Genomic DNA, 72,089 nt, shown 5'->3' with positions numbered 1-72,089 from the left:
AGCACAGCTCAAGGTCAGAATTGTTGGGGCACATTGGCGGAGTTCCCCTTGGCTGATGTCGCGTGTCTGTCTACCTTCTCACTTTCAATGTCCAACATCTTCTGTTGAAGTGCTGACTTGGTCACTTTGATGTATTCTAACCACTGAGGAAAGGCTGCTGTCACATAAGCAGAATGCGAGAGCGTGCGTGGACGTGCGCGTTACCTTCTCGGCTAGGGTGAGAAGGGTCCTGGCGTGAATCACGACCACCTGCTCCTCGTTGGTGAGATTCTGCAAGAGCCCAAAGGCACAGCGTCAACAAGCTTCTTTCAGCGCAAAGCCTTCCAAAAGTCACATTTGAGCCGCCGAGTCTCGTGGAGTGCGAACATAAGGAGTTCGACATACACTTACGGCGTTATAGCCCAGGATGTCCAGCTTCTTCATCAGATCACTGATGACGATGTCCGGGGGAAAGGCGCAAGGAGCAATGTAAGGTGTTCTGGGACCTCGGGTTAAGGTTAGGGTTGCGAGGGACGCCTTACGTACGCTCACGCCCTCGGCCTCGCAGTAGATCTGCAAAGGGCTGAGGCCGTCTGGGAAACGGACTTGCAGAAACTTCAAGACGGGGGAGCGCCACTCCCTCTCCTGAAAGGCAGAGGCATGCATCCGTCCGTCCGTCCGTCCGTCCGTCCGTCACATCTCTGGCCTCAACACGCTTGTGCGAGTCTTCCCACCTCCAGCTCCAGGATGCGGAACTCAAGCAGTTCGTTTTGGTCTGGGATATCCTGGATGTGCTCTTTCAGACGCGCTTCTTCCGCCTCCATCCGCCTGACCTGAAAAGACAGTCAGACCTCATCTGCGGGGCTTCCCGACAGGTGTGACGCCAAGCGACTCCGCCCAGCGCCTTTCTTTCCGTCACCTTTTCGGCCAACTGCTGATTGCTCTGACGCAGCAGCTGCTTCTCCTCCACCCACTTGACATTCTAGAAGAGACAAACGCGTGGACAGCTTTGGAATGTTGTGTCATTTTCATCCACAAATTCTTTGGTTGACTGGAAAATGACATTTGCTTTTCTCCGCATTTTCCCAGCCACGTTCGGGGGGGGGGGGGGGGGGGGGTTGGTCCAGTAATGCCAGACGGATGAGTGACTGAAGAATGTAGCTATTTTGTCTGAGAAAAAGGTGTGCTCATTGATGAGCTTACCTGTCCTTGTTGCTTCAGCGCTGACTCCAGATCTGCTACTCTGCTTTGATAGTGACCCATTTCTACCATCAGCTTTTCTCTGGTCTGAAAGGAGGAGGAGGGAGGCTCCTCCTCCTCCTTTCAGACCAGAGAACACCCGAGGCTGGGTGAGAACGGGGAGGCTGCGACCCGGCCGGGGGTTGCGGGAAGGGGCGCCACCTTGATCTCCTTCTCGGCGTCGTAGTCCCCTTTCGCTGGTCTGGGCTAGCAGAGCGTAGGCTCGTTGCAGCGCTTGATATTCTTGCGTCAGCTGGCGGTAGCGAAGCTCCGCCTCTTCATGCACACACCAATGCAACACAGCACTAGTACCAGAATCAGTCAGACCGGCGACAAAGCACCCGCGACGCAAAGACGAGTCCGATTCCAGGCTGAAGAGGAATGTTTGGTGTCAATACGCTGGCAGAAATGGCGGGCTACCTCTTCGGGTTCCGTGTCGGGGGTTCTGTCGGTGTGAAAAGACAAGGACGATCCGTCCGAGTCCACCAACACGTCTTCGTCGTAGCCGTAAAATGTTTCGATGACCTGCGGGCGCGGAAGCAAACATCTCTCTGAACAAACTGAAGCGACACCTCACGATGAATCGACGAGAGGAACGATAGCGAGAAAAAGGCCATTTCATCTTGCGCAACACCAAGCAGCCGCAAACAAACAGACTCACCTTGCAGGACCTCACGCTTTGTTCCTCCTCAGAGATTCTCGACGTCGGTATCGTAGCAGCAAATCTCTCTCCTGTCGACACAAATAATCCGCCTTTGAGATTCTTTGGATGCAAAGGGAACGAACGGCTCCGGCGCAGAAACAAACGCGACTCACAATGACATTTCTGACATGAGCTCCTGTCTCCAGAGCCTGAAAAACACGTCACCGGCGATGATTGGAGGGACGCTCGTCTTTTCCAAAAGTGACAACTACAGGGTGTGTCAGGGTTTTCCAGATTATCTTTATCGTATCATTGTGTTGCTTTGACTTTGACTGCGACCTGTAATAAATAATATTATTTATCCCTTATTTATCCCTATCGCTTATCCCTTCCTACACAAAGTCGTAAAACACCCCTTGCTATGTTTTGACTAGAGGTCAAGGGCTTCCTCTATTCAATCCACTCTTACACCCACCCTGTTTCTCTTAATTAAAATGCTCGTGCAGGAGCCGAGAGTCAGACTTCATTCGTACAACGGATGGACTCTCCACCTGCAGGTGTCCAAAAGAACTTACTTGTCTCCCGTGTGGTTCTTGCAAAATAAGTTGGAGCGAGCGCAACTCTAACAGGGTGCATTTTGCCACTAGCTGCCTACGGACAATGACGTCGCGCTCGCGGCTCATGGTTGACGGGCTGAGCAGCCGGGCAAGTCCGTCGTTTTCAGCGCACAGCGAGTGGCAAAGGCGCTGACAAAACGGGAGCTTTGAGCTGCTGAAAACGGCAAAACAAGTCTAAAGCGTGTTCAAACGCGTGCGCACAATGCTCCTGCTTGAAAGGTCGGAATTTAAGGGGCCAATTTTTTGGATGGCGGCCGCCGGCCAAGCTTTGGACGGAAAAGGTTTCCTGGCGACAGCGAGCGAGCGCGGCGCTGCCGTACGTGCACCGAGTCGCCTGCCTGAAGACCTTGGACAAGTCGTCGATGATGTGCCGCTGCTCCACAACTTGAAGGAACTCCATTTCACCGTCCTGCTGGCCGCAACCGCGGTCCAGGTCATTGAGCGAACTAGGCCTTCTCTGTGGAACACAAATGCAGTGGACTCTGTTGGCACGCCGCCGTTGTCCGCGTCGACTTACCAAGCTTGCCATCTCCTCGTTCTCCTGGGTGACAAAGCGCACTTTGTTTTCAAGGCGACACAGCACCAGCGAGAGTTCTTCATTCTTCCTGCTCAGGCGTTTGTTTTTGTACAGGAGTGGCAGAAACTGGCTTTCTGTTTCTCTCAGTCGCTTTAGCTGCAAGCATGAAGTGCGGGATGTGAAAGACGCACAACACGCGGGCCAGAACGTATCCATTCCTTTTGCATCGGTTTGAACGGAATCGTGGCTTTGGCTCCCAATAAAAGACATCTACCAGGCAACCGACTCGCTGCGCCGCTCAACTAATAAGCAAGCGCAATGGGTGCCTCGCTGGATGGCGCGCATCAAACGTAGCGCAAACCTTCAAGCGTGCCGTCAATAAATTACCAGTTCATTGCGCTCTTCAGAAAGCAGGGCGTTTCGATCCTCCAGTTTCCTGATGACTGCGCTGAGCTCAGCGATTTTCAGATGAAACCGTCGCGTGTCCCGATCCTCCTGAGACTGAAAACGCCCCGCAACACACACACACAAGCACTCGTTCAAAGTTCAAAACTGTTTTTGTGCTACCTTCCTCCAGCAACGAACTAAGTCATGCGTACTGCAAGTGTGTGATGAGGTGGCTTACGCAATGAAGAGGATTGCTAGTAGCGGCGTTGACCCCACTTCCAGGGTAGTTTAGGCCCGCCCTTTGGGAATCCCTCAGGGCAGCGATCTGCTGCTCGGCAGCCTGAGTCTGCAGCTGAAGGCGGTGGACGTGGCCGGCCCCAGGGCTTCATCCAAAACACTAACCGCTCTGTCTTTCAGCTTGATCTCATCCGTCTGGATGTACAAACGGGGAGCGCTCAGGCAGGCGGGCAAACTCATTTGCCAGAATTGTGACAAAAACAAAGAGAGCAACCGGCCAATTTTTTTCTTGAATCGACTAGAACACCTTTGCTGTGACAAAAGCGAAGCGAGCAACCGGACATTTTCTTCTTGTGAAATAGAATAGAATAGAATGCCTTAGGTGTCATTGCACTGCAGGTATACAACGAAATTGGGAACATAGCCACGCACCGCGCATCTGATCAGTCCTACCAGTCGGCGGATCTCCCTCTCGCAGTCTCTCTTGGTTCGGCTCAGCTCCTCCCGATGCTGGTGATGAGCCGATCGGAGCTCGGCCGCTCGGGACTGCCAGGCCTGCTGGGCCGCTGCCAGGGCTTCTTCCGCGCTCCTGGTGGAGGCGACACCGCTCGGTCTCCCGACACCGCCGCGTCTCCTCCACCTCCGCCAGCAAAGCGCCCCCCCTCCTCACCTGAGCAGACATTGCGCCACACCGGGCCGTTGAGACCGCAACGGAGCGCCGCGACGCTTACTGGGGACAAGCTACACAATACGGTAGCGGCCGCATCGAAGCCCGACGTGGCGTGCGGATAGTCAGACACGGATAGAGCGGATCACCTTGTCCATGGAGCCGTCCCTCAGGCTGAGGACCAAGGCATTCAGTCGCTGGATCTCTCCATCTTTGATTTTGATCACTCTCATCAGCTCCATTTCATGCTGCCGCAGTAATGTCTCCCTGGTAATGGCTAACTCTTTCTGCTTCTCCTCATGGAGTTTGCTTTTGAGTTCCGTCATGGCGGCGGTGGCACGGTGGTGCTCCGCCCGCAGGTCCTGACTTCTCTCTCTCTCCAGACAGCTGACCTGACATGACTTAGACTTAGACAAACTTTATTGTCATCTTGTCTGCACATGGTGCATACAAAACGAAATTCCGTTGCATACGTCTTACAACAAAGTAGTGATATTGCAGTTGAATAGAAGTAACATATCCTATGAAAATATATATATATACATATATACTATATATATATATATATATATATATATATATATATATATTAAAAATAAGTATAAAGTGCAGCAGTGATAATTATGCAATAGTGCAAGTAGGCAAAACAGTATTCAAGAGTGTGCAGAGGAATGCTAAACCATGTATTAAACTTCTATTTAAAGGGTTTATACAAGTTCAGTAAAGTTGGTAGTGCGAGATAGTGCAAGATAGAGGTCCGTAGTGTCATAAAGTACAGTTCTGTGAATGTGTGATGCAGAGTTCAGTTTAGAGCTCAACAGTTCTAGTGTTCAACAGTCTGATGACAGCAGGGAAAAAGCTGTTGCAGAACCTGGTGGACCTGCAGCGGATGCTGCAAACCTCTTCCCAGAGGGCAGCAGGGAGAACAGTCCATGGTGGGGGTGTGATGGGTCATTGATGATGTTACGGGCACGGGACATGCAGCGCTGAGATGAAATGTCCTGAATGGAGGGAAGAGGAGCCCCTATGATCCTCTCTGCTGTCCTCACCACTCTCCTCACGTTCTTCCAATCGGAGGCGGTGCAGCCTCCACACCACACAGAGAGACAGCTTGTCAGAATGCTCTCTATGGTGCTCCTGTAGAACGTCCTCATGATGGGTGGGGGCAGGTGGGCTCTCCTCATCCTCCGCAGGAAGTACAAGCGCTTCTGTGCCCTCTTGACCAGTGCCGTAGTGTTCATAGTCCAGGTGAGGTCTTCTGTGATGTGGACCCCCAGGAATTTGGTGGTGCTGACCACCTCCACAGCTGAGCTGTTGATGATCAGTGGAGCGTGGTGAGGCTGTTTTTTCCTGAAGTCGACGATGATCTCCTTCATCTTCTCCTCATTCAGGATCAGGCTGTTTTCTCTGCACCAGCCCACCAGCTGCTCCACCTCCTCTCTGTAGTCCAGGTCGTTGTTGTCTCTGATGAGCCCCACCACCGTTGTGTCGTCTGCTGACTTCACGATGTGATTGGTGGTGAACCTGAGGACGCAGTCGTGTGTCATCAGGGTGCACAGCAGGGGGCTCAGGACGCAGCCCTGAAGGGAGCCTGTGCTGAGGGTGATGACATCAGAGGTGTTCTGTCCGACCCGGACTGACTGAGGTCTGTTGGTGAGGAAGTCTAGCAGCCAGTTGCGAAGGGGGGTGTTGAAGCCCAGGTGTTCCAATTTTCCTACCAGATGCTGTGGGATGATGGTGTTAAACGCTGAGCTGAAGTCCAGGAACAGCCTCCGCACATGGGTGTTCTTCTCCTCCAGGTGAGCCAGGCTCAGGTGAAGAACGGAGGAGATGGCGTCCTGAGTGGAGCGGTTTTGCCGGTCGGCAAACTGGAACGGGTCAAATAATAGGGGGAGTCTGGAAACGATGTGACCTTTAAGCAGCCTTTCGAAGCACTTCATCATAACCGGAGTCAGTGCAACAGGCCGGTAATCATTAAATGAGGTGATTTGAGGTTTCTTCGGCACCGGAATGATGGAGGCAGTCTTAAAGCACGCCGGCACTGTGGCTTGGCCCAGCGAGGTGTTAAAAATGTCTGTGATGACCCCAGCCAGATGACTTGCACATTCCCTGAACACACGCCCAGGAATGTTGTCGGGGCCAGGGGCCTTACAGGGGTTGACTCTCCTCAGGGTCTTCAACACATCGGCGGAGTCAAGGCAGAGTACCTCCTCTTCCTGATGGGGGACAGTTTTAACTGCTGGAGTGCCGTTTAGTGCCTCGAACCTCCCAAAGAAGTTATTTAGACCATTTAGAAAGTCAGCATCAACTACACCCACCGGGGGGGGGGGGAGGGTGAGTTGTAGTCTGTAATCGCCCGTATGCCTTGCCACATACTCCTGATGTTTTTGACGTCGTGGAAACGATCCTGAAATTTTCGACTGCGGTCTCGCTTCGCTATCCTGATGGCACGGTTCAAGTTGGCTCTCGCTGTCCTCAGTGTCTCCTTGTCGCCAGACTTGAAGGCAGAGTTCCGCGCTCGTAGCGTTTGACGTACCTCCTCAGTCATCCAGGGTCGTTGGTTGCCCCGGGTGATGATATTCTTAGTGGTGCTGACGTCCTCGGTGCATTTGTTGATGTAGGCTGACACAGTCATGGCACACGCATGTCTAATCTACATCGGGAAAACTGGGAGGGAGGGAGGCAGGCAGGGAGGCAGGCAGGGAGGCAGGCAGGGAGGCAGGCAGTGTCTGTCTGTTGAGGTTTTCACCTTGTTCTTCTCCTGCTGAAGTTCTAACTGGACGTCCATCAGTTTGGTTCTCAGCTCGTCATTGGCGGCCTGAAGGGCGTCCGTTCGCTCCGCCTTGGCCCGCCCTGCCGGAGCTCGTTTGGACATCTCTTACTCGAGTCTCGCCCGGTCGTCAGTCAGAGATCACAACATTTGTACCTGGAGAGCACAAACGCAGCGCTGTTTTCCACTGGCTTCGAACTCAACTTCAATCGGTACCGTAACTTACAACATCATAAACATAGAACTAGCTTGACTTATTCATTGAATAAATGCATTTGGTTCTTCAAAACTGCATCACGCAACATAGCGTGACCGAGACGGCCGTTATCCACCTGCGTGAAGTTATTTGGTGAAATGAATGAGATGTTTAAGACACCATCGTTCTGTCTCTATGTAGATGAAGGTAAATAATCGATTGCTGAAGGTCCAAAGGTGTTGTGATAAACAAATAAACATATTAGTGATTAGTGACATATTTGTGATAAACATATTAGGCAGGATAATCACATATGTTAACGTGACTGCCCACACTGTATTTATTTATGGTTATTTGTTAAATCGAGTACTGTTAGACATGAAATAGGAAGTGTTTAACATAAATGGAAGACGAAAGGGGTACTCACCATTGTAGCTCCTGCTGGTCAATGATACGAGCCTCTTCTTGCAGTGGAAAACATACAGCCAACAAACACCGTGGAACCTAAAGGAATGAAATTAAACATTAACATTTAGCCTCAACCAACATTCACAGATACAACGCAACGCAAACTACACAAACGTAAATCTTTTTAAACACAATGAGTTGTACTTACCGTGTACGCTCTAGACGGTCCACTTGCAAGCGGAAAATAAAGATATTTCTGTTGATAATCGTCGTGTTTGTATCCGGTGTCTCGCTCAAGGCCATTGCGCCCACAGATTTGAATTTTGGCGAGAGTTCAGCCTATTGACGTCATTTCCGCGGTGTAATACCCGCATATCTGAAACGGCAAAGTTAAGAGTAGAGTTAAATAAAGTTTTTAGTCAACGCAATAATTTACAACCGTTGACCAGTCGAAATAATCGTCGAAATTTGGCGTCTGTGGCTGGAAGCAGACGCCGAGTTCGACATTCCTCCCAAACGCCACACTCCCTCGCTTTTCAGGGCTAAAAAAAAACAGTTGTAATTACCTTGTACGCTCTAGACGGTCAAGTTGCAAGCTGAAAACAAAAATATTTGCCTTGTTAGTCATCGTGTTACTAACAGCTGTGTCTTGTTTGCCAGAACTGCCGCTTTCCTACTTCCTGTTGCAAGCCACGCCCACGGATTATAATTTTGCCGTGAGTTCCGCCTATTGACGTCATGTCCGCGTCACATGACTGCGACGTAATATTATCTAAAACTGTTTGTGCGGTATTGTGTTGTTCTGTGCGGTATTGTGTTATTCTGTGCGGCGTCGTGTTGTTCTGTGCGGCGTCGTGTTGTTCAGTGCGACGTCGTGTTGTTCAGTGCGGCATGGTGTTGTTCAGTGCGGCATGGTGTTGTTCAGTGCGGCATGGTGTTGTTCAGTGCGGCATAATGTTGTTCAGTGCGGCATAATGTTGTTCAGTGCGGCATGGTGTTGTTCAGTGCGGCATGGTGTTGTTCAGTGCGGCATAATGTTGTTCAGTGCGCCATAATGTTGTTCAGTGCGGCATGGTGTTGTTCAGTGCGGGATGGTGTTGTTCAGTGCAGGATGGTGTTGTTCAGTGCGGCATGGTGTTGTTCAATGCGGCATGGTGTTGTTCAGTGCGGGATGGTGTTGTTCAGTGCGGCATGGTGTTGTTCAGTGCGGCATAATGTTGTTCAGTGCGGCATGGTGTTGTTCAGTGCGGCATGGTGTTGTTCAGTGCGGGATGGTGTTGTTCATTGCGGCATGGTGTTGTTCAGTGCGGCATGGTGTTGTTCAGTGCGGCATGGTGTTGTTCAGTGCGGCATGGTGTTGTTCAGTGCGGCATAATGTTGTTCAGTGCGGCATGGTGTTGTTCAGTGTGGAAAGGTGTTGTTCAGTGCAGGATGGTGTTGTTCAGTGCGGCATGGTGTTGTTCAATGCAGGATCGTGTTGTTCAGTGCAGCATAATGTTGTTCAGTGCAGCATGGTGTTGTTCAGTGCGGCATGGTGTTGTTCAATGCGGCATGGTGTTGTTCACTGCGGGATGGTGTTGTTCAATGCGGGATCGTGTTGTTCAGTGCGGCATAATGTTGTTCAGTGCAGCATGGTGTTGTTCAGTGCGGCATGGTGTTGTTCAGTGCGACATAATGTTGTTTAGTGCGGCATAATGTTGTTCAATGCGGCATAATGTTGTTCAGTGCGGCATGGTGTTGTTCAGTGCGGCATGGTGTTGTTCAGTGCGGCATGGTGTTGTTCAGTGCAGGATGGTGTTGTTCAGTGCGGCATGGTGTTGTTCAATGCGGCATGGTGTTGTTCAGTGCGGGATGGTGTTGTTCAGTGCAGGATGGTGTTGTTCAGTGCGGCATGGTGTTGTTCAGTGCGGAATGGTGTTGTTCAGTGCGGCATGGTGTTGTTCAGTGCGGCATGGTGTTGTTCAGTGCAGGATGGTGTTGTTCAATGCGGGATCGTGTTGTTCAGTGCGGCATGGTGTTGTTCAGTGCGGCATGGTGTTGTTCAGTGCGGCATAATGTTGTTCAGTGCGGCATGGTGTTGTTCAGTGCGGCATGGTGTTGTTCAGTGCGGCATGGTGTTGTTCAGTGCGGCATGGTGTTGTTCAGTGCGGCATAATGTTGTCCAGTGCGCCATAATGTTGTTCAGTGCGGCATGGTGTTGTTTAGTGCGGGATGGTGTTGTTCAGTGCAGGATGGTGTTGTTCAGTGCGGCATGGTGTTGTTCAATGCGGCATGGTGTTGTTCAGTGCGGGATGGTGTTGTTCAGTGCGGCATGGTGTTGTTCAGTGCGGCATAATGTTGTTCAGTGCGGCATGGTGTTGTTCAGTGCGGCATGGTGTTGTTCAGTGCGGCATGGTGTTGTTCAGTGCGGCATGGTGTTGTTCAGTGCGGAATGGTGTTGTTCAGTGCGGCATGGTGTTGTTCAGTGCGGGATGGTGTTGTTCAATGCGGGATCGTGTTGTTCAGTGCGGGGTGGTGTTGTTCAGTGCAGGATGGTGTTGTTCAGTGCAGGATGGTGTTGTTCAGTGCGGCATGGTGTTGTTCAATGCAGGATCGTGTTGTTCAGTGCAGCATAATGTTGTTCAGTGCAGCATGGTGTTGTTCAGTGCGGCATGGTGTTGTTCAATGCGGCATGGTGTTGTTCAGTGCGGGATGGTGTTGTTCAGTGCGGCATGGTGTTTTTCAGTGCGGCATAATGTTGTTCAGTGCGGCATGGTGTTGTTCAGTGCGGCATGGTGTTGTTCAGTGCAGGATGGTGTTGTTCACTGCGGGATGGTGTTGTTCAATGCGGGATCGTGTTGTTCAGTGCGGCATAATGTTGTTCAGTGCAGCATGGTGTTGTTCAGTGCGGCATGGTGTTGTTCAGTGCGACATAATGTTGTTTAGTGCGGCATAATGTTGTTCAGTGCGGCATAATGTTGTTCAGTGCGGCATGGTGTTGTTCAGTGCGGCATGGTGTTGTTCAGTGCGGCATGGTGTTGTTCAGTGCAGGATGGTGTTGTTCAGTGCGGCATGGTGTTGTTTAATGCGGCATGGTGTTGTTCAGTGCGGGATGGTGTTGTTCAGTGCAGGATGGTGTCGTTCAGTGCGGCATGGTGTTGTTCAGTGCGGAATGGTGTTGTTCAGTGCGGCATGGTGTTGTTCAGTGCGGCATGGTGTTGTTCAGTGCAGGATGGTGTTGTTCAATGCGGGATCGTGTTGTTCAGTGCGGCATGGTGTTGTTCAGTGCGGCATGGTGTTGTTCAGTGCGGCATAATGTTGTTCAGTGCGGCATGGTGTTGTTCAGTGCGGCATGGTGTTGTTCAGTGCGGCATGGTGTTGTTCAGTGCGGCATGGTGTTGTTCAGTGCGGCATAATGTTGTCCAGTGCGCCATAATGTTGTTCAGTGCGGCATGGTGTTGTTTAGTGCGGGATGGTGTTGTTCAGTGCAGGATGTTGTTCAGTGCGGCATGGTGTTGTTCAATGCGGCATGGTGTTGTTCAGTGCGGGATGGTGTTGTTCAGTGCGGCATGGTGTTGTTCAGTGCGGCATAATGTTGTTCAGTGCGGCATGGTGTTGTTCAGTGCGGCATGGTGTTGTTCAGTGCGGCATGGTGTTGTTCAGTGCGGCATGGTGTTGTTCAGTGCGGAATGGTGTTGTTCAGTGCGGCATGGTGTTGTTCAGTGCGGGATGGTGTTCAATGCGGGATCGTGTTGTTCAGTGCGGGGTGGTGTTCAGTGCAGGATGGTGTTGTTCAGTGCAGGATGGTGTTGTTCAGTGCGGCATGGTGTTGTTCAATGCAGGATCGTGTTGTTCAGTGCAGCATAATGTTGTTCAGTGCAGCATGGTGTTGTTCAGTGCGGCATGGTGTTGTTCAGTGCGGCATGGTGTTGTTCAGTGCGGCGTAATGTTGTTCAGTGCGGCATGGTGTTGTTCAGTGCGGAATGGTGTTGTTCAGTGCGGCATGGTGTTGTTCAGTGCAGGATGGTGTTGTTCAGTGCGGCATGGTGTTGCTCAGTGCGGCATGGTGTTGTTCAGTGCGGGATGGTGTTGTTCATTGCGGCATGGTGTTGTTCAGTGCGGCATGGTGTTGTTCAGTGCGGCATGGTGTTGTTCAGTGCGGCATAATGTTGTTCAGTGCGCCATAATGTTGTTCAGTGCGGCATGGTGTTGTTCAGTGCGGGATGGTGTTGTTCAGTGCAGGATGGTGTTGTTCAGTGCGGCATAATGTTGTTCAGTGCGGCATAATGTTGTTCAGTGCGGCATAATGTTGTTCAGTGCGGGATGGTGTTGTTCATTGCGGCATGGTGTTGTTCAGTGCGGCATGGTGTTGTTCAGTGCGGCATGGTGTTGTTCAGTGCGGGATGGTGTTGTTCAGTGCAGGATGGTGTTGTTCAGTGCGGCATGGTGTTGTTCAGTGCGGCATGGTGTTGTTCATTTCGGCATAATGTTGTTCAGTGCGGCATAATGTTGTTTAGTGCGGCATGGTGTTGTTCAGTGCGGGATGGTGTTGTTCAGTGCGTTATAATGTTGTTCAGTGCGGCATGGTGTTGTTCAGTGCGGCATGGTGTTGTTCAGTGCGGCATGGTGTTGTTCAGTGCGGCATAATGTTGTTCAGTGCGGCATAATGTTGTTCAGTGCGGCATGGTGTTGTTCAGTGCGGGATGGTGTTGTTCAGTGCGGGATGGTGTTGTTCAGTGCGGCATGGTGTTCAATGCGGAATGGTGTTGTTCAGTGCAGGATGGTGTTGTTCAGTGCGGCATGGTGTTGTTCAGTGCGGCATAATGTTGTTCAGTGCGGCATGGTGTTGTTCAGTGCGGCATGGTGTTGTTCAGTGCGGCATGGTGTTGTTCAGTGCGGCATAATGTTGTTCAGTGCGGCATGGTGTTGTTCAGTGCGGCATGGTGTTGTTCAGTGCGGCATAATGTTCAGTGCGGCATAATGTTGTTCAGTGCGGCATGGTGTTGTTCAGTGCGGGATGGTGTTGTTCAGTGCAGGATGGTGTTGTTCAGTGCGGCATGGTGTTCAGTGCGGCATGGTGTCGTTCAGTGAGGCATGGTGTTGTTCAGTGCGGCATGGTGTTGTTTAGTGCGGCATGGTGTTGTTCAGTGCGGGATGGTGTTGTTCAGTGTGGCATGGTGTTCAGTGCGGCATGGTGTTGTTCAGTGCGGTATCGTGTTGTTCAGTGCGGTATCGTGTTTCTCAGTGCGGTATCGTGTTGTTCAGTGCAGTATCGTTGTGTTGTTCGTATTGTGTTTAACACTTAGCCTCTAACACTTAGCCTCTAACACTTAGCCTCTAGCATCTAGAAGGTAAATAAATAGGAAGGAAGGACTCACCGGTGACGTCTTCGCCCACGTCCAAGCGTTGTACTTTGTATTTTCATCCTTCTGACAGTGGAAAACATAGCCAACAAACACCGTGGAACCTAAACGAATGAAAGAAAACTATCATTTGGCCACAACCAACATTCACAGATACAACACAATGTGACGTGCGGGGTTCAGGTTAAAGGTTGAGTGAAGGGCCCTCGTTTTAAACTACTTTTTTGAAAAGGATTGGGAACAAGTAAGACGTATTTAATTTATTTAATGGGAAGTAGTAAGAGCTATTGAATTTAATCTATGTATTATATTCTATTGTATTGTATTCTGTTGTATTCTTTTGGATTGTATTCACACTAACCCCACTAAAACTTCAGCCCACAAAAACTCGCCTCTGGCGCCTAGCCTCTGGCACTTAGCCTCTAACACTTAGCCTTTAACACTTAGCCTTTAACACTTAGCCTTTAACACTTAGCCTAGAAGGTGAATAAATAGGGTTAAAGGTTGAGTGAAGGGACCTCGTTTTAAACTACTTTTTTGTAAAGGAGTGGGAACAAGTAAGACGTATTTAATTTATTTAATGGGAAGTAGTAAGACTTATTAAATTTATTTAATCTACTTTTCTTCCCAGGCAAAATTTGATGTGCTGCAATTCCAAATTTCCAAAGTGAATGAAGGAATGAAGTCCTTTAAATTATGATTTTGTATAAATACTAGGCATTAACACAAAATCGACGGCACAAAATGGGCAGACTTTACTTGTTTGAAAAGGACTGGTTACAAGACAGACTTTTTTAATTTATTTAATGGGAAGAAGACTTATTTAGTTTAATTGATCTATTTTTGTTCCCTGGCAAAATTCGATTTGCTGCAATTCCAAATTTCCAAAGTGAATGAAGGAAAGAAGTCGTTTAAATTATGATTTTGTTTAAATACTAGGCATAGACACAAAATCTACGGCACAAAATGGGCAGACTTTACTTGTTTGAAGAGGACTGGTTACAAGACAGACTTTTCTGATTTATTTAATGGGAAGAAGACTTATTTAGTTTATTTAATCTATTTTTGTTCCCTGGCAAAATTGGATTTGCTGAAATTGTATTTTGCCAAATCTTGCCTTGAGACCTGATAGGAAGTATTAAACGCTTAGTTAAATCAATACAAGTTGGTAATAAGAGCGAGTAATGTTGGTTGAACCGATGAATGAAGGTTGAAAGCAATTTAAATTATGACTTTGTATAAATACTAGATATTAACAGAACATCTACTGCGCAAAATGGGCAGAGTTTACTTGTTTGAGAAGGAGTGGCTTATTCAAAACTAAGATTTATTTAATCTGTTTGTTCCCAGGCAAAATTGGATGTGATGCAATTCCAAATTTCACCACATGATGGTGCCCAATTTTGACTTCATAGGACATATTAAACACTTAGCTTGTTATTATGTTCAAGGTAATCAGATTTGTTTATTATTCTAATGGCCTCTTCAAAACTATTCTGGATTACTACTTTGGATCTATTCTACATTACTTGGCAACAACATACTCTGTAACAGATTAGGCAGTATAATCATATCTGTTAACTTGAGAGTGCCCACACTCAATCTACTTATCGTGATGTGTTAAATCAATTACTGTTAGACATTATTTGTCTGATAATCTACCAAATCTTTGAATTGAAGAATTTGTGATTTAATTAATAGCTTGTTGTTATGTTAAGGGTAATCAGACTTGTATATAATTCTAATGGCCTTCTTTTGAAAACTATTCTGAATTACAACTTTGGATCTTATATTACTTTGCAACAATCTACTCCGTGACAGATTAGGCAGTATAATCACATATGTTAACTTCAGTGCCCACACTGTATTTATTTATGGTTATTTGTTAAATCAAGTACAGTTAGACATGAAATAGGAAGTGTTTAACATAAATGTTATGGCTACTCACCATTGTAGCTCGCTCCTGGTCAATGATACGAGCCTCTTCTTGCAGTGGAAAACTTGCAGCCAACAAACACCGTGGAACCTAAAGGAATGAAATTAAACATTAACATTTCGCCTCGACCAATTTTCACACGTACAACGCAACGCGGCTACACTTCTGCTATTACAAACGTAAATCTCCTTAAACACAATGAGTGTTACTTACCGTGTACGCTCTAGACGGTCCAGTTGCAAGCAGAAAATAAAGATATTTCTGTTGATAATCGTCGCTGCTCAGTGGCTCACGGCCATCGCGCCAACAGATTTGAATTTTGGCGGAGGTTCGGGCAATTACGTCATATCCACGGCACATGACTGCGACGTAATACCCGCTTATCTGAAACGGCAGTTAAAAGTAGAGTTACATCAAGTTTTCTTGGAACCTAAACGAATGAAAGAAAACTATCATTTGGCCACAACCAACATTCACAGATACAACACAACGTGCGGGGTTGGGGTTAAAGATTGAGTGAAGGGCCCTCGTTTTAAACTACTGTTTTGAAAAGGAGTGGGAACAAGTAAGACGTATTTAATTTATTTAATGGGAAGTAGTAAGACTTATTAAATTTATTTAATCTACTTTTCTTCCCAGGCAAAATTTGATGTGCTGCAATTCCAAATTTCCAAAGTGAATGAAGGAATGAAGTCCTTTAAATTATGATTTTGTATAAATACTAGGCATTAACACAAAATCGACGGCACAAAATGGGCAGACTTTACTTGTTTGAAAAGGACTGGTTACAAGACAGACTTTTTTAATTTATTTAATGGGAAGAAGACTTATTTAGTTTAATTGATCTATTTTTGTTCCCTGCCAAAATTCGATTTGCTGCAATTCCAAATTTCCAAAGTGAATGAAGGAAAGAAGTCGTTTAAATTATGATTTTGTTTAAATACTAGGCATAGACACAAAATCTACGGCACAAAATGGGCAGACTTTACTTGTTTGAAGAGGACTGGTTACAAGACAGACTTTTCTGATTTATTTAATGGGAAGAGGACTTATTTAGTTTATTTAATCTATTTTTGTTCCCTGGCAAAATTGGATTTGCTGAAATTGTATTTTGCCAAATCTCGATTTGAGACCTGATAGGAAGTATTAAACGCTTAGTTAAATCAATACAAGTTGGTAAGAAGAGCGAGTAATGTTGGTTGAACCGATGAATGAAGGTTGAAAGCAATTTAAATTATGACTTTGTATAAATACTAGATATTAACAGAACATCTACTGCGCAAAATGGGCAGAGTTTACTTGTTTGAGAAGGAGTGGCTTATTCAAAACTAAGATTTATGTAATCTGTTTGTTCCCAGGCAAAATTGGATGTGATGCAATTCCAAATTTCACCACATGATGGTGCCCAATTTTGACTTCATAGGACATATTAAACACTTAGCTTGTTATTATGTTCAAGGTAATCAGATTTGTTTATCATTCTAATGGCCTCTTCAAAACTATTCTGGATTACTACTTTGGATCTATTCTACATTACTTGGCAACAACATACTCTGTAACAGATTAGGCAGTATAATCACATATGTTAACTTGAGAGTGCCCACACTCAATCTACTTATCGTGATGTGTTAAATCAATTACTGTTAGACATTATTTGTCTGATAATCTACCAAATCTTTGAATTGAAGAATTTGTGATTTAATTAATAGCTTGTTCGGGGTAATCAGACTTGTATATAATTCTAATGGCCTTCTTTTGAAAACTATTCTGAATTACAACTTTGGATCTTATATTACTTTGCAACAATCTACTCGGTGACAGATTAGGCAGTATAATCACATATGTTAACTTCAGTGCCCACACTGTATTTATTTATGGTTATTTGTTAAATCAAGTACTGTTAGACATGAAATAGGAAGTGTTTAACATAAATGTTATGGCTACTCACCATTGTAGCTCGCTCCTGGTCAATGATATGAGCCTCTTCTTGCAGTGGAAAACTTGCAGCCAACAAACACCGTGGAACCTAAAGGAATGAAATTAAACATTAACATTTCGCCCGGACCAACATTCACACGTACAACGCAACGCGGCTACACTTCTGCTATTACAAACGTAAATCTCCTTAAACACAACGAGTGTTACTTACCGTGTACGCTCTAGGCAAAATTGGATGTGATGCAATTCCAAATCTATCTGAAACGGCAGTTAAAAGTAGAGTTACATCAAGTTTTCTTTTTTAATCAACACAATCATTTACAACCGTTGACCAGAAAGAATCGTCGAAATTCGACGTCCCCCACAAACGCCACGCTCACTCGCTTTTCAGGGCAACAAAAGTACTTCTTTTTAAAAACGATGAGTTGTACTTACCGTGTACGCTCTGGACGGTCCAGTTGCAAGCAGAAAATAAAAATATTTCTCTTGTTAGTCGTATGTTACCATCCGCTGTGTCTTTGTCAACATCGCCGCCATTTTCCTACTTCCTGCTGCGAGCCACGCCCACGGATTTAAATTTGGGCGGAAGCTCTTTCCATTGGCGTCGTTTTCGCGTATAGCAAATCCGATTGGTTGGGAAGGGGGCACGGTTATGCAGCCGAGGAGTCCTGTGATCGGTGGGATGTAAAGTAGGCGTCGACGTCACGTCCGCGTCACGTGACCACGACGTGGCAGACGTCAAATAGCAACCGCTGTTTTGTTTAGTAGACTTACAGTTGTTATGCATTGACATAATGGCGCACACACCAAATAGATTTAAATAAATTAAATAATTCTTCTGCCCACTCTCTTTTAAACAAGTTAACTCTCCCCGCGGATTTGAATTCCGGCGAAAGTTACGCCCATCGACGTCACGTATGTCACGTGACCACGACGTGGCAGATGTCATATAGCAACCGCTGTTTTGTTTAGTAGATTTACAGTTGTTATGCATTGGCATAATGGTGTGCACTCAAAATAGATTTAAATAAATTAAATATTTCTTCTGCCTACTCCCTTTTAAACAAGTTAACTCTGCCCACGTCCATTGACGTCTTGTCTGCGTCACGTGACCACGACGTAGCGACGTCATATAGTAACCGCTGTTTTGACCAGTAGACTTAGTTATTATGCGTTGACATAATGGCGCACTGGTTAGCATGGCCACCTCTTAAGCATGATGATGCGGGTTCGACGCCTGATCAATGTTAGCATGGAGTGAGCTGAAGTGCATGGCGCTGAAGATTTGAATCTTTGAAATGCGCTGAGGTCTGACATATCAGGCAGAATGGTTTGCCATCACGTTCAACAAAAAATAGAAACTTTCCCACTCTGATTAAAACGTCCTGTGTTCATCTACGTATTTTTGTTTTGCTGTGCATCTTTTCCCTGCCATTTCGAGAGCCCAATTTACACTCATAGTTTAAAGAAATGTGTTTGCCCATCCTACTTTGTGGAATTTCACCACATGCGCTTTTGACCAAAATACCAAATTGAACTCAAGTGAAGCCAACACGCACAACCCCCCCCCCCCACACACACACACACACACACACAAATGTTGATATGAACATAAAAGAGCCGCATGCGGTTCGGGAGTTGCGGCTTGGCCAAACCTGTACTATACAACTTTATTTGTATAAAATTTTCACAACAGCTGTCACACAAACAAAGCGGGAAAAACCGAAGACGTGCGTGTTCCGCCCACGCTGGATTTATTTGCACCTTTGAAAAGACACCGTATTGCCGCAGATGTGGCAAAGAGTACTTTTGGGCATCTGAGACGGAAGGATGTCCAAAGCATCACGTCACCTGCTCTGGTAGGCATGGTGGTGGGACGTTGAGGTCAACCGCTTTGGGGTTGGCTGACTCTTTGATCGCAGGATGCCACACACTTGAAGACAGAAGCAGAAAAGCAGAGCTAAATGCAAAATGTACTCACCGGTGACTCCAATTTTTTTCCCCCCTGAAGAAACAGCTGGACGGGTGGCCCCGGCTGGCCAGTGGGACTCTTGTTATTCTGACCCTTTTTAGTGCGCGTTTGGGGCAACAACCGTTTTTTGTGGCGCTCTCTTCTGGTTCAAAAGTGCCCTGCATGTGAATTTGCTTTTCCTGCCTTCTGATTGGATGAGCGCCGGTGTGACGCGGTGCCTCTGTCACCGTGGCGGGGGGTATACGTTGGCATCGGAGCGTCTGCCAACGTCTGAGACCGGCTGGCAGTGTATCGGAGGTGTCGAGTGCGGTGCCGCTGGAGCTCACTCACCAGCTGGTGTTAGGGCCACAGAATGAAGGCCAAGGAGAAGAATAGAAAGAGAAACAGAAACTTCTCCTCCAATTGTTTGATTTGTCTCTTCTGAGCTTCGATGAATTCTTTCAGCTCTTTGTTCCTCTAGGACGGACAAATGGAAAGTGGCATTCAAAAGCCAGTAAGCGTGCAAGTAAGTGCCGGGCTGGCTTTGGGCCCTTACCTGTTGCGCGCTGTGCAGCAGATCCATTCTCTCTTGGAGGATGCAAGCGTCGCGCTCCCTCAACTCGCACATCAGGGCTCGCTTCCATTGGTCCACGGCGCTCCTAAGCTCTTCTCTCTGATCCGCCGTCAGCACGTCATTCACGCCAGCGTGGCTGGCTTTTTCGCCGTCCGTGGCGGGGCAGTCCCGCTGCGGTAGCGCCTCGTACAACATGGCCTCCAGCTCCAGGATCCTCTGGGCCGCAATCCTCGTCCATCAGTGGTCCGGCGGGAGATTTGAGGGCGGCTTACCTTATGAGCCTGGTCCATGGAACACTTCCTGAAGTCCAACTCTTCATCCAGGTAGCCCTTCTGCTTGCAGAACATATCCTAGCACAGCTCAAGGTCAGAATTGTTGGGGCACATTGGCGGAGTTCCCCTTGGCTGATGTCGCGTGTCTGTCTACCTTCTCACTTTCAATGTCCAACATCTTCTGTTGAAGTGCTGACTTGGTCACTTTGATGTATTCTAACCACTGAGGAAAGGCTGCTGTCACATAAGCAGAATGCGAGAGCGTGCGTGGACGTGCGCGTTACCTTCTCGGCTAGGGTGAGAAGGGTCCTGGCGTGAATCACGACCACCTGCTCCTCGTTGGTGAGATTCTGCAAGAGCCCAAAGGCACAGCGTCAACAAGCTTCTTTCAGCGCAAAGCCTTCCAAAAGTCACATTTGAGCCGCCGAGTCTCGTGGAGTGCGAACATAAGGAGTTCGACATACACTTACGGCGTTATAGCCCAGGATGTCCAGCTTCTTCATCAGATCACTGATGACGATGTCCGGGGGAAAGGCGCAAGGAGCAATGTAAGGTGTTCTGGGACCTCGGGTTAAGGTTAGGGTTGCGAGGGACGCCTTACGTACGCTCACGCCCTCGGCCTCGCAGTAGATCTGCAAAGGGCTGAGGCCGTCTGGGAAACGGACTTGCAGAAACTTCAAGACGGGGGAGCGCCACTCCCTCTCCTGAAAGGCAGAGGCATGCATCCGTCCGTCCGTCCGTCCGTCCGTCCGTCACATCTCTGGCCTCAACACGCTTGTGCGAGTCTTCCCACCTCCAGCTCCAGGATGCGGAACTCAAGCAGTTCGTTTTGGTCTGGGATATCCTGGATGTGCTCTTTCAGACGCGCTTCTTCCGCCTCCATCCGCCTGACCTGAAAAGACAGTCAGACCTCATCTGCGGGGCTTCCCGACAGGTGTGACGCCAAGCGACTCCGCCCAGCGCCTTTCTTTCCGTCACCTTTTCGGCCAACTGCTGATTGCTCTGACGCAGCAGCTGCTTCTCCTCCACCCACTTGACATTCTAGAAGAGACAAACGCGTGGACAGATTTGGAATGTTGTGTCATTTTCATCCACAAATTCTTTGGTTGACTGGAAAATGACATTTGCTTTTCTCCGCATTTTCCCAGCCACGTTCGGGGGGGGGGGGGGGGGGGGGGGGGGTTGGTCCAGTAATGCCAGACGGATGAGTGACTGAAGAATGTAGCTATTTTGTCTGAGAAAAAGGTGTGCTCATTGATGAGCTTACCTGTCCTTGTTGCTTCAGCGCTGACTCCAGATCTGCTACTCTGCTTTGATAGTGACCCATTTCTACCATCAGCTTTTCTCTGGTCTGAAAGGAGGAGGAGGGAGGCTCCTCCTCCTCCTTTCAGACCAGAGAACACCCGAGGCTGGGTGAGAACGGGGAGGCTGCGACCCGGCCGGGGGTTGCGGGAAGGGGCGCCACCTTGATCTCCTTCTCGGCGTCGTAGTCCCCTTTCGCTGGTCTGGGCTAGCAGAGCGTAGGCTCGTTGCAGCGCTTGATATTCTTGCGTCAGCTGGCGGTAGCGAAGCTCCGCCTCTTCATGCACACACCAATGCAACACAGCACTAGTACCAGAATCAGTCAGACCGGCGACAAAGCACCCGCGACGCAAAGACGAGTCCGATTCCAGGCTGAAGAGGAATGTTTGGTGTCAATACGCTGGCAGAAATGGCGGGCTACCTCTTCGGGTTCCGTGTCGGGGGTTCTGTCGGTGTGAAAAGACAAGGACGATCCGTCCGAGTCCACCAACACGTCTTCGTCGTAGCCGTAAAATGTTTCGATGACCTGCGGGCGCGGAAGCAAACATCTCTCTGAACAAACTGAAGCGACACCTCACGATGAATCGACGAGAGGAACGATAGCGAGAAAAAGGCCATTTCATCTTGCGCAACACCAAGCAGCCGCAAACAAACAGACTCACCTTGCAGGACCTCACGCTTTGTTCCTCCTCAGAGATTCTCGACGTCGGTATCGTAGCAGCAAATCTCTCTCCTGTCGACACAAATAATCCGCCTTTGAGATTCTTTGGATGCAAAGGGAACGAACGGCTCCGGCGCAGAAACAAACGCGACTCACAATGACATTTCTGACATGAGCTCCTGTCTCCAGAGCCTGAAAAACACGTCACCGGCGATGATTGGAGGGACGCTCGTCTTTTCCAAAAGTGACAACTACAGGGTGTGTCAGGGTTTTCCAGATTATCTTTATCGTATCATTGTGTTGCTTTGACTTTGACTGCGACCTGTAATAAATAATATTATTTATCCCTTATTTATCCCTATCGCTTATCCCTTCCTACACAAAGTCGTAAAACACCCCTTGCTATGTTTTGACTAGAGGTCAAGGGCTTCCTCTATTCAATCCACTCTTACACCCACCCTGTTTCTCTTAATTAAAATGCTCGTGCAGGAGCCGAGAGTCAGACTTCATTCGTACAACGGATGGACTCTCCACCTGCAGGTGTCCAAAAGAACTTACTTGTCTCCCGTGTGGTTCTTGCAAAATAAGTTGGAGCGAGCGCAACTCTAACAGGGTGCATTTTGCCACTAGCTGCCTACGGACAATGACGTCGCGCTCGCGGCTCATGGTTGACGGGCTGAGCAGCCGGGCAAGTCCGTCGTTTTCAGCGCACAGCGAGTGGCAAAGGCGCTGACAAAACGGGAGCTTTGAGCTGCTGAAAACGGCAAAACAAGTCTAAAGCGTGTTCAAACGCGTGCGCACAATGCTCCTGCTTGAAAGGTCGGAATTTAAGGGGCCAATTTTTTGGATGGCGGCCGCCGGCCAAGCTTTGGACGGAAAAGGTTTCCTGGCGACAGCGAGCGAGCGCGGCGCTGCCGTACGTGCACCGAGTCGCCTGCCTGAAGACCTTGGACAAGTCGTCGATGATGTGCCGCTGCTCCACAACTTGAAGGAACTCCATTTCACCGTCCTGCTGGCCGCAACCGCGGTCCAGGTCATTGAGCGAACTAGGCCTTCTCTGTGGAACACAAATGCAGTGGACTCTGTTGGCACGCCGCCGTTGTCCGCGTCGACTTACCAAGCTTGCCATCTCCTCGTTCTCCTGGGTGACAAAGCGCACTTTGTTTTCAAGGCGACACAGCACCAGCGAGAGTTCTTCATTCTTCCTGCTCAGGCGTTTGTTTTTGTACAGGAGTGGCAGAAACTGGCTTTCTGTTTCTCTCAGTCGCTTTAGCTGCAAGCATGAAGTGCGGGATGTGAAAGACGCACAACACGCGGGCCAGAACGTATCCATTCCTTTTGCATCGGTTTGAACGGAATCGTGGCTTTGGCTCCCAATAAAAGACATCTACCAGGCAACCGACTCGCCGCGCCGCTCAACTAATAAGCAAGCGCAATGGGTGCCTCGCTGGATGGCGCGCATCAAACGTAGCGCAAACCTTCAAGCGTGCCGTCAATAAATTACCAGTTCATTGCGCTCTTCAGAAAGCAGGGCGTTTCGATCCTCCAGTTTCCTGATGACTGCGCTGAGCTCAGCGATTTTCAGATGAAACCGTCGCGTGTCCCGATCCTCCTGAGACTGAAAACGCCCCGCAACACACACACACAAGCACTCGTTCAAAGTTCAAAACTGTTTTTGTGCTACCTTCCTCCAGCAACGAACTAAGTCATGCGTACTGCAAGTGTGTGATGAGGTGGCTTACGCAATGAAGAGGATTGCTAGTAGCGGCGTTGACCCCACTTCCAGGGTAGTTTAGGCCCGCCCTTTGGGAATCCCTCAGGGCAGCGATCTGCTGCTCGGCAGCCTGAGTCTGCAGCTGAAGGCGGTGGACGTGGCCGGCCCCAGGGCTTCATCCAAAACACTAACCGCTCTGTCTTTCAGCTTGATCTCATCCGTGTGGATGTACAAACGGGGAGCGCTCAGGCAGGCGGGCAAACTCATTTGCCAGAATTGTGACAAAAACAAAGAGAGCAACCGGCCAATTTTTTTCTTGAATCGACTAGAACACCTTTGCTGTGACAAAAGCGAAGCGAGCAACCGGACATTTTCTTCTTGTGAAATAGAATAGAATAGAATGCCTTAGGTGTCATTGCACTGCAGGTATACAACGAAATTGGGAACATAGCCACGCACCGCGCATCTGATCAGTCCTACCAGTCGGCGGATCTCCCTCTCGCAGTCTCTCTTGGTTCGGCTCAGCTCCTCCCGATGCTGGTGATGAGCCGATCGGAGCTCGGCCGCTCGGGACTGCCAGGCCTGCTGGGCCGCTGCCAGGGCTTCTTCCGCGCTCCTGGTGGAGGCGACACCGCTCGGTCTCCCGACACCGCCGCGTCTCCTCCACCTCCGCCAGCAAAGCGCCCCCCCTCCTCACCTGAGCAGACATTGCGCCACACCGGGCCGTTGAGACCGCAACGGAGCGCCGCGACGCTTACTGGGGACAAGCTACACAATACGGTAGCGGCCGCATCGAAGCCCGACGTGGCGTGCGGATAGTCAGACACGGATAGAGCGGATCACCTTGTCCATGGAGCCGTCCCTCAGGCTGAGGACCAAGGCATTCAGTCGCTGGATCTCTCCATCTTTGATTTTGATCACTCTCATCAGCTCCATTTCATGCTGCCGCAGTAATGTCTCCCTGGTAATGGCTAACTCTTTCTGCTTCTCCTCATGGAGTTTGCTTTTGAGTTCCGTCATGGCGGCGGTGGCACGGTGGTGCTCCGCCCGCAGGTCCTGACTTCTCTCTCTCTCCAGACAGCTGACCTGACATGACTTAGACTTAGACAAACTTTATTGTCATCTTGTCTGCACATGGTGCATACAAAACGAAATTCCGTTGCATACGTCTTACAACAAAGTAGTGATATTGCAGTTGAATAGAAGTAACATATCCTATGAAAATATATATATATACATATATACTATATATATATATATATATATATATATATTAAAAATAAGTATAAAGTGCAGCAGTGATAATTATGCAATAGTGCAAGTAGGCAAAACAGTATTCAAGAGTGTGCAGAGGAATGCTAAACCATGTATTAAACTTCTATTTAAAGGGTTTATACAAGTTCAGTAAAGTTGGTAGTGCGAGATAGTGCAAGATAGAGGTCCGTAGTGTCATAAAGTACAGTTCTGTGAATGTGTGATGCAGAGTTCAGTTTAGAGCTCAACAGTTCTAGTGTTCAACAGTCTGATGACAGCAGGGAAAAAGCTGTTGCAGAACCTGGTGGACCTGCAGCGGATGCTGCAAACCTCTTCCCAGAGGGCAGCAGGGAGAACAGTCCATGGTGGGGGTGTGATGGGTCATTGATGATGTTACGGGCACGGGACATGCAGCGCTGAGATGAAATGTCCTGAATGGAGGGAAGAGGAGCCCCTATGATCCTCTCTGCTGTCCTCACCACTCTCCTCACGTTCTTCCAATCGGAGGCGGTGCAGCCTCCACACCACACAGAGAGACAGCTTGTCAGAATGCTCTCTATGGTGCTCCTGTAGAACGTCCTCATGATGGGTGGGGGCAGGTGGGCTCTCCTCATCCTCCGCAGGAAGTACAAGCGCTTCTGTGCCCTCTTGACCAGTGCCGTAGTGTTCATAGTCCAGGTGAGGTCTTCTGTGATGTGGACCCCCAGGAATTTGGTGGTGCTGACCACCTCCACAGCTGAGCTGTTGATGATCAGTGGAGCGTGGTGAGGCTGTTTTTTCCTGAAGTCGACGATGATCTCCTTCATCTTCTCCTCATTCAGGATCAGGCTGTTTTCTCTGCACCAGCCCACCAGCTGCTCCACCTCCTCTCTGTAGTCCAGGTCGTTGTTGTCTCTGATGAGCCCCACCACCGTTGTGTCGTCTGCTGACTTCACGATGTGATTGGTGGTGAACCTGAGGACGCAGTCGTGTGTCATCAGGGTGCACAGCAGGGGGCTCAGGACGCAGCCCTGAAGGGAGCCTGTGCTGAGGGTGATGACATCAGAGGTGTTCTGTCCGACCCGGACTGACTGAGGTCTGTTGGTGAGGAAGTCTAGCAGCCAGTTGCGAAGGGGGGTGTTGAAGCCCAGGTGTTCCAATTTTCCTACCAGATGCTGTGGGATGATGGTGTTAAACGCTGAGCTGAAGTCCAGGAACAGCCTCCGCACATGGGTGTTCTTCTCCTCCAGGTGAGCCAGGCTCAGGTGAAGAACGGAGGAGATGGCGTCCTGAGTGGAGCGGTTTTGCCGGTCGGCAAACTGGAACGGGTCAAATAATAGGGGGAGTCTGGAAACGATGTGACCTTTAAGCAGCCTTTCGAAGCACTTCATCATAACCGGAGTCAGTGCAACAGGCCGGTAATCATTAAATGAGGTGATTTGAGGTTTCTTCGGCACCGGAATGATGGAGGCAGTCTTAAAGCACGCCGGCACTGTGGCTTGGCCCAGCGAGGTGTTAAAAATGTCTGTGATGACCCCAGCCAGATGACTTGCACATTCCCTGAACACACGCCCAGGAATGTTGTCGGGGCCAGGGGCCTTACAGGGGTTGACTCTCCTCAGGGTCTTCAACACATCGGCGGAGTCAAGGCAGAGTACCTCCTCTTCCTGATGGGGGACAGTTTTAACTGCTGGAGTGCCGTTTAGTGCCTCGAACCTCCCAAAGAAGTTATTTAGACCATTTAGAAAGTCAGCATCAACTACACCCACCGGGGGGGGGGGGAGGGTGAGTTGTAGTCTGTAATCGCCCGTATGCCTTGCCACATACTCCTGATGTTTTTGACGTCGTGGAAACGATCCTGAAATTTTCGACTGCGGTCTCGCTTCGCTATCCTGATGGCACGGTTCAAGTTGGCTCTCGCTGTCCTCAGTGTCTCCTTGTCGCCAGACTTGAAGGCAGAGTTCCGCGCTCGTAGCGTTTGACGTACCTCCTCAGTCATCCAGGGTCGTTGGTTGCCCCGGGTGATGATATTCTTAGTGGTGCTGACGTCCTCGGTGCATTTGTTGATGTAGGCTGACACAGTCATGGCACACGCATGTCTAATCTACATCGGGAAAACTGGGAGGGAGGGAGGCAGGCAGGGAGGCAGGCAGGGAGGCAGGCAGGGAGGCAGGCAGTGTCTGTCTGTTGAGGTTTTCACCTTGTTCTTCTCCTGCTGAAGTTCTAACTGGACGTCCATCAGTTTGGTTCTCAGCTCGTCATTGGCGGCCTGAAGGGCGTCCGTTCGCTCCGCCTTGGCCCGCCCTGCCGGAGCTCGTTTGGACATCTCTTACTCGAGTCTCGCCCGGTCGTCAGTCAGAGATCACAACATTTGTACCTGGAGAGCACAAACGCAGCGCTGTTTTCCACTGGCTTCGAACTCAACTTCAATCGGTACCGTAACTTACAACATCATAAACATAGAACTAGCTTGACTTATTCATTGAATAAATGCATTTGGTTCTTCAAAACTGCATCACGCAACATAGCGTGACCGAGACGGCCGTTATCCACCTGCGTGAAGTTATTTGGTGAAATGAATGAGATGTTTAAGACACCATCGTTCTGTCTCTATGTAGATGAAGGTAAATAATCGATTGCTGAAGGTCCAAAGGTGTTGTGATAAACAAATAAACATATTAGTGATTAGTGACATATTTGTGATAAACATATTAGGCAGGATAATCACATATGTTAACGTGACTGCCCACACTGTATTTATTTATGGTTATTTGTTAAATCGAGTACTGTTAGACATGAAATAGGAAGTGTTTAACATAAATGGAAGACGAAAGGGGTACTCACCATTGTAGCTCCTGCTGGTCAATGATACGAGCCTCTTCTTGCAGTGGAAAACATACAGCCAACAAACACCGTGGAACCTAAAGGAATGAAATTAAACATTAACATTTAGCCTCAACCAACATTCACAGATACAACGCAACGCAAACTACACAAACGTAAATCTTTTTAAACACAATGAGTTGTACTTACCGTGTACGCTCTAGACGGTCCACTTGCAAGCGGAAAATAAAGATATTTCTGTTGATAATCGTCGTGTTTGTATCCGGTGTCTCGCTCAAGGCCATTGCGCCCACAGATTTGAATTTTGGCGAGAGTTCAGCCTATTGACGTCATTTCCGCGGTGTAATACCCGCATATCTGAAACGGCAAAGTTAAGAGTAGAGTTAAATAAAGTTTTTAGTCAACGCAATAATTTACAACCGTTGACCAGTCGAAATAATCGTCGAAATTTGGCGTCTGTGGCTGGAAGCAGACGCCGAGTTCGACATTCCTCCCAAACGCCACACTCCCTCGCTTTTCAGGGCTAAAAAAAAACAGTTGTAATTACCTTGTACGCTCTAGACGGTCAAGTTGCAAGCTGAAAACAAAAATATTTGCCTTGTTAGTCATCGTGTTACTAACAGCTGTGTCTTGTTTGCCAGAACTGCCGCTTTCCTACTTCCTGTTGCAAGCCACGCCCACGGATTATAATTTTGCCGTGAGTTCCGCCTATTGACGTCATGTCCGCGTCACATGACTGCGACGTAATATTATCTAAAACTGTTTGTGCGGTATTGTGTTGTTCTGTGCGGTATTGTGTTATTCTGTGCGGCGTCGTGTTGTTCTGTGCGGCGTCGTGTTGTTCAGTGCGACGTCGTGTTGTTCAGTGCGGCATGGTGTTGTTCAGTGCGGCATGGTGTTGTTCAGTGCGGCATGGTGTTGTTCAGTGCGGCATAATGTTGTTCAGTGCGGCATAATGTTGTTCAGTGCGGCATGGTGTTGTTCAGTGCGGCATGGTGTTGTTCAGTGCGGCATAATGTTGTTCAGTGCGCCATAATGTTGTTCAGTGCGGCATGGTGTTGTTCAGTGCGGGATGGTGTTGTTCAGTGCAGGATGGTGTTGTTCAGTGCGGCATGGTGTTGTTCAATGCGGCATGGTGTTGTTCAGTGCGGGATGGTGTTGTTCAGTGCGGCATGGTGTTGTTCAGTGCGGCATAATGTTGTTCAGTGCGGCATGGTGTTGTTCAGTGCGGCATGGTGTTGTTCAGTGCGGCATGGTGTTGTTCAGTGCGGCATGGTGTTGTTCAGTGCGGAATGGTGTTGTTCAGTGCGGCATGGTGTTGTTCAGTCCGGGATGGTGTTGTTCAATGCGGGATCGTGTTGTTCAGTGCGGGGTGGTGTTGTTCAGTGCGGGATGGTGTTGTTCAGTGCGGCATGGTGTTGTTCAATGCGGCATGGTGTTGTTCAGTGCGGGATGGTGTTGTTCATTGCGGCATGGTGTTGTTCAGTGCGGCATGGTGTTGTTCAGTGCGGCATGGTGTTGTTCAGTGCGGCATGGTGTTGTTCAGTGCGGCATAATGTTGTTCAGTGCGGCATGGTGTTGTTCAGTGTGGAAAGGTGTTGTTCAGTGCAGGATGGTGTTGTTCAGTGCGGCATGGTGTTGTTCAATGCAGGATCGTGTTCAGTGCAGCATAATGTTGTTCAGTGCAGCATGGTGTTGTTCAGTGCGGCATGGTGTTGTTCAATGCGGCATGGTGTTGTTCACTGCGGGATGGTGTTGTTCAATGCGGGATCGTGTTGTTCAGTGCGGCATAATGTTGTTCAGTGCAGCATGGTGTTGTTCAGTGCGGCATGGTGTTGTTCAGTGCGACATAATGTTGTTTAGTGCGGCATAATGTTGTTCAATGCGGCATAATGTTGTTCAGTGCGGCATGGTGTTGTTCAGTGCGGCATGGTGTTGTTCAGTGCGGCATGGTGTTGTTCAGTGCAGGATGGTGTTGTTCAGTGCGGCATGGTGTTGTTCAATGCGGCATGGTGTTGTTCAGTGCGGGATGGTGTTGTTCAGTGCAGGATGGTGTTGTTCAGTGCGGCATGGTGTTGTTCAGTGCGGAATGGTGTTGTTCAGTGCGGCATGGTGTTGTTCAGTGCGGCATGGTGTTGTTCAGTGCAGGATGGTGTTGTTCAATGCGGGATCGTGTTGTTCAGTGCGGCATGGTGTTGTTCAGTGCGGCATGGTGTTGTTCAGTGCGGCATAATGTTGTTCAGTGCGGCATGGTGTTGTTCAGTGCGGCATGGTGTTGTTCAGTGCGGCATGGTGTTGTTCAGTGCGGCATGGTGTTGTTCAGTGCGGCATAATGTTGTCCAGTGCGCCATAATGTTGTTCAGTGCGGCATGGTGTTGTTTAGTGCGGGATGGTGTTGTTCAGTGCAGGATGGTGTTGTTCAGTGCGGCATGGTGTTGTTCAATGCGGCATGGTGTTGTTCAGTGCGGGATGGTGTTGTTCAGTGCGGCATGGTGTTGTTCAGTGCGGCATAATGTTGTTCAGTGCGGCATGGTGTTGTTCAGTGCGGCATGGTGTTGTTCAGTGCGGCATGGTGTTGTTCAGTGCGGCATGGTGTTGTTCAGTGCGGAATGGTGTTGTTCAGTGCGGCATGGTGTTGTTCAGTGCGGGATGGTGTTGTTCAATGCGGGATCGTGTTGTTCAGTGCGGGGTGGTGTTGTTCAGTGCAGGATGGTGTTGTTCAGTGCAGGATGGTGTTGTTCAGTGCGGCATGGTGTTGTTCAATGCAGGATCGTGTTGTTCAGTGCAGCATAATGTTGTTCAGTGCAGCATGGTGTTGTTCAGTGCGGCATGGTGTTGTTCAATGCGGCATGGTGTTGTTCAGTGCGGGATGGTGTTGTTCAGTGCGGCATGGTGTTTTTCAGTGCGGCATAATGTTGTTCAGTGCGGCATGGTGTTGTTCAGTGCGGCATGGTGTTGTTCAGTGCAGGATGGTGTTGTTCAGTGCGGCATGGTGTTGTTCAATGCAGGATCGTGTTGTTCAGTGCAGCATAATGTTGTTCAGTGCAGCATGGTGTTGTTCAGTGCGGCATGGTGTTGTTCAATGCGGCATGGTGTTGTTCACTGCGGGATGGTGTTGTTCAATGCGGGATCGTGTTGTTCAGTGCGGCATAATGTTGTTCAGTGCAGCATGGTGTTGTTCAGTGCGGCATGGTGTTGTTCAGTGCGACATAATGTTGTTTAGTGCGGCATAATGTTGTTCAGTGCGGCATAATGTTGTTCAGTGCGGCATGGTGTTGTTCAGTGCGGCATGGTGTTGTTCAGTGCGGCATGGTGTTGTTCAGTGCAGGATGGTGTTGTTCAGTGCGGCATGGTGTTGTTTAATGCGGCATGGTGTTGTTCAGTGCGGGATGGTGTTGTTCAGTGCAGGATGGTGTCGTTCAGTGCGGCATGGTGTTGTTCAGTGCGGAATGGTGTTGTTCAGTGCGGCATGGTGTTGTTCAGTGCGGCATGGTGTTGTTCAGTGCAGGATGGTGTTGTTCAATGCGGGATCGTGTTGTTCAGTGCGGCATGGTGTTGTTCAGTGCGGCATGGTGTTGTTCAGTGCGGCATAATGTTGTTCAGTGCGGCATGGTGTTGTTCAGTGCGGCATGGTGTTGTTCAGTGCGGCATGGTGTTGTTCAGTGCGGCATGGTGTTGTTCAGTGCGGCATAATGTTGTCCAGTGCGCCATAATGTTGTTCAGTGCGGCATGGTGTTGTTTAGTGCGGGATGGTGTTGTTCAGTGCAGGATGGTGTTGTTCAGTGCGGCATGGTGTTGTTCAATGCGGCATGGTGTTGTTCAGTGCGGGATGGTGTTGTTCAGTGCGGCATGGTGTTGTTCAGTGCGGCATAATGTTGTTCAGTGCGGCATGGTGTTGTTCAGTGCGGCATGGTGTTGTTCAGTGCGGCATGGTGTTGTTCAGTGCGGCATGGTGTTGTGCAGTGCGGAATGGTGTTGTTCAGTGCGGCATGGTGTTGTTCAGTGCGGGATGGTGTTCAATGCGGGATCGTGTTGTTCAGTGCGGGGTGGTGTTGTTCAGTGCAGGATGGTGTTGTTCAGTGCAGGATGGTGTTGTTCAGTGCGGCATGGTGTTGTTCAATGCAGGATCGTGTTGTTCAGTGCAGCATAATGTTGTTCAGTGCAGCATGGTGTTGTTCAGTGCGGCATGGTGTTGTTCAGTGCGGCATGGTGTTGTTCAGTGCGGCGTAATGTTGTTCAGTGCGGCATGGTGTTGTTCAGTGCGGAATGGTTTTGTTCAGTGCGGCATGGTGTTGTTCAGTGCAGGATGGTGTTGTTCAGTGCGGCATGGTGTTGCTCAGTGCGGCATGGTGTTGTTCAGTGCGGGATGGTGTTGTTCATTGCGGCATGGTGTTGTTCAGTGCGGCATGGTGTTGTTCAGTGCGGCATGGTGTTGTTCAGTGCGGCATAATGTTGTTCAGTGCGCCATAATGTTGTTCAGTGCGGCATGGTGTTGTTCAGTGCGGGATGGTGTTGTTCAGTGCAGGATGGTGTTGTTCAGTGCGGCATGGTGTTGTTCAGTGCGGCATAATGTTGTTCAGTGCGGCATAATGTTGTTCAGTGCGGCATAATGTTGTTCAGTGCGGGATGGTGTTGTTCATTGCGGCATGGTGTTGTTCAGTGCGGCATGGTGTTGTTCAGTGCGGCATGGTGTTGTTCAGTGCGGGATGGTGTTGTTCAGTGCAGGATGGTGTTGTTCAGTGCGGCATGGTGTTGTTCAGTGCGGCATGGTGTTGTTCATTTCGGCATAATGTTGTTCAGTGCGGCATAATGTTGTTTAGTGCGGCATGGTGTTGTTCAGTGCGGGATGGTGTTGTTCAGTGCGGCATGGTGTTGTTCAGTGCGGCATGGTGTTGTTCAGTGCGGGATGGTGTTGTTCAGTGCAGGATGGTGTTGTTCAGTGCGGCATGGTGTTGTTCAGTGCGGCATGGTGTTGTTCATTTCGGCATAATGTTGTTCAGTGCGGCATAATGTTGTTTAGTGCGGCATGGTGTTGTTCAGTGCGGGATGGTGTTGTTCAGTGCGTTATAATGTTGTTCAGTGCGGCATGGTGTTGTTCAGTGCGGCATGGTGTTGTTCAGTGCGGCATGGTGTTGTTCAGTGCGGCATAATGTTGTTCAGTGCGGCATAATGTTGTTCAGTGCGGCATGGTGTTGTTCAGTGCGGGATGGTGTTGTTCAGTGCGGGATGGTGTTGTTCAGTGCGGCATGGTGTTCAATGCGGAATGGTGTTGTTCAGTGCAGGATGGTGTTGTTCAGTGCGGCATGGTGTTGTTCAGTGCGGCATAATGTTGTTCAGTGCGGCATGGTGTTGTTCAGTGCGGCATGGTGTTGTTCAGTGCGGCATGGTGTTGTTCAGTGCGGCATAATGTTGTTCAGTGCGGCATGGTGTTGTTCAGTGCGGCATGGTGTTGTTCAGTGCGGCATAATGTTCAGTGCGGCATAATGTTGTTCAGTGCGGCATGGTGTTGTTCAGTGCGGGATGGTGTTGTTCAGTGCAGGATGGTGTTGTTCAGTGCGGCATGGTGTTCAGTGCGGGATGGTGTCTTTCAGTGCGGCATGGTGTCGTTCAGTGCGGCATGGTGTCTTTCAGTGCGGCATGGTGTCGTTCAGTGAGGCATGGTGTTGTTCAGTGCGGCATGGTGTTGTTTAGTGCGGCATGGTGTTGTTCAGTGCGGGATGGTGTTGTTCAGTGTGGCATGGTGTTCAGTGCGGCATGGTGTTGTTCAGTGCGGTATCGTGTTGTTCAGTGCGGTATCGTGTTTCTCAGTGCGGTATCGTGTTGTTCAGTGCAGTATCGTTGTGTTGTTCGTATTGTGTTTAACACTTAGCCTCTAACACTTAGCCTCTAACACTTAGCCTCTAGCATCTAGAAGGTAAATAAATAGGAAGGAAGGACTCACCGGTGACGTCTTCGCCCACGTCCAAGCGTTGTACTTTGTATTTTCATCCTTCTGACAGTGGAAAACATAGCCAACAAACACCGTGGAACCTAAACGAATGAAAGAAAACTATCATTTGGCCACAACCAACATTCACAGATACAACACAATGTGACGTGCGGGGTTGAGGTTAAAGGTTGAGTGAAGGGCCCTCGTTTTAAACTACTTTTTTGAAAAGGATTGGGAACAAGTAAGACGTATTTAATTTATTTAATGGGAAGTAGTAAGAGCTATTGAATTTAATCTATGTATTATATTCTATTGTATTGTATTCTGTTGTATTCTTTTGGATTGTATTCACACTAACCCCACTAAAACTTCAGCCCACAAAAACTCGCCTCTGGCGCCTAGCCTCTGGCACTTAGCCTCTAACACTTAGCCTTTAACACTTAGCCTTTAACACTTAGCCTTTAACACTTAGCCTAGAAGGTGAATAAATAGGGTTAAAGGTTGAGTGAAGGGACCTCGTTTTAAACTACTTTTTTGTAAAGGAGTGGGAACAAGTAAGACGTATTTAATTTATTTAATGGGAAGTAGTAAGACTTATTAAATTTATTTAATCTACTTTTCTTCCCAGGCAAAATTTGATGTGCTGCAATTCCAAATTTCCAAAGTGAATGAAGGAATGAAGTCCTTTAAATTATGATTTTGTATAAATACTAGGCATTAACACAAAATCGACGGCACAAAATGGGCAGACTTTACTTGTTTGAAAAGGACTGGTTACAAGACAGACTTTTTTAATTTATTTAATGGGAAGAAGACTTATTTAGTTTAATTGATCTATTTTTGTTCCCTGGCAAAATTCGATTTGCTGCAATTCCAAATTTCCAAAGTGAATGAAGGAAAGAAGTCGTTTAAATTATGATTTTGTTTAAATACTAGGCATAGACACAAAATCTACGGCACAAAATGGGCAGACTTTACTTGTTTGAAGAGGACTGGTTACAAGACAGACTTTTCTGATTTATTTAATGGGAAGAAGACTTATTTAGTTTATTTAATCTATTTTTGTTCCCTGGCAAAATTGGATTTGCTGAAATTGTATTTTGCCAAATCTTGCCTTGAGACCTGATAGGAAGTATTAAACGCTTAGTTAAATCAATACAAGTTGGTAATAAGAGCGAGTAATGTTGGTTGAACCGATGAATGAAGGTTGAAAGCAATTTAAATTATGACTTTGTATAAATACTAGATATTAACAGAACATCTACTGCGCGAAATGGGCAGAGTTTACTTGTTTGAGAAGGAGTGGCTTATTCAAAACTAAGATTTATTTAATCTGTTTGTTCCCAGGCAAAATTGGATGTGATGCAATTCCAAATTTCACCACATGATGGTGCCCAATTTTGACTTCATAGGACATATTAAACACTTAGCTTGTTATTATGTTCAAGGTAATCAGATTTGTTTATTATTCTAATGGCCTCTTCAAAACTATTCTGGATTACTACTTTGGATCTATTCTACATTACTTGGCAACAACATACTCTGTAACAGATTAGGCAGTATAATCATATCTGTTAACTTGAGAGTGCCCACACTCAATCTACTTATCGTGATGTGTTAAATCAATTACTGTTAGACATTATTTGTCTGATAATCTACCAAATCTTTGAATTGAAGAATTTGTGATTTAATTAATAGCTTGTTGTTATGTTAAGGGTAATCAGACTTGTATATAATTCTAATGGCCTTCTTTTGAAAACTATTCTGAATTACAACTTTGGATCTTATATTACTTTGCAACAATCTACTCCGTGACAGATTAGGCAGTATAATCACATATGTTAACTTCAGTGCCCACACTGTATTTATTTATGGTTATTTGTTAAATCAAGTACAGTTAGACATGAAATAGGAAGTGTTTAACATAAATGTTATGGCTACTCACCATTGTAGCTCGCTCCTGGTCAATGATACGAGCCTCTTCTTGCAGTGGAAAACTTGCAGCCAACAAACACCGTGGAACCTAAAGGAATGAAATTAAACATTAACATTTCGCCTCGACCAATTTTCACACGTACAACGCAACGCGGCTACACTTCTGCTATTACAAACGTAAATCTCCTTAAACACAATGAGTGTTACTTACCGTGTACGCTCTAGACGGTCCAGTTGCAAGCAGAAAATAAAGATATTTCTGTTGATAATCGTCGCTGCTCAGTGGCTCACGGCCATCGCGCCAACAGATTTGAATTTTGGCGGAGGTTCGGGCAATTACGTCATATCCACGGCACATGACTGCGACGTAATACCCGCTTATCTGAAACGGCAGTTAAAAGTAGAGTTACATCAAGTTTTCTTGGAACCTAAACGAATGAAAGAAAACTATCATTTGGCCACAACCAACATTCACAGATACAACACAACGTGCGGGGTTGGGGTTAAAGATTGAGTGAAGGGCCCTCGTTTTAAACTACTGTTTTGAAAAGGAGTGGGAACAAGTAAGACGTATTTAATTTATTTAATGGGAAGTAGTAAGACTTATTAAATTTATTTAATCTACTTTTCTTCCCAGGCAAAATTTGATGTGCTGCAATTCCAAATTTCCAAAGTGAATGAAGGAATGAAGTCCTTTAAATTATGATTTTGTATAAATACTAGGCATTAACACAAAATCGACGGCACAAAATGGGCAGACTTTACTTGTTTGAAAAGGACTGGTTACAAGACAGACTTTTTTAATTTATTTAATGGGAAGAAGACTTATTTAGTTTAATTGATCTATTTTTGTTCCCTGCCAAAATTCGATTTGCTGCAATTCCAAATTTCCAAAGTGAATGAAGGAAAGAAGTCGTTTAAATTATGATTTTGTTTAAATACTAGGCATAGACACAAAATCTACGGCACAAAATGGGCAGACTTTACTTGTTTGAAGAGGACTGGTTACAAGACAGACTTTTCTGATTTATTTAATGGGAAGAGGACTTATTTAGTTTATTTAATCTATTTTTGTTCCCTGGCAAAATTGGATTTGCTGAAATTGTATTTTGCCAAATCTCGATTTGAGACCTGATAGGAAGTATTAAACGCTTAGTTAAATCAATACAAGTTGGTAAGAAGAGCGAGTAATGTTGGTTGAACCGATGAATGAAGGTTGAAAGCAATTTAAATTATGACTTTGTATAAATACTAGATATTAACAGAACATCTACTGCGCAAAATGGGCAGAGTTTACTTGTTTGAGAAGGAGTGGCTTATTCAAAACTAAGATTTATGTAATCTGTTTGTTCCCAGGCAAAATTGGATGTGATGCAATTCCAAATTTCACCACATGATGGTGCCCAATTTTGACTTCATAGGACATATTAAACACTTAGCTTGTTATTATGTTCAAGGTAATCAGATTTGTTTATCATTCTAATGGCCTCTTCAAAACTATTCTGGATTACTACTTTGGATCTATTCTACATTACTTGGCAACAACATACTCTGTAACAGATTAGGCAGTATAATCACATATGTTAACTTGAGAGTGCCCACACTCAATCTACTTATCGTGATGTGTTAAATCAATTACTGTTAGACATTATTTGTCTGATAATCTACCAAATCTTTGAATTGAAGAATTTGTGATTTAATTAATAGCTTGTTCGGGGTAATCAGACTTGTATATAATTCTAATGGCCTTCTTTTGAAAACTATTCTGAATTACAACTTTGGATCTTATATTACTTTGCAACAATCTACTCGGTGACAGATTAGGCAGTATAATCACATATGTTAACTTCAGTGCCCACACTGTATTTATTTATGGTTATTTGTTAAATCAAGTACTGTTAGACATGAAATAGGAAGTGTTTAACATAAATGTTATGGCTACTCACCATTGTAGCTCGCTCCTGGTCAATGATATGAGCCTCTTCTTGCAGTGGAAAACTTGCAGCCAACAAACACCGTGGAACCTAAAGGAATGAAATTAAACATTAACATTTCGCCCGGACCAACATTCACACGTACAACGCAACGCGGCTACACTTCTGCTATTACAAACGTAAATCTCCTTAAACACAACGAGTGTTACTTACCGTGTACGCTCTAGGCAAAATTGGATGTGATGCAATTCCAAATCTATCTGAAACGGCAGTTAAAAGTAGAGTTACATCAAGTTTTCTTTTTTAATCAACACAATCATTTACAACCGTTGACCAGAAAGAATCGTCGAAATTCGACGTCCCCCACAAACGCCACGCTCACTCGCTTTTCAGGGCAACAAAAGTACTTCTTTTTAAAAACGATGAGTTGTACTTACCGTGTACGCTCTGGACGGTCCAGTTGCAAGCAGAAAATAAAAATATTTCTCTTGTTAGTCGTATGTTACCATCCGCTGTGTCTTTGTCAACATCGCCGCCATTTTCCTACTTCCTGCTGCGAGCCACGCCCACGGATTTAAATTTGGGCGGAAGCTCTTTCCATTGGCGTCGTTTTCGCGTATAGCAAATCCGATTGGTTGGGAAGGGGGCACGGTTATGCAGCCGAGGAGTCCTGTGATCGGTGGGATGTAAAGTAGGCGTCGACGTCACGTCCGCGTCACGTGACCACGACGTGGCAGACGTCAAATAGCAACCGCTGTTTTGTTTAGTAGACTTACAGTTGTTATGCATTGACATAATGGCGCACACACCAAATAGATTTAAATAAATTAAATAATTCTTCTGCCCACTCTCTTTTAAACAAGTTAACTCTCCCCGCGGATTTGAATTCCGGCGAAAGTTACGCCCATCGACGTCACGTATGTCACGTGACCACGACGTGGCAGATGTCATATAGCAACCGCTGTTTTGTTTAGTAGATTTACAGTTGTTATGCATTGGCATAATGGTGTGCACTCAAAATAGATTTAAATAAATTAAATATTTCTTCTGCCTACTCCCTTTTAAACAAGTTAACTCTGCCCACGTCCATTGACGTCTTGTCTGCGTCACGTGACCACGACGTAGCGACGTCATATAGTAACCGCTGTTTTGACCAGTAGACTTAGTTATTATGCGTTGACATAATGGCGCACTGGTTAGCATGGCCACCTCTTAAGCATGATGATGCGGGTTCGACGCCTGATCAATGTTAGCATGGAGTGAGCTGAAGTGCATGGCGCTGAAGATTTGAATCTTTGAAATGCGCTGAGGTCTGACATATCAGGCAGAATGGTTTGCCATCACGTTCAACAAAAAATAGAAACTTTCCCACTCTGATTAAAACGTCCTGTGTTCATCTACGTATTTTTGTTTTGCTGTGCATCTTTTCCCTGCCATTTCGAGAGCCCAATTTACACTCATAGTTTAAAGAAATGTGTTTGCCCATCCTACTTTGTGGAATTTCACCACATGCGCTTTTGACCAAAATACCAAATTGAACTCAAGTGAAGCCAACACGCACAACCCCCCCCCCCCCCCCCCCACACACACACACACACAAATGTTGATATGAACATAAAAGAGCCGCATGCGGTTCGGGAGTTGCGGCTTGGCCAAACCTGTACTATACAACTTTATTTGTATAAAATTTTCACAACAGCTGTCACACAAACAAAGCGGGAAAAACCGAAGACGTGCGTGTTCCGCCCACGCTGGATTTATTTGCACCTTTGAAAAGACACCGTATTGCCGCAGATGTGGCAAAGAGTACTTTTGGGCATCTGAGACGGAAGGATGTCCAAAGCATCACGTCACCTGCTCTGGTAGGCATGGTGGTGGGACGTTGAGGTCAACCGCTTTGGGGTTGGCTGACTCTTTGATCGCAGGATGCCACACACTTGAAGACAGAAGCAGAAAAGCAGAGCTAAATGCAAAATGTACTCACCGGTGACTCCAATTTTTTTCCCCCCTGAAGAAACAGCTGGACGGGTGGCCCCGGCTGGCCAGTGGGACTCTTGTTATTCTGACCCTTTTTAGTGCGCGTTTGGGGCAACAACCGTTTTTTGTGGCGCTCTCTTCTGGTTCAAAAGTGCCCTGCATGTGAATTTGCTTTTCCTGCCTTCTGATTGGATGAGCGCCGGTGTGACGCGGTGCCTCTGTCACCGTGGCGGGGGGTATACGTTGGCATCGGAGCGTCTGCCAACGTCTGAGACCGGCTGGCAGTGTATCGGAGGTGTCGAGTGCGGTGCCGCTGGAGCTCACTCACCAGCTGGTGTTAGGGCCACAGAATGAAGGCCAAGGAGAAGAATAGAAAGAGAAACAGAAACTTCTCCTCCAATTGTTTGATTTGTCTCTTCTGAGCTTCGATGAATTCTTTCAGCTCTTTGTTCCTCTAGGACGGACAAATGGAAAGTGGCATTCAAAAGCCAGTAAGCGTGCAAGTAAGTGCCGGGCTGGCTTTGGGCCCTTACCTGTTGCGCGCTGTGCAGCAGATCCATTCTCTCTTGGAGGATGCAAGCGTCGCGCTCCCTCAACTCGCACATCAGGGCTCGCTTCCATTGGTCCACGGCGCTCCTAAGCTCTTCTCTCTGATCCGCCGTCAGCACGTCATTCACGCCAGCGTGGCTGGCTTTTTCGCCGTCCGTGGCGGGGCAGTCCCGCTGCGGTAGCGCCTCGTACAACATGGCCTCCAGCTCCAGGATCCTCTGGGCCGCAATCCTCGTCCATCAGTGGTCCGGCGGGAGATTTGAGGGCGGCTTACCTTATGAGCCTGGTCCATGGAACACTTCCTGAAGTCCAACTCTTCATCCAGGTAGCCCTTCTGCTTGCAGAACATATCCTAGCACAGCTCAAGGTCAGAATTGTTGGGGCACATTGGCGGAGTTCCCCTTGGCTGATGTCGCGTGTCTGTCTACCTTCTCACTTTCAATGTCCAACATCTTCTGTTGAAGTGCTGACTTGGTCACTTTGATGTATTCTAACCACTGAGGAAAGGCTGCTGTCACATAAGCAGAATGCGAGAGCGTGCGTGGACGTGCGCGTTACCTTCTCGGCTAGGGTGAGAAGGGTCCTGGCGTGAATCACGACCACCTGCTCCTCGTTGGTGAGATTCTGCAAGAGCCCAAAGGCACAGCGTCAACAAGCTTCTTTCAGCGCAAAGCCTTCCAAAAGTCACATTTGAGCCGCCGAGTCTCGTGGAGTGCGAACATAAGGAGTTCGACATACACTTACGGCGTTATAGCCCAGGATGTCCAGCTTCTTCATCAGATCACTGATGACGATGTCCGGGGGAAAGGCGCAAGGAGCAATGTAAGGTGTTCTGGGACCTCGGGTTAAGGTTAGGGTTGCGAGGGACGCCTTACGTACGCTCACGCCCTCGGCCTCGCAGTAGATCTGCAAAGGGCTGAGGCCGTCTGGGAAACGGACTTGCAGAAACTTCAAGACGGGGGAGCGCCACTCCCTCTCCTGAAAGGCAGAGGCATGCATCCGTCCGTCCGTCCGTCCGTCCGTCCGTCACATCTCTGGCCTCAACACGCTTGTGCGAGTCTTCCCACCTCCAGCTCCAGGATGCGGAACTCAAGCAGTTCGTTTTGGTCTCGGATATCCTGGATGTGCTCTTTCAGACGCGCTTCTTCCGCCTCCATCCGCCTGACCTGAAAAGACAGTCAGACCTCATCTGCGGGGCTTCCCGACAGGTGTGACGCCAAGCGACTCCGCCCAGCGCCTTTCTTTCCGTCACCTTTTCGGCCAACTGCTGATTGCTCTGACGCAGCAGCTGCTTCTCCTCCACCCACTTGACATTCTAGAAGAGACAAACGCGTGGACAGCTTTGGAATGTTGTGTCATTTTCATCCACAAATTCTTTGGTTGACTGGAAAATGACATTTGCTTTTCTCCGCATTTTCCCAGCCACGTTCGGGGGGGGGGGGGGGGGGGGGGGGGTTGGTCCAGTAATGCCAGACGGATGAGTGACTGAAGAATGTAGCTATTTTGTCTGAGAAAAAGGTGTGCTCATTGATGAGCTTACCTGTCCTTGTTGCTTCAGCGCTGACTCCAGATCTGCTACTCTGCTTTGATAGTGACCCATTTCTACCATCAGCTTTTCTCTGGTCTGAAAGGAGGAGGAGGGAGGCTCCTCCTCCTCCTTTCAGACCAGAGAACACCCGAGGCTGGGTGAGAACGGGGAGGCTGCGACCCGGCCGGGGGTTGCGGGAAGGGGCGCCACCTTGATCTCCTTCTCGGCGTCGTAGTCCCCTTTCGCTGGTCTGGGCTAGCAGAGCGTAGGCTCGTTGCAGCGCTTGATATTCTTGCGTCAGCTGGCGGTAGCGAAGCTCCGCCTCTTCATGCACACACCAATGCAACACAGCACTAGTACCAGAATCAGTCAGACCGGCGACAAAGCACCCGCGACGCAAAGACGAGTCCGATTCCAGGCTGAAGAGGAATGTTTGGTGTCAATACGCTGGCAGAAATGGCGGGCTACCTCTTCGGGTTCCGTGTCGGGGGTTCTGTCGGTGTGAAAAGACAAGGACGATCCGTCCGAGTCCACCAACACGTCTTCGTCGTAGCCGTAAAATGTTTCGATGACCTGCGGGCGCGGAAGCAAACATCTCTCTGAACAAACTGAAGCGACACCTCACGATGAATCGACGAGAGGAACGATAGCGAGAAAAAGGCCATTTCATCTTGCGCAACACCAAGCAGCTGCAAACAAACAGACTCACCTTGCAGGACCTCACGCTTTGTTCCTCCTCAGAGATTCTCGACGTCGGTATCGTAGCAGCAAATCTCTCTCCTGTCGACACAAATAATCCGCCTTTGAGATTCTTTGGATGCAAAGGGAACGAACGGCTCCGGCGCAGAAACAAACGCGACTCACAATGACATTTCTGACATGAGCTCCTGTCTCCAGAGCCTGAAAAACACGTCACCGGCGATGATTGGAGGGACGCTCGTCTTTTCCAAAAGTGACAACTACAGGGTGTGTCAGGGTTTTCCAGATTATCTTTATCGTATCATTGTGTTGCTTTGACTTTGACTGCGACCTGTAATAAATAATATTATTTATCCCTTATTTATCCCTATCGCTTATCCCTTCCTACACAAAGTCGTAAAACACCCCTTGCTATGTTTTGACTAGAGGTCAAGGGCTTCCTCTATTCAATCCACTCTTACACCCACCCTGTTTCTCTTAATTAAAATGCTCGTGCAGGAGCCGAGAGTCAGACTTCATTCGTACAACGGATGGACTCTCCACCTGCAGGTGTCCAAAAGAACTTACTTGTCTCCCGTGTGGTTCTTGCAAAATAAGTTGGAGCGAGCGCAACTCTAACAGGGTGCATTTTGCCACTAGCTGCCTACGGACAATGACGTCGCGCTCGCGGCTCATGGTTGACGGGCTGAGCAGCCGGGCAAGTCCGTCGTTTTCAGCGCACAGCGAGTGGCAAAGGCGCTGACAAAACGGGAGCTTTGAGCTGCTGAAAACGGCAAAACAAGTCTAAAGCGTGTTCAAACGCGTGCGCACAATGCTCCTGCTTGAAAGGTCGGAATTTAAGGGGCCAATTTTTTGGATGGCGGCCGCCGGCCAAGCTTTGGACGGAAAAGGTTTCCTGGCGACAGCGAGCGAGCGCGGCGCTGCCGTACGTGCACCGAGTCGCCTGCCTGAAGACCTTGGACAAGTCGTCGATGATGTGCCGCTGCTCCACAACTTGAAGGAACTCCATTTCACCGTCCTGCTGGCCGCAACCGCGGTCCAGGTCATTGAGCGAACTAGGCCTTCTCTGTGGAACACAAATGCAGTGGACTCTGTTGGCACGCCGCCGTTGTCCGCGTCGACTTACCAAGCTTGCCATCTCCTCGTTCTCCTGGGTGACAAAGCGCACTTTGTTTTCAAGGCGACACAGCACCAGCGAGAGTTCTTCATTCTTCCTGCTCAGGCGTTTGTTTTTGTACAGGAGTGGCAGAAACTGGCTTTCTGTTTCTCTCAGTCGCTTTAGCTGCAAGCATGAAGTGCGGGATGTGAAAGACGCACAACACGCGGGCCAGAACGTATCCATTCCTTTTGCATCGGTTTGAACGGAATCGTGGCTTTGGCTCCCAATAAAAGACATCTACCAGGCAACCGACTCGCCGCGCCGCTCAACTAATAAGCAAGCGCAATGGGTGCCTCGCTGGATGGCGCGCATCAAACGTAGCGCAAACCTTCAAGCGTGCCGTCAATAAATTACCAGTTCATTGCGCTCTTCAGAAAGCAGGGCGTTTCGATCCTCCAGTTTCCTGATGACTGCGCTGAGCTCAGCGATTTTCAGATGAAACCGTCGCGTGTCCCGATCCTCCTGAGACTGAAAACGCCCCGCAACACACACACACAAGCACTCGTTCAAAGTTCAAAACTGTTTTTGTGCTACCTTCCTCCAGCAACGAACTAAGTCATGCGTACTGCAAGTGTGTGATGAGGTGGCTTACGCAATGAAGAGGATTGCTAGTAGCGGCGTTGACCCCACTTCCAGGGTAGTTTAGGCCCGCCCTTTGGGAATCCCTCAGGGCAGCGATCTGCTGCTCGGCAGCCTGAGTCTGCAGCTGAAGGCGGTGGACGTGGCCGGCCCCAGGGCTTCATCCAAAACACTAACCGCTCTGTCTTTCAGCTTGATCTCATCCGTCTGGATGTACAAACGGGGAGCGCTCAGGCAGGCGGGCAAACTCATTTGCCAGAATTGTGACAAAAACAAAGAGAGCAACCGGCCAATTTTTTTCTTGAATCGACTAGAACACCTTTGCTGTGACAAAAGCGAAGCGAGCAACCGGACATTTTCTTCTTGTGAAATAGAATAGAATAGAATGCCTTAGGTGTCATTGCACTGCAGGTATACAACGAAATTGGGAACATAGCCACGCACCGCGCATCTGATCAGTCCTACCAGTCGGCGGATCTCCCTCTCGCAGTCTCTCTTGGTTCGGCTCAGCTCCTCCCGATGCTGGTGATGAGCCGATCGGAGCTCGGCCGCTCGGGACTGCCAGGCCTGCTGGGCCGCTGCCAGGGCTTCTTCCGCGCTCCTGGTGGAGGCGACACCGCTCGGTCTCCCGACACCGCCGCGTCTCCTCCACCTCCGCCAGCAAAGCGCCCCCCCTCCTCACCTGAGCAGACATTGCGCCACACCGGGCCGTTGAGACCGCAACGGAGCGCCGCGACGCTTACTGGGGACAAGCTACACAATACGGTAGCGGCCGCATCGAAGCCCGACGTGGCGTGCGGATAGTCAGACACGGATAGAGCGGATCACCTTGTCCATGGAGCCGTCCCTCAGGCTGAGGACCAAGGCATTCAGTCGCTGGATCTCTCCATCTTTGATTTTGATCACTCTCATCAGCTCCATTTCATGCTGCCGCAGTAATGTCTCCCTGGTAATGGCTAACTCTTTCTGCTTCTCCTCATGGAGTTTGCTTTTGAGTTCCGTCATGGCGGCGGTGGCACGGTGATGCTCCGCCCGCAGGTCCTGACTTCTCTCTCTCTCCAGACAGCTGACCTGACATGACTTAGACTTAGACAAACTTTATTGTCATCTTGTCTGCACATGGTGCATACAAAACGAAATTCCGTTGCATACGTCTTACAACAAAGTAGTGATATTGCAGTTGAATAGAAGTAACATATCCTATGAAAATATATATATATACATATATACTATATATATATATATATATATATATATATATTAAAAATAAGTATAAAGTGCAGCAGTGATAATTATGCAATAGTGCAAGTAGGCAAAACAGTATTCAAGAGTGTGCAGAGGAATGCTAAACCATGTATTAAACTTCTATTTAAAGGGTTTATACAAGTTCAGTAAAGTTGGTAGTGCGAGATAGTGCAAGATAGAGGTCCGTAGTGTCATAAAGTACAGTTCTGTGAATGTGTGATGCAGAGTTCAGTTTAGAGCTCAACAGTTCTAGTGTTCAACAGTCTGATGACAGCAGGGAAAAAGCTGTTGCAGAACCTGGTGGACCTGCAGCGGATGCTGCAAACCTCTTCCCAGAGGGCAGCAGGGAGAACAGTCCATGGTGGGGGTGTGATGGGTCATTGATGATGTTACGGGCACGGGACATGCAGCGCTGAGATGAAATGTCCTGAATGGAGGGAAGAGGAGCCCCTATGATCCTCTCTGCTGTCCTCACCACTCTCCTCACGTTCTTCCAATCGGAGGCGGTGCAGCCTCCACACCACACAGAGAGACAGCTTGTCAGAATGCTCTCTATGGTGCTCCTGTAGAACGTCCTCATGATGGGTGGGGGCAGGTGGGCTCTCCTCATCCTCCGCAGGAAGTACAAGCGCTTCTGTGCCCTCTTGACCAGTGCCGTAGTGTTCATAGTCCAGGTGAGGTCTTCTGTGATGTGGACCCCCAGGAATTTGGTGGTGCTGACCACCTCCACAGCTGAGCTGTTGATGATCAGTGGAGCGTGGTGAGGCTGTTTTTTCCTGAAGTCGACGATGATCTCCTTCATCTTCTCCTCATTCAGGATCAGGCTGTTTTCTCTGCACCAGCCCACCAGCTGCTCCACCTCCTCTCTGTAGTCCAGGTCGTTGTTGTCTCTGATGAGCCCCACCACCGTTGTGTCGTCTGCTGACTTCACGATGTGATTGGTGGTGAACCTGAGGACGCAGTCGTGTGTCATCAGGGTGCACAGCAGGGGGCTCAGGACGCAGCCCTGAAGGGAGCCTGTGCTGAGGGTGATGACATCAGAGGTGTTCTGTCCGACCCGGACTGACTGAGGTCTGTTGGTGAGGAAGTCTAGCAGCCAGTTGCGAAGGGGGGTGTTGAAGCCCAGGTGTTCCAATTTTCCTACCAGATGCTGTGGGATGATGGTGTTAAACGCTGAGCTGAAGTCCAGGAACAGCCTCCGCACATGGGTGTTCTTCTCCTCCAGGTGAGCCAGGCTCAGGTGAAGAACGGAGGAGATGGCGTCCTGAGTGGAGCGGTTTTGCCGGTCGGCAAACTGGAACGGGTCAAATAATAGGGGGAGTCTGGAAACGATGTGACCTTTAAGCAGCCTTTCGAAGCACTTCATCATAACCGGAGTCAGTGCAACAGGCCGGTAATCATTAAATGAGGTGATTTGAGGTTTCTTCGGCACCGGAATGATGGAGGCAGTCTTAAAGCACGCCGGCACTGTGGCTTGGCCCAGCGAGGTGTTAAAAATGTCTGTGATGACCCCAGCCAGATGACTTGCACATTCCCTGAACACACGCCCAGGAATGTTGTCGGGGCCAGGGGCCTTACAGGGGTTGACTCTCCTCAGGGTCTTCAACACATCGGCGGAGTCAAGGCAGAGTACCTCCTCTTCCTGATGGGGGACAGTTTTAACTGCTGGAGTGCCGTTTAGTGCCTCGAACCTCCCAAAGAAGTTATTTAGACCATTTAGAAAGTCAGCATCAACTACACCCACCGGGGGGGGGGGGAGGGTGAGTTGTAGTCTGTAATCGCCCGTATGCCTTGCCACATACTCCTGATGTTTTTGACGTCGTGGAAACGATCCTGAAATTTTCGACTGCGGTCTCGCTTCGCTATCCTGATGGCACGGTTCAAGTTGGCTCTCGCTGTCCTCAGTGTCTCCTTGTCGCCAGACTTGAAGGCAGAGTTCCGCGCTCGTAGCGTTTGACGTACCTCCTCAGTCATCCAGGGTCGTTGGTTGCCCCGGGTGATGATATTCTTAGTGGTGCTGACGTCCTCGGTGCATTTGTTGATGTAGGCTGACACAGTCATGGCACACGCATGTCTAATCTACATCGGGAAAACTGGGAGGGAGGGAGGCAGGCAGGGAGGCAGGCAGGGAGGCAGGCAGGGAGGCAGGCAGTGTCTGTCTGTTGAGGTTTTCACCTTGTTCTTCTCCTGCTGAAGTTCTAACTGGACGTCCATCAGTTTGGTTCTCAGCTCGTCATTGGCGGCCTGAAGGGCGTCCGTTTGCTCCGCCTTGGCCCGCCCTGCCGGAGCTCGTTTGGACATCTCTTACTCGAGTCTCGCCCGGTCGTCAGTCAGAGATCACAACATTTGTACCTGGAGAGCACAAACGCAGCGCTGTTTTCCACTGGCTTCGAACTCAACTTCAATCGGTACCGTAACTTACAACATCATAACATAGAACTAGCTTGACTTATTCATTGAATAAATGCATTTGGTTCTTCAAAACTGCATCACGCAACATAGCGTGACCGAGACGGCCGTTATCCACCTGCGTGAAGTTATTTGGTGAAATGAATGAGATGTTTAAGACACCATCGTTCTGTCTCTATGTAGATGAAGGTAAATAATCGATTGCTGAAGGTCCAAAGGTGTTGTGATAAACAAATAAACATATTAGTGATTAGTGACATATTTGTGATAAACATATTAGGCAGGATAATCACATATGTTAACGTGACTGCCCACACTGTATTTATTTATGGTTATTTGTTAAATCGAGTACTGTTAGACATGAAATAGGAAGTGTTTAACATAAATGGAAGACGAAAGGGGTACTCACCATTGTAGCTCCTGCTGGTCAATGATACGAGCCTCTTCTTGCAGTGGAAAACATACAGCCAACAAACACCGTGGAACCTAAAGGAATGAAATTAAACATTAACATTTAGCCTCAACCAACATTCACAGATACAACGCAACGCAAACTACACAAACGTAAATCTTTTTAAACACAATGAGTTGTACTTACCGTGTACGCTCTAGACGGTCCACTTGCAAGCGGAAAATAAAGATATTTCTGTTGATAATCGTCGTGTTTGTATCCGGTGTCTCGCTCAAGGCCATTGCGCCCACAGATTTGAATTTTGGCGAGAGTTCAGCCTATTGACGTCATTTCCGCGGTGTAATACCCGCATATCTGAAACGGCAAAGTTAAGAGTAGAGTTAAATAAAGTTTTTAGTCAACGCAATAATTTACAACCGTTGACCAGTCGAAATAATCGTCGAAATTTGGCGTCTGTGGCTGGAAGCAGACGCCGAGTTCGACATTCCTCCCAAACGCCACACTCCCTCGCTTTTCAGGGCTAAAAAAAAACAGTTGTAATTACCTTGTACGCTCTAGACGGTCAAGTTGCAAGCTGAAAACAAAAATATTTGCCTTGTTAGTCATCGTGTTACTAACAGCTGTGTCTTGTTTGCCAGAACTGCCGCTTTCCTACTTCCTGTTGCAAGCCACGCCCACGGATTATAATTTTGCCGTGAGTTCCGCCTATTGACGTCATGTCCGCGTCACATGACTGCGACGTAATATTATCTAAAACTGTTTGTGCGGTATTGTGTTGTTCTGTGCGGTATTGTGTTATTCTGTGCGGCGTCGTGTTGTTCTGTGCGGCGTCGTGTTGTTCAGTGCGACGTCGTGTTGTTCAGTGCGGCATGGTGTTGTTCAGTGCGGCATGGTGTTGTTCAGTGCGGCATGGTGTTGTTCAGTGCGGCATAATGTTGTTCAGTGCGGCATAATGTTGTTCAGTGCGGCATGGTGTTGTTCAGTGCGGCATGGTGTTGTTCAGTGCGGCATAATGTTGTTCAGTGCGCCATAATGTTGTTCAGTGCGGCATGGTGTTGTTCAGTGCGGGATGGTGTTGTTCAGTGCAGGATGGTGTTGTTCAGTGCGGCATGGTGTTGTTCAATGCGGCATGGTGTTGTTCAGTGCGGGATGGTGTTGTTCAGTGCGGCATGGTGTTGTTCAGTGCGGCATAATGTTGTTCAGTGCGGCATGGTGTTGTTCAGTGCGGCATGGTGTTGTTCAGTGCGGCATGGTGTTGTTCAGTGCGGCATGGTGTTGTTCAGTGCGGAATGGTGTTGTTCAGTGCGGCATGGTGTTGTTCAGTCCGGGATGGTGTTGTTCAATGCGGGATCGTGTTGTTCAGTGCGGGGTGGTGTTGTTCAGTGCGGGATGGTGTTGTTCAGTGCGGCATGGTGTTGTTCAATGCGGCATGGTGTTGTTCAGTGCGGGATGGTGTTGTTCATTGCGGCATGGTGTTGTTCAGTGCGGCATGGTGTTGTTCAGTGCGGCATGGTGTTGTTCAGTGCGGCATGGTGTTGTTCAGTGCGGCATAATGTTGTTCAGTGCGGCATGGTGTTGTTCAGTGTGGAAAGGTGTTGTTCAGTGCAGGATGGTGTTGTTCAGTGCGGCATGGTGTTGTTCAATGCAGGATCGTGTTCAGTGCAGCATAATGTTGTTCAGTGCAGCATGGTGTTGTTCAGTGCGGCATGGTGTTGTTCAATGCGGCATGGTGTTGTTCACTGCGGGATGGTGTTGTTCAATGCGGGATCGTGTTGTTCAGTGCGGCATAATGTTGTTCAGTGCAGCATGGTGTTGTTCAGTGCGGCATGGTGTTGTTCAGTGCGACATAATGTTGTTTAGTGCGGCATAATGTTGTTCAATGCGGCATAATGTTGTTCAGTGCGGCATGGTGTTGTTCAGTGCGGCATGGTGTTGTTCAGTGCGGCATGGTGTTGTTCAGTGCAGGATGGTGTTGTTCAGTGCGGCATGGTGTTGTTCAATGCGGCATGGTGTTGTTCAGTGCGGGATGGTGTTGTTCAGTGCAGGATGGTGTTGTTCAGTGCGGCATGGTGTTGTTCAGTGCGGAATGGTGTTGTTCAGTGCGGCATGGTGTTGTTCAGTGCGGCATGGTGTTGTTCAGTGCAGGATGGTGTTGTTCAATGCGGGATCGTGTTGTTCAGTGCGGCATGGTGTTGTTCAGTGCGGCATGGTGTTGTTCAGTGCGGCATAATGTTGTTCAGTGCGGCATGGTGTTGTTCAGTGCGGCATGGTGTTGTTCAGTGCGGCATGGTGTTGTTCAGTGCGGCATGGTGTTGTTCAGTGCGGCATAATGTTGTCCAGTGCGCCATAATGTTGTTCAGTGCGGCATGGTGTTGTTTAGTGCGGGATGGTGTTGTTCAGTGCAGGATGGTGTTGTTCAGTGCGGCATGGTGTTGTTCAATGCGGCATGGTGTTGTTCAGTGCGGGATGGTGTTGTTCAGTGCGGCATGGTGTTGTTCAGTGCGGCATAATGTTGTTCAGTGCGGCATGGTGTTGTTCAGTGCGGCATGGTGTTGTTCAGTGCGGCATGGTGTTGTTCAGTGCGGCATGGTGTTGTTCAGTGCGGAATGGTGTTGTTCAGTGCGGCATGGTGTTGTTCAGTGCGGGATGGTGTTGTTCAATGCGGGATCGTGTTGTTCAGTGCGGGGTGGTGTTGTTCAGTGCAGGATGGTGTTGTTCAGTGCAGGATGGTGTTGTTCAGTGCGGCATGGTGTTGTTCAATGCAGGATCGTGTTGTTCAGTGCAGCATAATGTTGTTCAGTGCAGCATGGTGTTGTTCAGTGCGGCATGGTGTTGTTCAATGCGGCATGGTGTTGTTCAGTGCGGGATGGTGTTGTTCAGTGCGGCATGGTGTTTTTCAGTGCGGCATAATGTTGTTCAGTGCGGCATGGTGTTGTTCAGTGCGGCATGGTGTTGTTCAGTGCAGGATGGTGTTGTTCAGTGCGGCATGGTGTTGTTCAATGCAGGATCGTGTTGTTCAGTGCAGCATAATGTTGTTCAGTGCAGCATGGTGTTGTTCAGTGCGGCATGGTGTTGTTCAATGCGGCATGGTGTTGTTCACTGCGGGATGGTGTTGTTCAATGCGGGATCGTGTTGTTCAGTGCGGCATAATGTTGTTCAGTGCAGCATGGTGTTGTTCAGTGCGGCATGGTGTTGTTCAGTGCGACATAATGTTGTTTAGTGCGGCATAATGTTGTTCAGTGCGGCATAATGTTGTTCAGTGCGGCATGGTGTTGTTCAGTGCGGCATGGTGTTGTTCAGTGCGGCATGGTGTTGTTCAGTGCAGGATGGTGTTGTTCAGTGCGGCATGGTGTTGTTTAATGCGGCATGGTGTTGTTCAGTGCGGGATGGTGTTGTTCAGTGCAGGATGGTGTCGTTCAGTGCGGCATGGTGTTGTTCAGTGCGGAATGGTGTTGTTCAGTGCGGCATGGTGTTGTTCAGTGCGGCATGGTGTTGTTCAGTGCAGGATGGTGTTGTTCAATGCGGGATCGTGTTGTTCAGTGCGGCATGGTGTTGTTCAGTGCGGCATGGTGTTGTTCAGTGCGGCATAATGTTGTTCAGTGCGGCATGGTGTTGTTCAGTGCGGCATGGTGTTGTTCAGTGCGGCATGGTGTTGTTCAGTGCGGCATGGTGTTGTTCAGTGCGGCATAATGTTGTCCAGTGCGCCATAATGTTGTTCAGTGCGGCATGGTGTTGTTTAGTGCGGGATGGTGTTGTTCAGTGCAGGATGGTGTTGTTCAGTGCGGCATGGTGTTGTTCAATGCGGCATGGTGTTGTTCAGTGCGGGATGGTGTTGTTCAGTGCGGCATGGTGTTGTTCAGTGCGGCATAATGTTGTTCAGTGCGGCATGGTGTTGTTCAGTGCGGCATGGTGTTGTTCAGTGCGGCATGGTGTTGTTCAGTGCGGCATGGTGTTGTGCAGTGCGGAATGGTGTTGTTCAGTGCGGCATGGTGTTGTTCAGTGCGGGATGGTGTTCAATGCGGGATCGTGTTGTTCAGTGCGGGGTGGTGTTGTTCAGTGCAGGATGGTGTTGTTCAGTGCAGGATGGTGTTGTTCAGTGCGGCATGGTGTTGTTCAATGCAGGATCGTGTTGTTCAGTGCAGCATAATGTTGTTCAGTGCAGCATGGTGTTGTTCAGTGCGGCATGGTGTTGTTCAGTGCGGCATGGTGTTGTTCAGTGCGGCGTAATGTTGTTCAGTGCGGCATGGTGTTGTTCAGTGCGGAATGGTGTTGTTCAGTGCGGCATGGTGTTGTTCAGTGCAGGATGGTGTTGTTCAGTGCGGCATGGTGTTGCTCAGTGCGGCATGGTGTTGTTCAGTGCGGGATGGTGTTGTTCATTGCGGCATGGTGTTGTTCAGTGCGGCATGGTGTTGTTCAGTGCGGCATGGTGTTGTTCAGTGCGGCATAATGTTGTTCAGTGCGCCATAATGTTGTTCAGTGCGGCATGGTGTTGTTCAGTGCGGGATGGTGTTGTTCAGTGCAGGATGGTGTTGTTCAGTGCGGCATGGTGTTGTTCAGTGCGGCATAATGTTGTTCAGTGCGGCATAATGTTGTTCAGTGCGGCATAATGTTGTTCAGTGCGGGATGGTGTTGTTCATTGCGGCATGGTGTTGTTCAGTGCGGCATGGTGTTGTTCAGTGCGGCATGGTGTTGTTCAGTGCGGGATGGTGTTGTTCAGTGCAGGATGGTGTTGTTCAGTGCGGCATGGTGTTGTTCAGTGCGGCATGGTGTTGTTCATTTCGGCATAATGTTGTTCAGTGCGGCATAATGTTGTTTAGTGCGGCATGGTGTTGTTCAGTGCGGGATGGTGTTGTTCAGTGCGTTATAATGTTGTTCAGTGCGGCATGGTGTTGTTCAGTGCGGCATGGTGTTGTTCAGTGCGGCATGGTGTTGTTCAGTGCGGCATAATGTTGTTCAGTGCGGCATAATGTTGTTCAGTGCGGCATGGTGTTGTTCAGTGCGGGATGGTGTTGTTCAGTGCGGGATGGTGTTGTTCAGTGCGGCATGGTGTTCAATGCGGAATGGTGTTGTTCAGTGCAGGATGGTGTTGTTCAGTGCGGCATGGTGTTGTTCAGTGCGGCATAATGTTGTTCAGTGCGGCATGGTGTTGTTCAGTGCGGCATGGTGTTGTTCAGTGCGGCATGGTGTTGTTCAGTGCGGCATAATGTTGTTCAGTGCGGCATGGTGTTGTTCAGTGCGGCATGGTGTTGTTCAGTGCGGCATAATGTTCAGTGCGGCATAATGTTGTTCAGTGCGGCATGGTGTTGTTCAGTGCGGGATGGTGTTGTTCAGTGCAGGATGGTGTTGTTCAGTGCGGCATGGTGTTCAGTGCGGGATGGTGTCTTTCAGTGCGGCATGGTGTCGTTCAGTGCGGCATGGTGTCTTTCAGTGCGGCATGGTGTCGTTCAGTGAGGCATGGTGTTGTTCAGTGCGGCATGGTGTTGTTTAGTGCGGCATGGTGTTGTTCAGTGCGGGATGGTGTTGTTCAGTGTGGCATGGTGTTCAGTGCGGCATGGTGTTGTTCAGTGCGGTATCGTGTTGTTCAGTGCGGTATCGTGTTTCTCAGTGCGGTATCGTGTTGTTCAGTGCAGTATCGTTGTGTTGTTCGTATTGTGTTTAACACTTAGCCTCTAACACTTAGCCTCTAACACTTAGCCTCTAGCATCTAGAAGGTAAATAAATAGGAAGGAAGGACTCACCGGTGACGTCTTCGCCCACGTCCAAGCGTTGTACTTTGTATTTTCATCCTTCTGACAGTGGAAAACATAGCCAACAAACACCGTGGAACCTAAACGAATGAAAGAAAACTATCATTTGGCCACAACCAACATTCACAGATACAACACAATGTGACGTGCGGGGTTGAGGTTAAAGGTTGAGTGAAGGGCCCTCGTTTTAAACTACTTTTTTGAAAAGGATTGGGAACAAGTAAGACGTATTTAATTTATTTAATGGGAAGTAGTAAGAGCTATTGAATTTAATCTATGTATTATATTCTATTGTATTGTATTCTGTTGTATTCTTTTGGATTGTATTCACACTAACCCCACTAAAACTTCAGCCCACAAAAACTCGCCTCTGGCGCCTAGCCTCTGGCACTTAGCCTCTAACACTTAGCCTTTAACACTTAGCCTTTAACACTTAGCCTTTAACACTTAGCCTAGAAGGTGAATAAATAGGGTTAAAGGTTGAGTGAAGGGACCTCGTTTTAAACTACTTTTTTGTAAAGGAGTGGGAACAAGTAAGACGTATTTAATTTATTTAATGGGAAGTAGTAAGACTTATTAAATTTATTTAATCTACTTTTCTTCCCAGGCAAAATTTGATGTGCTGCAATTCCAAATTTCCAAAGTGAATGAAGGAATGAAGTCCTTTAAATTATGATTTTGTATAAATACTAGGCATTAACACAAAATCGACGGCACAAAATGGGCAGACTTTACTTGTTTGAAAAGGACTGGTTACAAGACAGACTTTTTTAATTTATTTAATGGGAAGAAGACTTATTTAGTTTAATTGATCTATTTTTGTTCCCTGGCAAAATTCGATTTGCTGCAATTCCAAATTTCCAAAGTGAATGAAGGAAAGAAGTCGTTTAAATTATGATTTTGTTTAAATACTAGGCATAGACACAAAATCTACGGCACAAAATGGGCAGACTTTACTTGTTTGAAGAGGACTGGTTACAAGACAGACTTTTCTGATTTATTTAATGGGAAGAAGACTTATTTAGTTTATTTAATCTATTTTTGTTCCCTGGCAAAATTGGATTTGCTGAAATTGTATTTTGCCAAATCTTGCCTTGAGACCTGATAGGAAGTATTAAACGCTTAGTTAAATCAATACAAGTTGGTAATAAGAGCGAGTAATGTTGGTTGAACCGATGAATGAAGGTTGAAAGCAATTTAAATTATGACTTTGTATAAATACTAGATATTAACAGAACATCTACTGCGCGAAATGGGCAGAGTTTACTTGTTTGAGAAGGAGTGGCTTATTCAAAACTAAGATTTATTTAATCTGTTTGTTCCCAGGCAAAATTGGATGTGATGCAATTCCAAATTTCACCACATGATGGTGCCCAATTTTGACTTCATAGGACATATTAAACACTTAGCTTGTTATTATGTTCAAGGTAATCAGATTTGTTTATTATTCTAATGGCCTCTTCAAAACTATTCTGGATTACTACTTTGGATCTATTCTACATTACTTGGCAACAACATACTCTGTAACAGATTAGGCAGTATAATCATATCTGTTAACTTGAGAGTGCCCACACTCAATCTACTTATCGTGATGTGTTAAATCAATTACTGTTAGACATTATTTGTCTGATAATCTACCAAATCTTTGAATTGAAGAATTTGTGATTTAATTAATAGCTTGTTGTTATGTTAAGGGTAATCAGACTTGTATATAATTCTAATGGCCTTCTTTTGAAAACTATTCTGAATTACAACTTTGGATCTTATATTACTTTGCAACAATCTACTCCGTGACAGATTAGGCAGTATAATCACATATGTTAACTTCAGTGCCCACACTGTATTTATTTATGGTTATTTGTTAAATCAAGTACAGTTAGACATGAAATAGGAAGTGTTTAACATAAATGTTATGGCTACTCACCATTGTAGCTCGCTCCTGGTCAATGATACGAGCCTCTTCTTGCAGTGGAAAACTTGCAGCCAACAAACACCGTGGAACCTAAAGGAATGAAATTAAACATTAACATTTCGCCTCGACCAATTTTCACACGTACAACGCAACGCGGCTACACTTCTGCTATTACAAACGTAAATCTCCTTAAACACAATGAGTGTTACTTACCGTGTACGCTCTAGACGGTCCAGTTGCAAGCAGAAAATAAAGATATTTCTGTTGATAATCGTCGCTGCTCAGTGGCTCACGGCCATCGCGCCAACAGATTTGAATTTTGGCGGAGGTTCGGGCAATTACGTCATATCCACGGCACATGACTGCGACGTAATACCCGCTTATCTGAAACGGCAGTTAAAAGTAGAGTTACATCAAGTTTTCTTGGAACCTAAACGAATGAAAGAAAACTATCATTTGGCCACAACCAACATTCACAGATACAACACAACGTGCGGGGTTGGGGTTAAAGATTGAGTGAAGGGCCCTCGTTTTAAACTACTGTTTTGAAAAGGAGTGGGAACAAGTAAGACGTATTTAATTTATTTAATGGGAAGTAGTAAGACTTATTAAATTTATTTAATCTACTTTTCTTCCCAGGCAAAATTTGATGTGCTGCAATTCCAAATTTCCAAAGTGAATGAAGGAATGAAGTCCTTTAAATTATGATTTTGTATAAATACTAGGCATTAACACAAAATCGACGGCACAAAATGGGCAGACTTTACTTGTTTGAAAAGGACTGGTTACAAGACAGACTTTTTTAATTTATTTAATGGGAAGAAGACTTATTTAGTTTAATTGATCTATTTTTGTTCCCTGCCAAAATTCGATTTGCTGCAATTCCAAATTTCCAAAGTGAATGAAGGAAAGAAGTCGTTTAAATTATGATTTTGTTTAAATACTAGGCATAGACACAAAATCTACGGCACAAAATGGGCAGACTTTACTTGTTTGAAGAGGACTGGTTACAAGACAGACTTTTCTGATTTATTTAATGGGAAGAGGACTTATTTAGTTTATTTAATCTATTTTTGTTCCCTGGCAAAATTGGATTTGCTGAAATTGTATTTTGCCAAATCTCGATTTGAGACCTGATAGGAAGTATTAAACGCTTAGTTAAATCAATACAAGTTGGTAAGAAGAGCGAGTAATGTTGGTTGAACCGATGAATGAAGGTTGAAAGCAATTTAAATTATGACTTTGTATAAATACTAGATATTAACAGAACATCTACTGCGCAAAATGGGCAGAGTTTACTTGTTTGAGAAGGAGTGGCTTATTCAAAACTAAGATTTATGTAATCTGTTTGTTCCCAGGCAAAATTGGATGTGATGCAATTCCAAATTTCACCACATGATGGTGCCCAATTTTGACTTCATAGGACATATTAAACACTTAGCTTGTTATTATGTTCAAGGTAATCAGATTTGTTTATCATTCTAATGGCCTCTTCAAAACTATTCTGGATTACTACTTTGGATCTATTCTACATTACTTGGCAACAACATACTCTGTAACAGATTAGGCAGTATAATCACATATGTTAACTTGAGAGTGCCCACACTCAATCTACTTATCGTGATGTGTTAAATCAATTACTGTTAGACATTATTTGTCTGATAATCTACCAAATCTTTGAATTGAAGAATTTGTGATTTAATTAATAGCTTGTTCGGGGTAATCAGACTTGTATATAATTCTAATGGCCTTCTTTTGAAAACTATTCTGAATTACAACTTTGGATCTTATATTACTTTGCAACAATCTACTCGGTGACAGATTAGGCAGTATAATCACATATGTTAACTTCAGTGCCCACACTGTATTTATTTATGGTTATTTGTTAAATCAAGTACTGTTAGACATGAAATAGGAAGTGTTTAACATAAATGTTATGGCTACTCACCATTGTAGCTCGCTCCTGGTCAATGATATGAGCCTCTTCTTGCAGTGGAAAACTTGCAGCCAACAAACACCGTGGAACCTAAAGGAATGAAATTAAACATTAACATTTCGCCCGGACCAACATTCACACGTACAACGCAACGCGGCTACACTTCTGCTATTACAAACGTAAATCTCCTTAAACACAACGAGTGTTACTTACCGTGTACGCTCTAGGCAAAATTGGATGTGATGCAATTCCAAATCTATCTGAAACGGCAGTTAAAAGTAGAGTTACATCAAGTTTTCTTTTTTAATCAACACAATCATTTACAACCGTTGACCAGAAAGAATCGTCGAAATTCGACGTCCCCCACAAACGCCACGCTCACTCGCTTTTCAGGGCAACAAAAGTACTTCTTTTTAAAAACGATGAGTTGTACTTACCGTGTACGCTCTGGACGGTCCAGTTGCAAGCAGAAAATAAAAATATTTCTCTTGTTAGTCGTATGTTACCATCCGCTGTGTCTTTGTCAACATCGCCGCCATTTTCCTACTTCCTGCTGCGAGCCACGCCCACGGATTTAAATTTGGGCGGAAGCTCTTTCCATTGGCGTCGTTTTCGCGTATAGCAAATCCGATTGGTTGGGAAGGGGGCACGGTTATGCAGCCGAGGAGTCCTGTGATCGGTGGGATGTAAAGTAGGCGTCGACGTCACGTCCGCGTCACGTGACCACGACGTGGCAGACGTCAAATAGCAACCGCTGTTTTGTTTAGTAGACTTACAGTTGTTATGCATTGACATAATGGCGCACACACCAAATAGATTTAAATAAATTAAATAATTCTTCTGCCCACTCTCTTTTAAACAAGTTAACTCTCCCCGCGGATTTGAATTCCGGCGAAAGTTACGCCCATCGACGTCACGTATGTCACGTGACCACGACGTGGCAGATGTCATATAGCAACCGCTGTTTTGTTTAGTAGATTTACAGTTGTTATGCATTGGCATAATGGTGTGCACTCAAAATAGATTTAAATAAATTAAATATTTCTTCTGCCTACTCCCTTTTAAACAAGTTAACTCTGCCCACGTCCATTGACGTCTTGTCTGCGTCACGTGACCACGACGTAGCGACGTCATATAGTAACCGCTGTTTTGACCAGTAGACTTAGTTATTATGCGTTGACATAATGGCGCACTGGTTAGCATGGCCACCTCTTAAGCATGATGATGCGGGTTCGACGCCTGATCAATGTTAGCATGGAGTGAGCTGAAGTGCATGGCGCTGAAGATTTGAATCTTTGAAATGCGCTGAGGTCTGACATATCAGGCAGAATGGTTTGCCATCACGTTCAACAAAAAATAGAAACTTTCCCACTCTGATTAAAACGTCCTGTGTTCATCTACGTATTTTTGTTTTGCTGTGCATCTTTTCCCTGCCATTTCGAGAGCCCAATTTACACTCATAGTTTAAAGAAATGTGTTTGCCCATCCTACTTTGTGGAATTTCACCACATGCGCTTTTGACCAAAATACCAAATTGAACTCAAGTGAAGCCAACACGCACAACCCCCCCCCCCCCCCCCCCACACACACACACACACAAATGTTGATATGAACATAAAAGAGCCGCATGCGGTTCGGGAGTTGCGGCTTGGCCAAACCTGTACTATACAACTTTATTTGTATAAAATTTTCACAACAGCTGTCACACAAACAAAGCGGGAAAAACCGAAGACGTGCGTGTTCCGCCCACGCTGGATTTATTTGCACCTTTGAAAAGACACCGTATTGCCGCAGATGTGGCAAAGAGTACTTTTGGGCATCTGAGACGGAAGGATGTCCAAAGCATCACGTCACCTGCTCTGGTAGGCATGGTGGTGGGACGTTGAGGTCAACCGCTTTGGGGTTGGCTGACTCTTTGATCGCAGGATGCCACACACTTGAAGACAGAAGCAGAAAAGCAGAGCTAAATGCAAAATGTACTCACCGGTGACTCCAATTTTTTTCCCCCCTGAAGAAACAGCTGGACGGGTGGCCCCGGCTGGCCAGTGGGACTCTTGTTATTCTGACCCTTTTTAGTGCGCGTTTGGGGCAACAACCGTTTTTTGTGGCGCTCTCTTCTGGTTCAAAAGTGCCCTGCATGTGAATTTGCTTTTCCTGCCTTCTGATTGGATGAGCGCCGGTGTGACGCGGTGCCTCTGTCACCGTGGCGGGGGGTATACGTTGGCATCGGAGCGTCTGCCAACGTCTGAGACCGGCTGGCAGTGTATCGGAGGTGTCGAGTGCGGTGCCGCTGGAGCTCACTCACCAGCTGGTGTTAGGGCCACAGAATGAAGGCCAAGGAGAAGAATAGAAAGAGAAACAGAAACTTCTCCTCCAATTGTTTGATTTGTCTCTTCTGAGCTTCGATGAATTCTTTCAGCTCTTTGTTCCTCTAGGACGGACAAATGGAAAGTGGCATTCAAAAGCCAGTAAGCGTGCAAGTAAGTGCCGGGCTGGCTTTGGGCCCTTACCTGTTGCGCGCTGTGCAGCAGATCCATTCTCTCTTGGAGGATGCAAGCGTCGCGCTCCCTCAACTCGCACATCAGGGCTCGCTTCCATTGGTCCACGGCGCTCCTAAGCTCTTCTCTCTGATCCGCCGTCAGCACGTCATTCACGCCAGCGTGGCTGGCTTTTTCGCCGTCCGTGGCGGGGCAGTCCCGCTGCGGTAGCGCCTCGTACAACATGGCCTCCAGCTCCAGGATCCTCTGGGCCGCAATCCTCGTCCATCAGTGGTCCGGCGGGAGATTTGAGGGCGGCTTACCTTATGAGCCTGGTCCATGGAACACTTCCTGAAGTCCAACTCTTCATCCAGGTAGCCCTTCTGCTTGCAGAACATATCCTAGCACAGCTCAAGGTCAGAATTGTTGGGGCACATTGGCGGAGTTCCCCTTGGCTGATGTCGCGTGTCTGTCTACCTTCTCACTTTCAATGTCCAACATCTTCTGTTGAAGTGCTGACTTGGTCACTTTGATGTATTCTAACCACTGAGGAAAGGCTGCTGTCACATAAGCAGAATGCGAGAGCGTGCGTGGACGTGCGCGTTACCTTCTCGGCTAGGGTGAGAAGGGTCCTGGCGTGAATCACGACCACCTGCTCCTCGTTGGTGAGATTCTGCAAGAGCCCAAAGGCACAGCGTCAACAAGCTTCTTTCAGCGCAAAGCCTTCCAAAAGTCACATTTGAGCCGCCGAGTCTCGTGGAGTGCGAACATAAGGAGTTCGACATACACTTACGGCGTTATAGCCCAGGATGTCCAGCTTCTTCATCAGATCACTGATGACGATGTCCGGGGGAAAGGCGCAAGGAGCAATGTAAGGTGTTCTGGGACCTCGGGTTAAGGTTAGGGTTGCGAGGGACGCCTTACGTACGCTCACGCCCTCGGCCTCGCAGTAGATCTGCAAAGGGCTGAGGCCGTCTGGGAAACGGACTTGCAGAAACTTCAAGACGGGGGAGCGCCACTCCCTCTCCTGAAAGGCAGAGGCATGCATCCGTCCGTCCGTCCGTCCGTCCGTCCGTCACATCTCTGGCCTCAACACGCTTGTGCGAGTCTTCCCACCTCCAGCTCCAGGATGCGGAACTCAAGCAGTTCGTTTTGGTCTCGGATATCCTGGATGTGCTCTTTCAGACGCGCTTCTTCCGCCTCCATCCGCCTGACCTGAAAAGACAGTCAGACCTCATCTGCGGGGCTTCCCGACAGGTGTGACGCCAAGCGACTCCGCCCAGCGCCTTTCTTTCCGTCACCTTTTCGGCCAACTGCTGATTGCTCTGACGCAGCAGCTGCTTCTCCTCCACCCACTTGACATTCTAGAAGAGACAAACGCGTGGACAGCTTTGGAATGTTGTGTCATTTTCATCCACAAATTCTTTGGTTGACTGGAAAATGACATTTGCTTTTCTCCGCATTTTCCCAGCCACGTTCGGGGGGGGGGGGGGGGGGGGGGGGGTTGGTCCAGTAATGCCAGACGGATGAGTGACTGAAGAATGTAGCTATTTTGTCTGAGAAAAAGGTGTGCTCATTGATGAGCTTACCTGTCCTTGTTGCTTCAGCGCTGACTCCAGATCTGCTACTCTGCTTTGATAGTGACCCATTTCTACCATCAGCTTTTCTCTGGTCTGAAAGGAGGAGGAGGGAGGCTCCTCCTCCTCCTTTCAGACCAGAGAACACCCGAGGCTGGGTGAGAACGGGGAGGCTGCGACCCGGCCGGGGGTTGCGGGAAGGGGCGCCACCTTGATCTCCTTCTCGGCGTCGTAGTCCCCTTTCGCTGGTCTGGGCTAGCAGAGCGTAGGCTCGTTGCAGCGCTTGATATTCTTGCGTCAGCTGGCGGTAGCGAAGCTCCGCCTCTTCATGCACACACCAATGCAACACAGCACTAGTACCAGAATCAGTCAGACCGGCGACAAAGCACCCGCGACGCAAAGACGAGTCCGATTCCAGGCTGAAGAGGAATGTTTGGTGTCAATACGCTGGCAGAAATGGCGGGCTACCTCTTCGGGTTCCGTGTCGGGGGTTCTGTCGGTGTGAAAAGACAAGGACGATCCGTCCGAGTCCACCAACACGTCTTCGTCGTAGCCGTAAAATGTTTCGATGACCTGCGGGCGCGGAAGCAAACATCTCTCTGAACAAACTGAAGCGACACCTCACGATGAATCGACGAGAGGAACGATAGCGAGAAAAAGGCCATTTCATCTTGCGCAACACCAAGCAGCTGCAAACAAACAGACTCACCTTGCAGGACCTCACGCTTTGTTCCTCCTCAGAGATTCTCGACGTCGGTATCGTAGCAGCAAATCTCTCTCCTGTCGACACAAATAATCCGCCTTTGAGATTCTTTGGATGCAAAGGGAACGAACGGCTCCGGCGCAGAAACAAACGCGACTCACAATGACATTTCTGACATGAGCTCCTGTCTCCAGAGCCTGAAAAACACGTCACCGGCGATGATTGGAGGGACGCTCGTCTTTTCCAAAAGTGACAACTACAGGGTGTGTCAGGGTTTTCCAGATTATCTTTATCGTATCATTGTGTTGCTTTGACTTTGACTGCGACCTGTAATAAATAATATTATTTATCCCTTATTTATCCCTATCGCTTATCCCTTCCTACACAAAGTCGTAAAACACCCCTTGCTATGTTTTGACTAGAGGTCAAGGGCTTCCTCTATTCAATCCACTCTTACACCCACCCTGTTTCTCTTAATTAAAATGCTCGTGCAGGAGCCGAGAGTCAGACTTCATTCGTACAACGGATGGACTCTCCACCTGCAGGTGTCCAAAAGAACTTACTTGTCTCCCGTGTGGTTCTTGCAAAATAAGTTGGAGCGAGCGCAACTCTAACAGGGTGCATTTTGCCACTAGCTGCCTACGGACAATGACGTCGCGCTCGCGGCTCATGGTTGACGGGCTGAGCAGCCGGGCAAGTCCGTCGTTTTCAGCGCACAGCGAGTGGCAAAGGCGCTGACAAAACGGGAGCTTTGAGCTGCTGAAAACGGCAAAACAAGTCTAAAGCGTGTTCAAACGCGTGCGCACAATGCTCCTGCTTGAAAGGTCGGAATTTAAGGGGCCAATTTTTTGGATGGCGGCCGCCGGCCAAGCTTTGGACGGAAAAGGTTTCCTGGCGACAGCGAGCGAGCGCGGCGCTGCCGTACGTGCACCGAGTCGCCTGCCTGAAGACCTTGGACAAGTCGTCGATGATGTGCCGCTGCTCCACAACTTGAAGGAACTCCATTTCACCGTCCTGCTGGCCGCAACCGCGGTCCAGGTCATTGAGCGAACTAGGCCTTCTCTGTGGAACACAAATGCAGTGGACTCTGTTGGCACGCCGCCGTTGTCCGCGTCGACTTACCAAGCTTGCCATCTCCTCGTTCTCCTGGGTGACAAAGCGCACTTTGTTTTCAAGGCGACACAGCACCAGCGAGAGTTCTTCATTCTTCCTGCTCAGGCGTTTGTTTTTGTACAGGAGTGGCAGAAACTGGCTTTCTGTTTCTCTCAGTCGCTTTAGCTGCAAGCATGAAGTGCGGGATGTGAAAGACGCACAACACGCGGGCCAGAACGTATCCATTCCTTTTGCATCGGTTTGAACGGAATCGTGGCTTTGGCTCCCAATAAAAGACATCTACCAGGCAACCGACTCGCCGCGCCGCTCAACTAATAAGCAAGCGCAATGGGTGCCTCGCTGGATGGCGCGCATCAAACGTAGCGCAAACCTTCAAGCGTGCCGTCAATAAATTACCAGTTCATTGCGCTCTTCAGAAAGCAGGGCGTTTCGATCCTCCAGTTTCCTGATGACTGCGCTGAGCTCAGCGATTTTCAGATGAAACCGTCGCGTGTCCCGATCCTCCTGAGACTGAAAACGCCCCGCAACACACACACACAAGCACTCGTTCAAAGTTCAAAACTGTTTTTGTGCTACCTTCCTCCAGCAACGAACTAAGTCATGCGTACTGCAAGTGTGTGATGAGGTGGCTTACGCAATGAAGAGGATTGCTAGTAGCGGCGTTGACCCCACTTCCAGGGTAGTTTAGGCCCGCCCTTTGGGAATCCCTCAGGGCAGCGATCTGCTGCTCGGCAGCCTGAGTCTGCAGCTGAAGGCGGTGGACGTGGCCGGCCCCAGGGCTTCATCCAAAACACTAACCGCTCTGTCTTTCAGCTTGATCTCATCCGTCTGGATGTACAAACGGGGAGCGCTCAGGCAGGCGGGCAAACTCATTTGCCAGAATTGTGACAAAAACAAAGAGAGCAACCGGCCAATTTTTTTCTTGAATCGACTAGAACACCTTTGCTGTGACAAAAGCGAAGCGAGCAACCGGACATTTTCTTCTTGTGAAATAGAATAGAATAGAATGCCTTAGGTGTCATTGCACTGCAGGTATACAACGAAATTGGGAACATAGCCACGCACCGCGCATCTGATCAGTCCTACCAGTCGGCGGATCTCCCTCTCGCAGTCTCTCTTGGTTCGGCTCAGCTCCTCCCGATGCTGGTGATGAGCCGATCGGAGCTCGGCCGCTCGGGACTGCCAGGCCTGCTGGGCCGCTGCCAGGGCTTCTTCCGCGCTCCTGGTGGAGGCGACACCGCTCGGTCTCCCGACACCGCCGCGTCTCCTCCACCTCCGCCAGCAAAGCGCCCCCCCTCCTCACCTGAGCAGACATTGCGCCACACCGGGCCGTTGAGACCGCAACGGAGCGCCGCGACGCTTACTGGGGACAAGCTACACAATACGGTAGCGGCCGCATCGAAGCCCGACGTGGCGTGCGGATAGTCAGACACGGATAGAGCGGATCACCTTGTCCATGGAGCCGTCCCTCAGGCTGAGGACCAAGGCATTCAGTCGCTGGATCTCTCCATCTTTGATTTTGATCACTCTCATCAGCTCCATTTCATGCTGCCGCAGTAATGTCTCCCTGGTAATGGCTAACTCTTTCTGCTTCTCCTCATGGAGTTTGCTTTTGAGTTCCGTCATGGCGGCGGTGGCACGGTGATGCTCCGCCCGCAGGTCCTGACTTCTCTCTCTCTCCAGACAGCTGACCTGACATGACTTAGACTTAGACAAACTTTATTGTCATCTTGTCTGCACATGGTGCATACAAAACGAAATTCCGTTGCATACGTCTTACAACAAAGTAGTGATATTGCAGTTGAATAGAAGTAACATATCCTATGAAAATATATATATATACATATATACTATATATATATATATATATATATATATATATTAAAAATAAGTATAAAGTGCAGCAGTGATAATTATGCAATAGTGCAAGTAGGCAAAACAGTATTCAAGAGTGTGCAGAGGAATGCTAAACCATGTATTAAACTTCTATTTAAAGGGTTTATACAAGTTCAGTAAAGTTGGTAGTGCGAGATAGTGCAAGATAGAGGTCCGTAGTGTCATAAAGTACAGTTCTGTGAATGTGTGATGCAGAGTTCAGTTTAGAGCTCAACAGTTCTAGTGTTCAACAGTCTGATGACAGCAGGGAAAAAGCTGTTGCAGAACCTGGTGGACCTGCAGCGGATGCTGCAAACCTCTTCCCAGAGGGCAGCAGGGAGAACAGTCCATGGTGGGGGTGTGATGGGTCATTGATGATGTTACGGGCACGGGACATGCAGCGCTGAGATGAAATGTCCTGAATGGAGGGAAGAGGAGCCCCTATGATCCTCTCTGCTGTCCTCACCACTCTCCTCACGTTCTTCCAATCGGAGGCGGTGCAGCCTCCACACCACACAGAGAGACAGCTTGTCAGAATGCTCTCTATGGTGCTCCTGTAGAACGTCCTCATGATGGGTGGGGGCAGGTGGGCTCTCCTCATCCTCCGCAGGAAGTACAAGCGCTTCTGTGCCCTCTTGACCAGTGCCGTAGTGTTCATAGTCCAGGTGAGGTCTTCTGTGATGTGGACCCCCAGGAATTTGGTGGTGCTGACCACCTCCACAGCTGAGCTGTTGATGATCAGTGGAGCGTGGTGAGGCTGTTTTTTCCTGAAGTCGACGATGATCTCCTTCATCTTCTCCTCATTCAGGATCAGGCTGTTTTCTCTGCACCAGCCCACCAGCTGCTCCACCTCCTCTCTGTAGTCCAGGTCGTTGTTGTCTCTGATGAGCCCCACCACCGTTGTGTCGTCTGCTGACTTCACGATGTGATTGGTGGTGAACCTGAGGACGCAGTCGTGTGTCATCAGGGTGCACAGCAGGGGGCTCAGGACGCAGCCCTGAAGGGAGCCTGTGCTGAGGGTGATGACATCAGAGGTGTTCTGTCCGACCCGGACTGACTGAGGTCTGTTGGTGAGGAAGTCTAGCAGCCAGTTGCGAAGGGGGGTGTTGAAGCCCAGGTGTTCCAATTTTCCTACCAGATGCTGTGGGATGATGGTGTTAAACGCTGAGCTGAAGTCCAGGAACAGCCTCCGCACATGGGTGTTCTTCTCCTCCAGGTGAGCCAGGCTCAGGTGAAGAACGGAGGAGATGGCGTCCTGAGTGGAGCGGTTTTGCCGGTCGGCAAACTGGAACGGGTCAAATAATAGGGGGAGTCTGGAAACGATGTGACCTTTAAGCAGCCTTTCGAAGCACTTCATCATAACCGGAGTCAGTGCAACAGGCCGGTAATCATTAAATGAGGTGATTTGAGGTTTCTTCGGCACCGGAATGATGGAGGCAGTCTTAAAGCACGCCGGCACTGTGGCTTGGCCCAGCGAGGTGTTAAAAATGTCTGTGATGACCCCAGCCAGATGACTTGCACATTCCCTGAACACACGCCCAGGAATGTTGTCGGGGCCAGGGGCCTTACAGGGGTTGACTCTCCTCAGGGTCTTCAACACATCGGCGGAGTCAAGGCAGAGTACCTCCTCTTCCTGATGGGGGACAGTTTTAACTGCTGGAGTGCCGTTTAGTGCCTCGAACCTCCCAAAGAAGTTATTTAGACCATTTAGAAAGTCAGCATCAACTACACCCACCGGGGGGGGGGGGAGGGTGAGTTGTAGTCTGTAATCGCCCGTATGCCTTGCCACATACTCCTGATGTTTTTGACGTCGTGGAAACGATCCTGAAATTTTCGACTGCGGTCTCGCTTCGCTATCCTGATGGCACGGTTCAAGTTGGCTCTCGCTGTCCTCAGTGTCTCCTTGTCGCCAGACTTGAAGGCAGAGTTCCGCGCTCGTAGCGTTTGACGTACCTCCTCAGTCATCCAGGGTCGTTGGTTGCCCCGGGTGATGATATTCTTAGTGGTGCTGACGTCCTCGGTGCATTTGTTGATGTAGGCTGACACAGTCATGGCACACGCATGTCTAATCTACATCGGGAAAACTGGGAGGGAGGGAGGCAGGCAGGGAGGCAGGCAGGGAGGCAGGCAGGGAGGCAGGCAGTGTCTGTCTGTTGAGGTTTTCACCTTGTTCTTCTCCTGCTGAAGTTCTAACTGGACGTCCATCAGTTTGGTTCTCAGCTCGTCATTGGCGGCCTGAAGGGCGTCCGTTTGCTCCGCCTTGGCCCGCCCTGCCGGAGCTCGTTTGGACATCTCTTACTCGAGTCTCGCCCGGTCGTCAGTCAGAGATCACAACATTTGTACCTGGAGAGCACAAACGCAGCGCTGTTTTCCACTGGCTTCGAACTCAACTTCAATCGGTACCGTAACTTACAACATCATAACATAGAACTAGCTTGACTTATTCATTGAATAAATGCATTTGGTTCTTCAAAACTGCATCACGCAACATAGCGTGACCGAGACGGCCGTTATCCACCTGCGTGAAGTTATTTGGTGAAATGAATGAGATGTTTAAGACACCATCGTTCTGTCTCTATGTAGATGAAGGTAAATAATCGATTGCTGAAGGTCCAAAGGTGTTGTGATAAACAAATAAACATATTAGTGATTAGTGACATATTTGTGATAAACATATTAGGCAGGATAATCACATATGTTAACGTGACTGCCCACACTGTATTTATTTATGGTTATTTGTTAAATCGAGTACTGTTAGACATGAAATAGGAAGTGTTTAACATAAATGGAAGACGAAAGGGGTACTCACCATTGTAGCTCCTGCTGGTCAATGATACGAGCCTCTTCTTGCAGTGGAAAACATACAGCCAACAAACACCGTGGAACCTAAAGGAATGAAATTAAACATTAACATTTAGCCTCAACCAACATTCACAGATACAACGCAACGCAAACTACACAAACGTAAATCTTTTTAAACACAATGAGTTGTACTTACCGTGTACGCTCTAGACGGTCCACTTGCAAGCGGAAAATAAAGATATTTCTGTTGATAATCGTCGTGTTTGTATCCGGTGTCTCGCTCAAGGCCATTGCGCCCACAGATTTGAATTTTGGCGAGAGTTCAGCCTATTGACGTCATTTCCGCGGTGTAATACCCGCATATCTGAAACGGCAAAGTTAAGAGTAGAGTTAAATAAAGTTTTTAGTCAACGCAATAATTTACAACCGTTGACCAGTCGAAATAATCGTCGAAATTTGGCGTCTGTGGCTGGAAGCAGACGCCGAGTTCGACATTCCTCCCAAACGCCACACTCCCTCGCTTTTCAGGGCTAAAAAAAAACAGTTGTAATTACCTTGTACGCTCTAGACGGTCAAGTTGCAAGCTGAAAACAAAAATATTTGCCTTGTTAGTCATCGTGTTACTAACAGCTGTGTCTTGTTTGCCAGAACTGCCGCTTTCCTACTTCCTGTTGCAAGCCACGCCCACGGATTATAATTTTGCCGTGAGTTCCGCCTATTGACGTCATGTCCGCGTCACATGACTGCGACGTAATATTATCTAAAACTGTTTGTGCGGTATTGTGTTGTTCTGTGCGGTATTGTGTTATTCTGTGCGGCGTCGTGTTGTTCTGTGCGGCGTCGTGTTGTTCAGTGCGACGTCGTGTTGTTCAGTGCGGCATGGTGTTGTTCAGTGCGGCATGGTGTTGTTCAGTGCGGCATGGTGTTGTTCAGTGCGGCATAATGTTGTTCAGTGCGGCATAATGTTGTTCAGTGCGGCATGGTGTTGTTCAGTGCGGCATGGTGTTGTTCAGTGCGGCATAATGTTGTTCAGTGCGCCATAATGTTGTTCAGTGCGGCATGGTGTTGTTCAGTGCGGGATGGTGTTGTTCAGTGCAGGATGGTGTTGTTCAGTGCGGCATGGTGTTGTTCAATGCGGCATGGTGTTGTTCAGTGCGGGATGGTGTTGTTCAGTGCGGCATGGTGTTGTTCAGTGCGGCATAATGTTGTTCAGTGCGGCATGGTGTTGTTCAGTGCGGCATGGTGTTGTTCAGTGCGGCATGGTGTTGTTCAGTGCGGCATGGTGTTGTTCAGTGCGGAATGGTGTTGTTCAGTGCGGCATGGTGTTGTTCAGTCCGGGATGGTGTTGTTCAATGCGGGATCGTGTTGTTCAGTGCGGGGTGGTGTTGTTCAGTGCGGGATGGTGTTGTTCAGTGCGGCATGGTGTTGTTCAATGCGGCATGGTGTTGTTCAGTGCGGGATGGTGTTGTTCATTGCGGCATGGTGTTGTTCAGTGCGGCATGGTGTTGTTCAGTGCGGCATGGTGTTGTTCAGTGCGGCATGGTGTTGTTCAGTGCGGCATAATGTTGTTCAGTGCGGCATGGTGTTGTTCAGTGTGGAAAGGTGTTGTTCAGTGCAGGATGGTGTTGTTCAGTGCGGCATGGTGTTGTTCAATGCAGGATCGTGTTCAGTGCAGCATAATGTTGTTCAGTGCAGCATGGTGTTGTTCAGTGCGGCATGGTGTTGTTCAATGCGGCATGGTGTTGTTCACTGCGGGATGGTGTTGTTCAATGCGGGATCGTGTTGTTCAGTGCGGCATAATGTTGTTCAGTGCAGCATGGTGTTGTTCAGTGCGGCATGGTGTTGTTCAGTGCGACATAATGTTGTTTAGTGCGGCATAATGTTGTTCAATGCGGCATAATGTTGTTCAGTGCGGCATGGTGTTGTTCAGTGCGGCATGGTGTTGTTCAGTGCGGCATGGTGTTGTTCAGTGCAGGATGGTGTTGTTCAGTGCGGCATGGTGTTGTTCAATGCGGCATGGTGTTGTTCAGTGCGGGATGGTGTTGTTCAGTGCAGGATGGTGTTGTTCAGTGCGGCATGGTGTTGTTCAGTGCGGAATGGTGTTGTTCAGTGCGGCATGGTGTTGTTCAGTGCGGCATGGTGTTGTTCAGTGCAGGATGGTGTTGTTCAATGCGGGATCGTGTTGTTCAGTGCGGCATGGTGTTGTTCAGTGCGGCATGGTGTTGTTCAGTGCGGCATAATGTTGTTCAGTGCGGCATGGTGTTGTTCAGTGCGGCATGGTGTTGTTCAGTGCGGCATGGTGTTGTTCAGTGCGGCATGGTGTTGTTCAGTGCGGCATAATGTTGTCCAGTGCGCCATAATGTTGTTCAGTGCGGCATGGTGTTGTTTAGTGCGGGATGGTGTTGTTCAGTGCAGGATGGTGTTGTTCAGTGCGGCATGGTGTTGTTCAATGCGGCATGGTGTTGTTCAGTGCGGGATGGTGTTGTTCAGTGCGGCATGGTGTTGTTCAGTGCGGCATAATGTTGTTCAGTGCGGCATGGTGTTGTTCAGTGCGGCATGGTGTTGTTCAGTGCGGCATGGTGTTGTTCAGTGCGGCATGGTGTTGTTCAGTGCGGAATGGTGTTGTTCAGTGCGGCATGGTGTTGTTCAGTGCGGGATGGTGTTGTTCAATGCGGGATCGTGTTGTTCAGTGCGGGGTGGTGTTGTTCAGTGCAGGATGGTGTTGTTCAGTGCAGGATGGTGTTGTTCAGTGCGGCATGGTGTTGTTCAATGCAGGATCGTGTTGTTCAGTGCAGCATAATGTTGTTCAGTGCAGCATGGTGTTGTTCAGTGCGGCATGGTGTTGTTCAATGCGGCATGGTGTTGTTCAGTGCGGGATGGTGTTGTTCAGTGCGGCATGGTGTTTTTCAGTGCGGCATAATGTTGTTCAGTGCGGCATGGTGTTGTTCAGTGCGGCATGGTGTTGTTCAGTGCAGGATGGTGTTGTTCAGTGCGGCATGGTGTTGTTCAATGCAGGATCGTGTTGTTCAGTGCAGCATAATGTTGTTCAGTGCAGCATGGTGTTGTTCAGTGCGGCATGGTGTTGTTCAATGCGGCATGGTGTTGTTCACTGCGGGATGGTGTTGTTCAATGCGGGATCGTGTTGTTCAGTGCGGCATAATGTTGTTCAGTGCAGCATGGTGTTGTTCAGTGCGGCATGGTGTTGTTCAGTGCGACATAATGTTGTTTAGTGCGGCATAATGTTGTTCAGTGCGGCATAATGTTGTTCAGTGCGGCATGGTGTTGTTCAGTGCGGCATGGTGTTGTTCAGTGCGGCATGGTGTTGTTCAGTGCAGGATGGTGTTGTTCAGTGCGGCATGGTGTTGTTTAATGCGGCATGGTGTTGTTCAGTGCGGGATGGTGTTGTTCAGTGCAGGATGGTGTCGTTCAGTGCGGCATGGTGTTGTTCAGTGCGGAATGGTGTTGTTCAGTGCGGCATGGTGTTGTTCAGTGCGGCATGGTGTTGTTCAGTGCAGGATGGTGTTGTTCAATGCGGGATCGTGTTGTTCAGTGCGGCATGGTGTTGTTCAGTGCGGCATGGTGTTGTTCAGTGCGGCATAATGTTGTTCAGTGCGGCATGGTGTTGTTCAGTGCGGCATGGTGTTGTTCAGTGCGGCATGGTGTTGTTCAGTGCGGCATGGTGTTGTTCAGTGCGGCATAATGTTGTCCAGTGCGCCATAATGTTGTTCAGTGCGGCATGGTGTTGTTTAGTGCGGGATGGTGTTGTTCAGTGCAGGATGGTGTTGTTCAGTGCGGCATGGTGTTGTTCAATGCGGCATGGTGTTGTTCAGTGCGGGATGGTGTTGTTCAGTGCGGCATGGTGTTGTTCAGTGCGGCATAATGTTGTTCAGTGCGGCATGGTGTTGTTCAGTGCGGCATGGTGTTGTTCAGTGCGGCATGGTGTTGTTCAGTGCGGCATGGTGTTGTGCAGTGCGGAATGGTGTTGTTCAGTGCGGCATGGTGTTGTTCAGTGCGGGATGGTGTTCAATGCGGGATCGTGTTGTTCAGTGCGGGGTGGTGTTGTTCAGTGCAGGATGGTGTTGTTCAGTGCAGGATGGTGTTGTTCAGTGCGGCATGGTGTTGTTCAATGCAGGATCGTGTTGTTCAGTGCAGCATAATGTTGTTC

Source organism: Syngnathus floridae, chromosome 13 (assembly GCF_059516105.1).
Source record: "Syngnathus floridae isolate MCC-2025c chromosome 13, RoL_Sflo_1.0, whole genome shotgun sequence".
Taxonomy (NCBI): Eukaryota; Metazoa; Chordata; class Actinopteri; order Syngnathiformes; family Syngnathidae; genus Syngnathus; species Syngnathus floridae.
The sequence above is the reverse complement of the archived record's forward strand: the minus strand, read 5'-3'. Positions refer to the sequence as shown.